The 66,431-nt window shown below is 37.4% G+C and overlaps 3 protein-coding genes across 3 annotated transcripts; 1 reads left to right on the top strand and 2 right to left on the bottom strand.

The window, feature by feature from the left end:
* Positions 1-8,094: 8,094 nt before the first annotated feature.
* On the bottom strand, positions 8,095-9,718 carry LOC104603353 (zinc finger protein 1-like). Its single transcript, XM_010267369.3, has one exon. The coding sequence runs from the start codon at positions 9,098-9,100 to the stop codon at positions 8,297-8,299; it is 804 nt and encodes a 267-aa protein (XP_010265671.1). The 5' UTR covers positions 9,101-9,718; the 3' UTR covers positions 8,095-8,296.
* A 15,863-nt stretch (positions 9,719-25,581) lies between these two features.
* LOC104603351 (Golgi SNAP receptor complex member 1-1) lies at positions 25,582-43,443 on the bottom strand. The gene is made up of 5 exons (XM_010267368.3): positions 43,214-43,443; positions 42,317-42,547; positions 42,013-42,180; positions 25,923-26,036; positions 25,582-25,816 (listed from the first exon to the last, which is right to left on the bottom strand). The coding sequence occupies exons 1-5, from the start codon at positions 43,250-43,252 to the stop codon at positions 25,703-25,705; spliced, it is 666 nt and encodes a 221-aa protein (XP_010265670.1). The 5' UTR covers positions 43,253-43,443; the 3' UTR covers positions 25,582-25,702.
* Positions 43,444-59,724: 16,281 nt separating this feature from the next.
* LOC104603350 (class V chitinase CHIT5a-like) lies at positions 59,725-61,239 on the top strand. The gene is made up of 2 exons (XM_010267367.3): positions 59,725-60,909; positions 61,013-61,239. Exons 1-2 carry the CDS (start codon positions 59,787-59,789, stop codon positions 61,039-61,041), a joined length of 1,152 nt encoding a protein of 383 aa, XP_010265669.1. The 5' UTR covers positions 59,725-59,786; the 3' UTR covers positions 61,042-61,239.
* The last annotated feature ends 5,192 nt before the right edge of the window (positions 61,240-66,431 follow it).

The raw sequence follows: 66,431 nt of genomic DNA on the forward strand, positions 1-66,431 counted from the left end.
AATCATGTGGCAGAAGTAGGATATCAAGGTTACTCTTACCTCCTAGATGTCATTCTACTATATGTTCATCTGTACCGAAGTTATAGTTTTAGCATTTCTACTTTGATGCCCAAGTTTGCCTGATTTGTAAAGGGTGTTGGTCCATTCCCTCTTTGGATCATTGGAGCTGGTTTGGTATACATGATACATCTAAGTTTCCATAAGTTATTGGTTCTCAGATGATTTATTTTTTATTTTTTATCAATAACGGGTTCACAGATGAGATTGCCTTGATCCTGTCTACCTTGTTGAGGCTTAACCTACCAAGTTCAAAGTTATAACTCAATCATGCATCATGGAATCATCAATAGATTGTTCATTTTGATTCATCTAACTCGTTAGAGGCCAAGGAAACCTGGGAAAGATTTGTACAGAGAGATCTTGAGGAACAAATAGAACAAAGTCTCATGCCTACTACAATCCACAGAAAGCTATGCCGTGCAAAGCAGGATCTTGATGTGCTCTCATGTTGAACAGATGATTTGTCAAGTTTCTTAATGGTGTGTTGCCAGTGCCTCCCGCTTCATTCATCCAAGTAAATTTGTTCCTTGTGAAACCAAGATCTATGGGGCCACACTTGGAAGAATTTACATGAAAATCGCCCATTCAATTAAAGGGTTCAACCACTTGTGGATCTCATTCCACATCAAGTTTTAGAGAAAGAGTTGGGATTTTTTATTTACACAGATTAGTAGCCATTCCACATTTGCGAAAGCACGGATGTGGTTTTTTAAATTAGCGAGCAACATTGATCATGGAATGCTTATAACAACACTATGCAATTACTAATCAAGTCTGATTAAGTTGAGAGTGGACAATAGTTGGGTTGCCCTATTGTGACCTGGGTGAGCAGGGTTTAAATCTTGGAAACTGTCTCTGTAGGGGGGGGGGGGGGTGCTAAGGCTGCATACATCTGACCCTCCCCTCCCCATACCCTGCATCGGTAGGAGCCTGCTGCACTTGGCTATCCCCTTTTTAATTATTGATTATTTGGTTGGTTATTTTAAAAAGGGGTTGTATGGGTTTAAAACCGTACATTTATTATTTCAATTTTCAACTATATAAATGCAAAAGAGGCTGTTTCGTTGAAGGTTCAGTTTTTGAATATGTGAACATTGATTATATGATTCATGTGTATATGTACTTAAATTAATTTTTTTTTAATCCTGTGGTCATCATCATGGTTTTCAAAATCGGACCGGATGGTTGGACCGGAAAAACTGGGAATCGGTCACTTGACCGGTTCTGTTTTCCCTCAAAACCACTTTTTTCTCCAAAACTGTTGAGTTGGGTCAGCAAACCAATGAACCGGCTGGTTAACCGTTCGAACAATTTTGACCGTTTTTCAATTTTTTGTCAGAATGGGCCAACCATTCATGCCGAATGGTCGGACCGTTCAAACCTGTAACAGGACCCCTGACTGGCTCGGTTTTAAAAACAATGGTCATCATCAAATAGTTGAAATAGATTGAAGTATGACACACCATATAACTTCCCTGCCATGAATACATCATCAAACCATGTTTTCTGGTTGAGAACACTGTAAAATGTAGGCTTTGAAACCAAGAATTGCTACTTGCTAGTTCCAGAACCAACAATAGTAAACAGATAGCATTTAGAACGCTGGTTGTATTTGTAAGTTAAATGAAACATGAACACAACCACGAGCTGAACATCCCCTGAAACAAAATATAACTGATCATGAATTCAACTCATTCCATAGAAGTCAAAGCTCAGCAGGAAAGCCAGAGTGGCATAAACAGGATCACTGTAGAAAATGGCTTTGCCAAAATCCTTTCCCCAAACATGGATTCTACTAAAATAGACATCAATTACAAAAAAAAAAAAAGAAAAATTAAGGTTATGGTCTTATGGAGACCAGTGCAAATTTAAATGAGTTGTTTCCATCAAGACAGCAAAAATCTGGAGATTACTGGCTGTGGCAGGCTAAGCAGAGGTCGATATTTCCCATAGTTTGCCAACTGACCGGTTACACCCAACTTGCTATTTGCTCATATGGCGGCATCCTAAGAGCACCCCTGTTAGTTCTTTGTAGTTAGGTAATTGAAATTATTGTGTCGGACTATGGATGGCATTGTCGGTGTTTCTGCATACGGATTGCATGGGCTAGCACCTTATTAGCTCCTTCAGACTTCAGTTGGGAAAAATTGTCCAGTCAATTGATGTCCCACGGAGAGGTCTCAGATGTAAAACGAGAGAAATGATAAAAGGTCACCTGTTTGTAAGTCGACTTCTCTAGAGAAATCTAAACAACCTAGCATCCTTCACGTGAGCAGATAGCCCTTTTAGATGCCTAAAACATCCCCACCTGTTCCCCTTTCATGGGTCCGGTTTCGGCATCGAAGCTTTTGTCATCTCTCAAATTAGTCCTTTTCTGGGTGTGGTAGTTGCCACTTGCCACAGTTCAGTGGTTCTGGGCTTGGGGGCCTATATGTGAGTTATTTCCTTTGGAATTAGCTCATCAGTGGAATGGCTGTTCATGGGCCTCACTTTAAAAGGTGCGGGCCCCATGTATTTAAATATTGGTGTAGAATTTTATCATTGTTTCCACGGTGTTGAACAGTCATCGCGTTCAGCCAAACCTTGATTTTTGTTTTGTGCTTTAAAATGAATAAGGTTTCACGCCAATAATAAAATATATGGGGCTTGCACCTTTTACAGTGGAGCCCATGAATTTATTGATCTTCACCATTGGCTCTACAGCCTGTTGAACAGTCAAAGCGTTCAGTTAATCCAAATTCATTTTATAGAATTTTATCATCTCAAATGATTAAATTTAGTGGTCATTTGACAAGTCTTTTTTAAAAGATCCTCTAGAAGCTTTGATAGTCAAAAGATGTCGTTTTCCATTTGGTGCATCTTTTCGTGTGGCCTGTTGGCTGTTTAGAAGCCTGGCAGGCCATGTTTTGGTCTTTTTTAATTTGGTTTGCAGGAGGTCTAGTCGCGAAAAGATGTGCCGAAAAGATGTGCGAATCTCGTTTTGAACTATTTTATGGAAACTCCAAATGGGGCTTTTCAGTTTTCTTTTATTTTTTTATTTTTTCAACTCGTCTTCATGTGGAAAGACACAACTTAACCAAATGGTCTTTAGGCTGTCAAGATCTTGATGCAAAAGCTCACTATGTCTTTTAAATGTCAGAGCTTTTAGAAGTTCTTTCAAAAAAGACTCGGTTTAAGGCTGAAGATCGTTTAGTTAAGGCTTGTCTTTCTGCTCGAAGATGAGTTGAAAAATCCTCAAAAATCGCCCAAAATAGGCTTTACACATTTTTTCGATGCAACGTGTATTGACGATTGGATATTTTCCGAGAAAAAAAATCCGACAACCCACACAAAAGGACACATCAAACGGGGCCTTGACTTCTCTTGGGGCTACTTCAATTTTTTCCCCTTGCCCGTCGTGTTCATTAAATTTTTGCTGATATGTGCATTTATGACATGGATGCAATGTCGTTCAAGTAATGCCCATACAAATATGCAAGTGTATGATACTATGATGGTAAAACAGCCATTATTTTAACATGCAAAAACAAATAAAAATAGAGATTAAATTAGTATTTAAAACATTTTGAGTAGTTGTTCCAAATTTTCTTGAAGAGCTTTGGCCACAGTGGTGTGGTCCAATCTGAACTATTTTGTGCTATTTTATTTTATTTTTCTGGGTGCACCTAACGCTCTATGCTACCAATTTGCACTCAACCCTGTTTTCAAAATTCATATTTCTTTATCATCTTATTGTCAAATTGTATCCAAACACATTCACTATTTGATGCTTTTGGATTGCAGCGGATTTGCAGATGATAAAATAAAGGGATAAGTAGACTGCACTTCAACTCAGAAATTTGAACTTACAGCCACATTCTGCCCATGGATTAGGCATCAATTCACAGTCAGGATTCATCCCACCTGTACAGTAAAGCTAAGATTTCTGAGGTGGACTGAACAATAAATTCCCTAAAATTAAATATACTAAGTACTTTAATCTTGATATGGACGAAATAATTGAGTGGTCTGAGGCAAGGTTTTAAAACCGTCGTTGACATTTCTGCTTCTTATCAAAAAATAAAAAAAATAAAATTGTCGTTGACCTGAACCCAAAGAGTCAGACTGTTCGGCTGGAGAAACTGGTCAGGGTACGGGTTCTGTTTTAGGCTTTTAGCCCTGAATCATTATTTTTTTTCTAAAAAACCGTTGAATTAGTCAACGGATTGTTGACTTAGTCTGTCGAACCATTGACCTGTTTGACCTATATAACAATTTTAAGGTTATTTTTTGTTATTTTTATTTTTTAAATTTTAAAGTGTTATGAACTAATCCATTTGGACCAGAAGTCAAACCACAGACCCAGACCCAGAAACTAGTGGTCAAAACAGTTCTGGTTTTTTATCGGTTTTTAAAAACGTTGGTTTGGGGTACCATAACTTAGATGATCAAAGTCCACCATTAAATGGGTCCCCCATCAAAGAGATTAATCTGTCAAAAATACCATGGAGAATGATACCATTTGTTTGTACGGTTTATCATGATAGAGCATAGTTATTAATGGTTTTCAAAACCGGACCAGATCGGATAGTCGGATCAAAAAAATCGGGAATTGGTCAGGTGATCGGTTCCATTTTTCCCCCAAACCGGATTTTCTTCAAAAAACCGTTGATTTTGGTCAGCAAACCACTGACCCGAGTGGTTAATCGTTTGAACGGTTTTTACCATTTTTTATTTTTTTATTTTTTTATTAGAACGGGTTGACTATTTGACCCGGTAACCGGACTCCTGACCGGTTCAGTCTCCGGGTTGGTTTTAAAAAGGGGTAAATGAATTTTAACTCGGATCAAAAGGTTATTTCATATTTTTAGTAGGGAAAATTCCCGATCAGTATCCTGTACTTTGACTCGAGCGACAATTTGGTACTCGAACTTTAAAATGCGACAATCCAGTACCTACCGTTAACCAGTCCATTAATTAGACGTTAAGTGACATTTGAAAAGTCAAAAATGCCCTTCGAATGCCATCTAATTCTCTTTATCAACTATCCAAACGTTGACAAAAAACTAAACAATCCCAAATCCTAACCTCTTCTATTAAAAAAGGTTGGTGACTGTTTAGAAGAATCTAGAATTTGGGACTGTTCATTTTATTGTCAATGTTTGGATGGTTGATAAAGAGAATTAGATGACATTCTTAGGGCATTTTTGACTTTTCAAATGTCACTTAACGGATTGGTTAACGACAGGTACTGGATTGTCATATTTTGAAAGTTTGGGTACTAGACTGTCACATTTTGAATGTTCGGGTATTGGATTGTTGCATTTTAAAGTTTAAGTACCAAATTGTCACTCGAGCCAAAGTACAGGGTACTGATCGGGAATTTTCTCTTTTTAATATGATCTCGAAATTGGAGTAGTTTCCTGAATCAATATATAGCCCTCAATAGCAAGGTTTTAAAAATCGAATCAGACACAAAACCATTTTGGCCACCTGTTCCTGGGCCAAATGGCCCAACTGTCCAGTTTGAATGGACGACCTGTTTTGATTTTAAAAAATAATCAAAATAAAAAACAACCAAAGACCGTTGTCTAGGTTGACGGTTCGACCGCACAGGTCAGTGGTTTGCTAACCAAGTCAATGGTTTTTGGCTTATGAACAGTTTTAAGGTGAAATAGAACCAGTTGCCTAGATGTTTTCTGGGTCAATTGGTCTTATTGTCTGGTTTGGGCCGGTTTTCAAAACCATGCTTAAGAGGCTTCAATGCACATAATAAATAAATAAATAAATAAAATATGATAAAATGGATCTCTTAATACAATGTGTAATGCATGTGCCTTCCTGCTAGGGGTGGATTCGAGCCGAACCAGATATCTGGCTATTCGAGCTCAACTTGCTAATAAACTATTAGGCTCGAGCTCGAGTTCGATTTGAGATAGAAACTTGAGCTCAAACGGTTTGAGTCAAAAGATTAAAAATTCGAGCTCGGCTCGGCTCGAGCTCGATTGTGAATTAAACAATGTATAAAATAAAAATATACATATAAAAATTATTTTTTATTTGACATATAAAAAATTAAGAATTCCAAAAAATTAATTATTATTATATATAAAAATTAAAATTTGATATGCATATATATGTATCGATGTATGTATGTATGTATGTATGTATGTATATATGTATATAATATATACATATATACATATATATGTAAAAGCTTGATTAGGCTCGTAAGCCTCACGAGTCGAGCTTTATTAGGCTCAAACTTTGCTCGATTAGAAAATGAGCCTATATACAAGGCTCAAGTTTGGCTCGAAGCTCGAACAGCTCGTAAAAAGTTCGGCTCGTAGCTATCCCTACTTTCTATTGGAAATAAATAGAGCTATCAATGGATTCGAAAAAGTCTGAAACTTGATCTGACACACGATTCAATTATTTCATATTTGGATATTAGAACTTGCATTTGATAGATATCAAATAATATAATTATATATAGATATTATATACAATTAATAGATTAATAAATTGTAATATTTTATATTTATATAAATATTATACACGTATAAGTTAAAAAATAATCATTTTTTATTTTTAATTTTTTTTCAAATTTAGCACAATAAGACAAATTCCGATCTAAAGTTTTGATAATTTGATGAGATTAGGTTGTGGCTGGACCCTATCCTAATCCAACCCAATTTTATACATTGATAATTATGGTAGGAAGAGTAAGATAAGAGAAGTTTGAAAAAATAGGAACATAAATTAAAAATATCTGAAAACATTAAAGTGTAGATGGAAAAATTAAAAAAAAAATTCTAAAAGCTTTGAGTAGGCATAATTTAGAGGGAGAAACTTTTGGTTTTAAAGATGCCAAAAAAAACCCTCATACCAAAGACTGGGATTGTCATTATTGATGACTTGATATTTATCAAATTCCCTCATTTTCTTTTTCTTTTTTCTTTTGACAAAACTTTTCTTTACAACTAATAAAAGTTATTGTAATTTTTTTTGTTTTAATTTCTAAAAATGAAAAGGGTCTTATTTCTACCACATAATTAGTGATTTAGTTCATTTATTAATTTTTCATACAATATATGTTCAAATGCCCAATAGTCAAGTATGCTTTGTGTTGTTAGATGGAGTTGTGTTAATTATTGGGCCCTGCCCTTCTAGGTCTTTTTCACCCACTGATTCAACTTTGTGGAAAACAACCAAATTTGCCACGTGGCTCTCATCCATAGGTTTAACGTTCCTGAAGACGACCAGTCCAAAAGATTAACCCAACATAATCTCTCTCTCTCTCTCACTCAGGCTTTAAAAGCATTAACTACATTTTCATCATCACATAAAGTGATATTGGATGATTTTTATAGTATTGTAATCTGCATGATTGATGGTGTACAGTGTACATAGGTTGGATTGGGACCCATCTAAGAAATCTCTTTGATCTAACTTCAGCATGATCAAGATTTATATATGAGAAAAAAGATTTGATCACTGAGCTGAGAGGTCATCATGTACCCTTCTTTCCATGTATGTGGTGCACCCACTCAAGGTCCACATCCATCCAGACTGTCTAATAGATGACCATTAGTTACTTGTTTAGCAAGTGGCCTCAAAATTATTGCAGTGATGGGACAATCTTAGCCATCAAACTGTTGAACCTTTTAAATGATTGTACTCCATGGCCCCATTGGATCAATGGCCAGGTACGCCCCACCAAAATATCAATACTGAAGCATAGACTTGTGGTTGTGGACTGCTGAGATGCTGGGGACTGGCCCTAAGAGATGGTCCTAACATGAACACATTCTCCTTTCCTTCTCTGGAATTGGATTAATTAAAAAGCAAAATTTGCATTAATGTTGGAAATAATATCAGAATGTCTGAAAAGAAACATTCCATAAGTGGTAAGAACTAAGAATGAAACTTCATTTTGAATCCTTTTGGTCGGTTAAGGGATCAAAAACAAACTTGGAAGAATTGACTCTACATTCAGGGAAACTCTGCAGATAAATTAAACCTCTAAATAAGGCGAAATTCACACGGGCAGAATTCAATCTAATCACCATGGCAAAGCTCCAGCCTTCAAGTTCTAAGTTTCTAACAATATCTACACATAATTTGAACATTTCCAAAACAAAAATGGTAATCAAAATACCTAAAGCCTTTGATCATTAAATGTACACGAAATTCTCACTGAAATAGCAAAATCAACGAGGGAAGGAAAAGAAGAAGAAGAGAAAAAAAAAAAAACTCAGAGCTTCAGAGACAGATCGAGCTTCTGCAACTCCTCTTGATTAGTCTTCATGCCGCCACTAGCTGCCCACCAATAACCACTGATTCCTTCCTCCATAGGAGGACTAAACATCCGGCTGGTATCGAACCGAGCAGCGCCACCTCTCGACGATGATCCTGCCGACACACCCACATGATAATCGGTCATTGCCAGTCTTCCAATTGCAGGTTGTTGATTGATGGGCGACCTCGACCACTCATGGTGACCATATAAATGCCCTGATGGCTTGTGGATCATAGAGTGCACCTGAATTCCGAGAGACCGACTGAAAGAACCATGGAGTGGTAAAGAAGCCAAGCTTGAGAAGCGATGGTAGTGCGACTGAGAATGCCCAAAAGCAGCAGCAGCAGCTCCCATTCGATGCCCTCTCTTTGCTAGAGTCCTCTCTCGCTTGTGGGCGTTCTGGTGTCCCCCAAGAGCCTGTGAGCTGTAGAATTTTCTCTGACAGTAGTTGCAGGAGAAGACTCGGGGCTCAGCCTCTGTGCCTTGTGGGATCTCTGGTGAAGTTTCTGATGCACCCACGCTCAAGCAATCGATAAGATTGAGTTCTGGCTTCGACCCATGACTGGAATCCTTGTGAGAGAGGCTAAGATCTAGTAAGAGATCAGGATTAGTCTCTTCCTGCAACGTTTCTTCTCCTTCTGGCTGTTGCCTCTCCCCTTTCTGCTGCTTCTCTGAGCCATCTAGACTTGGCTGAGCCTCTGGTACTGAAATGATGCTTGAGGTCTCAGAGAGACATGGCTCTATATGCTGTGGCTCCATGGAAGGAGGAGATGATGTGAGACTCTTCTTCCCTTTGGTGGTAAAAAATTGGGTTGTTTGATAGCAAGAAGATGAATACTTATTGAGGAGGAATTTAATGACATCTGCTAGTATGGAAATGGAATGATATTCTATTGTCTACAGTTACAAAGGTCTTATAATGGTAAAACCAAGAGAGAGAGAGAGAGAGAGAGGAGGTGAAGCTTAGAATTGGGAATGCACAAAGGGACAATAAGAAGTGATTGAAGTTGAAATAGAAACATGAGATGAAGCTCTGACGTTCTTTTCATTGAAACAAGCTCTATGATCAACACCATCTATCTCTATCTAATTCTAACCCAATGTATATCTCCATCACAAAGAAAAAAAAAAGGACCAAGTCCTGAAGTCCCCCTTTTTGGTCAGTAGTATTAGACCCTCCAAAGTCTTACTTGCTCTCACAGACCCATTGAAGATTCATCTATATTTTGCCACTTTTGTACACAAGGTCTCATAGCTTTGGGATCCCCAGAATAAATGTTTTCCTTTTAGGGTGTCTGGTTTCTGCCATGGTTTTTCTTGAACAGACCAACATCAGGACGATTCTAGCTATCTCAGTTGTTTTCCCCCTTTTGGTTGTTGGAATCATTGGGGGTGCTGAATATTCTGGTCCGGAAAAGTTCTTCCTGGCCAAGCTTGAGCTTGGTTGTCTCTCTAGCCGAAGCCGAGTCTCAAATTCAGCTCTTTATTCTAACAAAACAATCAAACATGGCTGAGTTGACTCGTTCAGTGGCTCAATTGAAGATGTTCATTACCTATGCCTATACCGCATGTAATATACATACATGTAATTGTAGGGCTACCAATTCCAAAGGCCAATCAACTACTGGATTCAAGGGAGCTCAAGTTGAAGCAGACGCCATCAAAAATTCAAATTCAGAACTGAGCCTGAGCTCCATCTGAGTGATGGGCTTAAGGTGAACTGGGCAAAGCTCAAGAGGTTTCAGTTCAGCTCGGCTTGACTAGTTTCCATCCCTACTAAAACATGGTGAACTAATACCTGTTAATGGGCCATCAGCCCACTACTGTGAAGTTTCCTAGTCCTAAAGTGAACAATAATCTGATAGAGACATTTTTTACAGAAGACTCCCTTCGCATATTTCAAGGGTTTACTGTCTCAAAATATTTCCTACCAAAAACTAATAAAAATTGTTGTTTGAAGGTGTGGGATCATCTGATTGGTACCAAACGCATTTTAAAATTACATGAAATAATCTTAACAGAATTACTCTTCATTTTGTAAATCCATTCTACATACTCTGGATTGAAAATTTGCAAATCTTTTTAGGTATAGAAGCATTAAATTTCTGTGATATCTCCAAATCCACTTTGTTTTTAAAAAGCCCGGATCTGCTGCCATCAAAAAGCGTGTTATCCCATCGCATTTTTTAACCTATCCCCTTTATTTATGAGTTTATATATCTTTATAATGCTCCTAGTATTACATATAGAAATGAATTATTAATACCCAAAACTACCAAACTTAGCCATATTCTAGACACAGTGGCATCTACTTGATAATGAGATGGTTGAATTTTGAAACCAAAAATATAAAAATAATTAAATAAATAAGGTTGAATATGCTAAGATGAAAGTTAGGTGATCTCTAGCACTGAGAAGTCATGGAAAATGAACTATCTTTCTATAATTTTCTTAAAATAAAAATCAAACTCTATATTTGTGAACCACAAGTCTTCTTGAGAGATATTCATCTTATAAAATAGACTAAAATTCCTTAATATAGAAAACTCGCAAGAGATTAGATCAGATAGATGCAAATTAATACAGGTTGTTTAAGAAGGTATGCTTTTTAATAATAATAATAATAATAATCTCTTGTTCATGCAGTAGAAATTTGTGCATCAAAATATGGGTCCTACCTATAACATACCTACATTTTTTTTTTTTTTTGTATTTGGTGCTACGCATTGTTGCGGGAATTGATTCTATATCATTGCCGGAGCAAACCAGTTAACATACCAAAGAGCCACCCCTTATATTTAGAATTTTGTATAAAACTTGTTTTAAAGCATAATTAATGGACCACTTAAAAAAACGAGAGCATCAAATCTTGCTGATTGCTTATGCAAGTGATCTGTTGGATAGGTTTAATCCACTTCAGCAGTGTACAGAACATGGGGTGCTAAATATAGATTTTTCTTTTGGGTAATGACTAATGAGTTTTGCAAGCATGGGGTGCTAATTGTCAAAAAGAAAAGGAAAGCTTTCAATCCTCCTAGATTTCGCTTTTGCATTGAAGATTCACATAGAGGTTGAGGAACTAGGTTTTAATTTAAATAACTACTCAAAGTAGTACAATTGTCATTTTCATCTCATGGATGGTTCAAAAAATCTGTTGACTTATTCTGTTTTGATAGTGGTGTTAATTAAGGATGATATGATATTGAGTGAAACATATTTAAGGAGCAAATGAGTTTGAAAGAAAAGAGAGAACTGTTGGGAAGATAACCATATTCATCATACTGCAGCTATTATTAACCTAATCTACATGCTAACTCTCTTCTGCTTGATATTTTCATTATTTTGAACTTTGTTCTCTGATTCTAAAGAGAGTTGATACATAAGCAAAATTTTATTTTTATTATTGTATGGTTCTAGCATGCTTTTGAATTTGATTTCCTCTGTTACTTGCCCCTTCCTTATTTTAGTCCATTCATGAACTGAACTGAAGTTCCTAATTCTATCTTCAAATTTTAATTTCAATTAGTTATTTAGAAATCTATAAAAAAATAACAAAGTAACAATCTTCAAGAAAATATCTTGTTAGTTAGGTTCCAATGTTAGGAAAATCTTCCAAAATGAGTTAACAATTTTCTAGTACTCAAAGAAGTATATAGACCCATGTTTCTCTTTCAAAGCATGCAGGAGAACAGCACTAGACCCATTGACTAAATATTTCCACCAACATCAAAGGTTCATGGTGGGTCATTATATAGATTTCAATATAAGGTTGTGGATTTGGACACTCCCATCTATGAAAATGAAAATACAATAGTACCCCTAATTATATGGTAATAAAAATTAGCACATATAGGCACTTCTGTCTTTTAAAAATGAGTATTTTGTTTTTCAAAAAAAAAAAAAATTGAACTACCAACAACGCCATTCTAAGTAACAAATGAAAGAGAGAAAGGAGGAGGTCTCCTACATACAATGGGCAATATTTTCCCATGAAGGTATTTTTGGAGGCATAGAGGGAACCTTATTACGTGCAGCAAGTGGGTACTCTCAAGTTGGACATTCATGTAGACATTGATGCAGAAACGTGCCAAAATAGACTTCCAGCCAAGACCCAATACTGTTTGTCCACGTGTCATCAGGAGATGTATGGTGGAACGGGTGGTGGCGACGACAAATGGCCGACAGATGGATGGGGAAGCTGATGTGGAGGGACCCCAAGCTCCCTTAGTGCTGTCCTATGCTATATATATGAATTATTAGGCTCCACTCAGCCTAAGTTTCAATAAACTTTTGCAATGAGAAAATTCATCACAATCTTAGGCTCCACTCAGCCACACTCTTTTAATCCTCCATCTATTTGTAAACCCTAACCCCCACTCAAAGAAACTTGAAAAGAAGGTTTCATGTACAAAAAAGGAATAATTGGTTATGAGTGCACTTTTACTCTTTTATTCTCATTTACTTGTCCAATTACAAACATCCCATATGAACATATATCATCCATGACCCTTGTTGCTTGCTTGTCTATTCAAGTTCGACCAAATCTCTTAGAAGATCTCAATGTCTCTCTAATGAAACATGTTTGAAAAGCCAAAAGAGAAGCAACAGGCTTCCATCACTCCCACACAAATATGAAAAGGATCAACTTCCTCAAAGAGGACAACTTAGTCCCTCCACTTCTCAAGTCGCACTCATACCTATTATGTATATCTTTTACTTATCACCTACCCTACCCTACCCCACCTCTCTCTCTCTCTCTCTCTCTCTCTTCAATCAATCAAAGAAAGGTTGAAGGACCCATTTGTGTGTTTGTGCATTTGGCATCCAGCAAAGTGACACTCATATTGATCTATTCTGTTCTCTTCAACTAATGGGTCATAATAAAATATCTTAGCTAATTGCTGTAACGAACAGCTTTAGATAGGCACCAAGTAATGTCACCGTCTTTCCCATCAACTTCATTTGCCTTCCCTATGAGATTCTTCCAAAGGATCCTTCACTTTAGGTCAATGAACTGCTTAGAAATTCCTCGCCAAGAGAAGAAAAGGGCTGAAAATTATAATTTAAGCCCTATAAAAGTATAATAGGGACTTCTATCGCTTGGACTGTGGGTCGTAGAAAAGACTTCTAGGGCCCAAAAGGGCTCTGAGATTAGGATTAGATGTTAAACACTGTTCAACTTGTCCTCTTTTGTTGTTAGAATATATTCATTTGATAATATTGACGTTGTGGAGATAAGCTTTGAATTGATGAAGCTCATGCAATGCTGGGTTCCCCATTCTCTAAATATAGGACTTGTGTGATGGTGAGTTATGGAGGCCCAGGCTCATCAATAGGCCCTGTAACTCTCATCTTGTTCTTGGTTTTTGGCAAGGAAAAACTGATAAGCCACAATTTATCATCATTGGCCATTGCCATTTGAAGTAACATACAACCATACAAACCGTTGGGCAAATGAAGAAGACTCAAATTCGAAAAAACCTTGATATCTATTTGGAGTTGGTTACATAAATAAAATCACCAATTGCCTAGTACTTAAAGATGGTTACTCGGTATCCCTTAAAAAAATGGAAGCATAAGATCAAACCAGCAGAATTACAGACTCATTGTGAATAGATCTGTTCATGGGCTGGTTAACCCGATGACCCGGCCCGTTATAAATCGGGCTTGGTCATAATTTTAGGCCTGCGGGCTCGGGTTTGGGCCTAGAGCACCGAGCCCGATTTTTTTTAAGGCCAGGCTCGGGTTTTCTCAAAAAAGCCTGGCCTGAGCCCAAGCTCGAGCCTGGCATGATACTATATATTAAATAATAAAAAATATATATACAATATTTTTTCTTCGTTCTTTTTTTTTTCAAGTAATAGTGAGATGTTTATTATTTTTTGAGTTTTAAAGGTTTTTAATATAAATAAAACACTTTTTATTGAATAAAAAATAAAAAAATACTACTTTCAAATTTCTGGCCAGGCTCGAGCTCAGGCCCGGGCTTTAGGCTTTATATGAGGGTTGGACTCGGGCTCAAGACCTAGGCCCGATGGTCAGGCCAGGCCTAGGCTCGGATCTGAATGTATTCTGTTGATACATTGACAAAGCCCAGCCCAGTCCATGAACATGTCTAATTGTAAAATGAAAAAAAAAAAGGAATTACGGACTCATTGTGGTACGCCGATGGGCCTTACATGCACCCTACTCTGTCTCCAAGTCCCCTAGAGGCTATGTTTGATTTGTGGGATGTGAAAAGAAAAAAATTGAAATAATTTTGAATATTCTTCCATTTTCATGTTTGGTTTGTGGGATGTCATGAAATAGGAGGGAAAAAGGAGCATTACATGCTCCCTATTTTGTCTCCACCGGTGTCCCTCTAATGTGTACTATGTACTACTACCAAAAAGACCATAATAAATAAAAGAAGAAAAAAAGAAGAAATTAATTGCATATTGTAATAATGATTTGGAAACTGTAGTTTAGAGGAGCCTAGTGTTATTTATGGATTGGATGATGACCCAATTGAGTCTCCACAAATCGCAACTCACACACGCCCTACAACACATCCCAACCATACATTAAGAACATCTCTTCATAACAAATATAAGATTCATTTATAATTTGGTCAAATTGGACCATAAAGTGGCTAATCTCAAACCCTAATACATATTTTCACTTTTCCTCAGCCTGAAATTTTACTTTGGACCAAGTAATAGCCCAAATCAAATACATCATTATTCATTATATATAATGATGCATTTGATTTGGGTGTGGGTCTGAACTAAGAAGCTTCAGATTCAGATCAAGTCAATGATAATTTCACTTATCTATGTGACGGTATTAAAGGTCAGTGATATCTCAACATTATCCAAATTGAACCGTCATTACATTTGGATAAAAGAATATTTTCTTTTTTATTTCTTTTTTGGTTGAGAAAGAGAAGAACAAAATTCTATTCATTTATATAGGGAACCGATAGCATCCATTCATCCTATCCTTTTTGTTGAACCAACTTCTGTCGAATTACCCCTGTTTTCAAACCAAATTCATTAATTATTTTTATGTCCTTTCTATTTTTCGTCAAGCCTTAGCGTGCCTTCATTTAAAAGATTTGTTTTTCTTTGCTAGGCGAATGGGCTACACAACAGGGGTTGCCCTTCCCCACCTTCATTTAAAAGTTTTTTTTTTCTTTTATCTATTTATTTATTTATTTGAAACAATGTTGGGTCCAGTTACACAGGAGCAGTATAGGGATTTGAAGCCCCCTTAGTTTGTAATTATTCCATGATTCCATCGGACCAAACATTGAATGGGTCCAATAAGAAGAATTAATGGATGTACCTTGAACAAATTTAATCAGATAATTGTTTAACCATATGATGCAATTTTTTTTAACCTCTATTATCCGTTTAAAATATTACAATATCAGACCTTGTGCTAGTAGTAATTTTAACACAATGATCTTTTAAGCGAGACCCATCTAATAATCGATTCCATTCTTTGAATAGGGGACACTTGGCAAGTTATTAGGCCCCACATACATATATATGGGTATAGTGTGTTCCTGGAACTTACTAATTTATCAAAAGAGAGGAGAAAGTAGGTTGAGATGAATTGGTCCGGCGACACGCCTGTTAGAAAATGTAATTTGTTATAAGAAACGAAAAGGAATTTAAGCCCAGTTTGGTTCATAGGAATAGAGGTCTGAAATCAGAATTAGAATGGGCTATTCTGATTCCAATTGTTTGATTCAGTGGAATTGGAATCCTATTCCTATTCCTGCTGGAATGGCATTTCCCTATTTGAGGAAATGACTCCTTCCTTGGGAATGAAATCCCATTCCTGTTGATTTTAATTCCTATTCTTATTCTTATCTGAATCAAACAGATTATGAGAATGAATCATTTCAATTCCAATTTTAAAGAATTTTGATTTTGATTTCGATTCCAACTATGAATCAAACGGACCCTAAATAAAAGAATAATAATAAATGGTATAATCACCGATAATGTAAGATGGTATAGCATTGAACAGAACAGAATGATTAAAAAAGATGTAACCAACCCATGTAACTGGAAAAGGCCTAAATGATGATGATTAATAGTTGAGGCAAGCAATGCCAAGGATACAAGTAATATTACCCGTAAGCCCGAACAAGTATATCAAACACCATACATCTGGAATATGAATACCAGGACTGGCCCAGTACAAGAACATAAAAGCAAATAACTTGTTTATTTTATTAGGTCCATTGCTTCTTGGGCTGACCAGGCTTTAGTATTCAACCATGCTGATGCTTGTTTACCAAATAACCCCTTTTCTCATATAATGTCTTCCTAACAAATTTCTTGCTATGTATCTATTTGATTGACGTACTCTTTGCCTTTCGATCGAGCTGTCTGACTGAAGCATAGACATTGATTTGATTAATTTGGAGATATGGGTATCTAATTTGATAGAAAATAGACCAGCTAGATCCGGTTCAAATCTGATCCAGTCAGCCCTAGCTAAAAGGCACCTCCTATTATAGACTGCAATTGGTCGGTAAATGTAGGGAAGAGATCAGGCCAAGTTTGGTGTCCAGTACCCCAATTATGTGCGCCAATTCTTCATTTGCTCCGTTGTGAAAGCAGTCTGATTTGGCTCTGAATTGGGTGTCCGTACTAAACTTTTCAAGCATTTTCCTGAGCTGATCTCTTTTGGATTTCCCAGAATCTTCTTCTCTCTCCTCCCCTCATCCCTCTTACCCATTGGCATTCTCAATCATTTGGCATCTATGGTTGGCTCGCAATGTGGTTATCTTCCGTTGGGTTGTTTGGCCTCCTGAACTGATTATCTGTAAAGCCCGGGAATTTACTGTTGGGTCTTTGGATGTTGTCTGTCCAACTCCTCATAACCCTTTGAGTGTTCTTGCCCCACTCCCTCCTTGCAGATGGAGTAAGCCTCCGGCTGGTCTAGTGAAAATTAATTTTGATGGTGCAACCTCTCTTGATCGCGCAAGTGCTGGCTGTATCATCAGGAACCATTGTGGAAGCTTAATCTATGCCCATGTGGTTCCTTCTTGCCCATGTTCTGCCCTGGAATCTGAAGCCCGTTCTCTGCTAGAAAGTCTCCTTTTTGCTATATCCTGTGGAATTTTCAAAGTTGTATTTGAGGGTGATTGTGCTACTTGATCAACTTCTTGGAGGATAATGGTATCCCTCTGTGGAGTGTGACTACACTCTTTCTCAGTTGCAAGAATATCCTAAATCATCACCCGGAGTTCTCAGTAGTCTTCTCTCCAAGATTGACAAACAAGGTGGCTCATGCATTGGCTCGGTTTGGTCTGTCATGTAATTCATCATTTACCTGGTCCTCTATTCCAATGTTTTTAAAGAAGATTGTACATGATGATTCTGCTGAGTTCTCTAATGAATCTTAGGCTTTTATGCCTTTTTATAAAAAAAAAAAAAAAAAAAAAAAAAAAAAAAATCATTTTGGTAGCTTCCTACTTTCAGCTTTTCATGACATTTAGGAGTGTTCTTTTTCTAATTTTTGAGAGGGGGAAAGTTGGTCAATGGGATTTTGATTCCCATTGACCAAAAATCCCATATTCTTTTTTTAGATTTATGTCATTATGTGGGGACCATGGAATGTTTATTTTCCTGGGTATACCCATCTCTTAGGTGAGTAAATAACTTTCCCACCTTGGGGGAAAGTTGCCAACACTTGAATGGGCCAAAAGTGTCCCTTGTAATGGATTTTTATGGCTAAAATAGTTATTATCTTGTTTGCATGGGAAATAAAAGAACATGGGCAAATGCACTTACCAGGGTAATCCTTTCCTAGGAAACACTTACCTGGATAAGTGCATTTACCTGTGAAAATAATTTACAAAAAACGAACGGAGCCTTAAGACTATCCCAATTCCGGCCTACCCCAAACCAAAATGAAAAATAATTAAAAGGTAAACTAAGGGGATTGAATTACTATTATTATTATTATTATTATTGCAAGAAAACTTCTTTCTTTTTTCCTTCTTATGAAAATAAAAAGTAGAAATGCCTTATTCATTTGATAAGGGTGGAATGTAGCCGGCTAGACCTAAGATCAGCTGTTTTTGCTGATGGCCCAGTGGGCAGTAGTTCAGACTTTAGATGGTCACTTAGCATGACTTCAGGAGGCACAGGTTCAAACCCATAGAAGACAGGTTGTCCACATCTTGAATGCCAGAAGGGGCCCACTTGGAAATTGGAAATATACCTTAGGTTCAGTTTGGAAGGAGTACAAATATAAATATGTAGAGTGCAAAACCTTGTATTTTGTATTATTTTGTATGTATTTGCACTGTACATATTTGTATTTGTACTCTTTCCAAACTGAGCCTTATGCGCATGAGGTGAGAGATTTTTATTAGGTTGGTGTTACATTATATATATTAGTAAGGGCTCAAGGGGTTGAGAGTCGAGACAGAGAAGAGTACACATGAGGTCCATTACTTTATGACGAAGAGCCTGCAGTTCTACGGGCACACCTCCATTTTTGGAGGGACACTGAGTGACCATCTCAGCCATTGTTTTAAAAGGCTTACACCTTGAGGCGAGGCACACAGATTTTGCCTCAAGGCTTAAGCCTCAAACCTCAAGGCGTGAGGTGTAAAAAGGCGTAAGCCTCAAGTATCAATTATTATTTAGGGATTTAATATATATATTTGATGCATTTTTTTAGTTTGAAATATATGAAAGAAGTACTTCAATCATTATGAGCCAAATAAATAAAAAGTAAAAGAGAAAAACCCATTGGGGAAATCAACTTCTAGTAGTTTCTCTTAGTGTGATAGGAGAGTTCAATACAAAATGGGCCAATCAAGTTCTTAGCTTCTCTTGGTTATAACAAGTAGTTTTTTTTATTATTCTAATTCTAATATCATTCTAGGTTTCTTATTTTTCTCATTTCTTTTCCTAATGGATTTATTTTCGTTTTATTGATTTTTTGTGTAGACCAAATTAACTAAGTTATTTTCTTTCTTCTGAACTATTGAATGACCATAAAATTAATATCCAATCATATGGATGATTCTTCATATGTTTCCTTTCTTCCAATTTGGTCATTTAAATTATTTGAGAACTTTGCATTTTAATTTTAACACATGAAATGTAAAATGTTATAACTGTTAGTTGATTCATTATTATTTTATTTAATGCATAGAGACTGAAACTTATTGCTTATAAACTTTATTTTATGGATATTTATATCTTCTATCATTCTAATTTAGTATATTATATGGCATTTTCTTTAATTTATAAACTTTAACTAATTTTATTCTTAAGATTTGATGTTTATGCCCCGCGCCTTGAGGCTTACCTCACCTTTTTGGGCCATTATGCCTCAATTGTGCATTTAGCCTTTTAAAACCTTGATCTCAGCAGCCACTTGAACATGGATTGTTGGTGCAGATTTCTTCGGAGAGAGAGAGAGAGAGAGACCCAAGGGTCAATTGGATGGGTTATTTGATGTAAATGTAGAATAATCACATGGGAATCTTCCATGTGACAAATTGATTTGGAGTCCAAAATGACCACAAATTTTCCTATATTGGAGTACATGTGTCCTACCACCTCCTAATTTTTAGATTTAAACTATAAATTCCTAAACTCTAAATCGAAGTTTTAAAAGGCTAAAAGCGTAATTGAGGCATAATGGCCCAAAAGGTGAGGCATAAACCTTAAGGCATTGTGAGGCATAAACACCAAATCTTAAGAATAAAATTAATTAAAGTTTATAAATTAAGAAAAATACCATATAATATACTAAGTTAGAATTAGAATGATAGAAGATATAAATATCCATAAAATAAAAGTTTATAAGCAATAAGTTTCAGTCGCTATGCATTATAATAATAATGAATCAACTAACAATTATAAACATTTTACATTTCATGTTTAAAAATGCAAAGTTCCCAAATAATTTGAATGATCAAATTGGAAGAAAGGAAACATATGAAGAATCATCCATATGATTGGATATTAATTTTATGGCCATTCAGTAGTTCAGAAGAAGGAAAATAACTTAGTTAATTTGGTTTATGCAAAAAATCAATAAAAAGAAAATAAATCCAGTAGGAAAAGAAATGAGAAAAATTACAAACCTAGAATGATATTAGAATTAGAATAATAAGAAAAACCACTTGATATAACCAAGAGAAACTAAGAACTTGATTGGCCCATTTTGCATTGAACTCTCCTATAACACTAAGAGAAACTACTAGAAGTTGATTTCCCCAATGGGTTTTTCTTTTTTTCTTTTTATTTATTTAGCTCATAATGATTGAAGTACTTCTTTCATATATTTCAAACTAAAAAATGCATCAAATATATATATATATATATATATATGCATTAAATCACTAAATAATCATTGATACTTAAAGCTTACGCCTTTTCACGCCTTGAGGTTTGAGGCTTACGCCTCATCCTGGCAAAGGCTTAAGCCTCACATGGCAAAATCTTGTGAGGCTTAAGCCTTTTAAAATAATGCCCTAAATCCTAAAACCTTAGTCCTTAAACCTTAGACCCTAAAATCTAAACCCCTAAACCTTAAATCCTAAGCCCCAAAGTTTTAACTCTAAACCAAAAATCTAACCTCTAAACCCTTACCCTTAAATCCTAAACCCTAAAATAAATGTGTAAAATGACTATGGTATGATAATGATACATGTCTTCCAACGTGCTAGGAGATCTGGTCTTATCATCCAAGCATCCCCTGCCATATGATCAGAATAAATCTCTTTTTAGACAAATTTGATAATAAAATATGGACTAGATCACTAGGGAAAAGCACTAACGAAAAGGAGGAATATAGGTTGATGGAGATTGAAATATCATACGTGGCCAAAAAGAAATCCCCTGTTTCTGAAGTTTTATTTTGCTTCAACATAAAATAAAAACCGTTTTTCACTCTGAAGTATGCCTAGCTATATTTCCGTCCTTTAACTACAATTTCTTTGTTTTTTTTTCCTGCCTTCCATCTACCCCACCAATCAAGCAAAATCACAACTGCAGCCAAAACAAAGAAAGTGACTTGAAAAGAAGGCATGCCTTTTCGACCTATAGGACTGTTCACGGGTCGGATTGGGTTGGTTTATTGGCATTTTTCCAATCGACATGACCTGGTTGGTTTACCTAGAAATGAAACCGAAACCGACTCAGTACTAAGTAAAACCGACCTGGTCGGTTTGAATCGGTTTGGATCGGTTTGAGTCGGTTTTGTAAATGATTCTCTCGGTGTGAACGGTAAAGGATTCAAGTCTAACAAAGCAAAGGCTGGATGCCTGAAAATTAAAAATGATTTGATGGACTAAAACTAATATTTTATATATAATATGTATATTTCTGAAATAAAGCTGAAATATATATATTAAAACTGAAATATATCAGATATATATATATATAATATCTGAAATATATTATATATATAATATATATGTAAGTCAGTTCGGTTTCGGTAAACCGAACCAAACTATCGGTTTATATTTTTTTATAACCCGAAACCGACCGATACCAAAAAAAACCGACCAACTCGGGTTGGATCGGACTGGGTTGGTCGGTTTGGGTCTGTTATGAACAGCCCTATCGACCTGCCAAAAGGTCCAGCACTCCGAGGTCACATTCATTAGCCATACACCCTAAAGCTTCAATTTTGTCTTAATGCTCTTTATGTGAAACCCAAATGACCCATTTTCTAGTGGGTGATCTGGCCTTATCTGCTTACTAGATTCCACATGGTGTCCCACCATCTAGAATATTTACTTCATCATCATCATCACAATTTAAGTGGCTGAACTGAAAAGCTTATTGCATTGTCCTTTGTCTTTAGTAAATAAGATTTTAAGGAGGTCGGGGTCTCTTTAATGGCTGAAGCTGAAATTTGATAGATTATTATATTTGTGAGTATTTTATTATTTAATTATTTTTTTAATTAGAAGACAAAAAAAAAGTCTTTAACTTCAGCTGTTACCAAATGGTCCTTAACCCTTGTCTTAACTATACAGGATTGGCTACATGAGTGTTATTTCACCATTCCATTTTGTTCAGTGCCATTATTTATTGTCAAATTATGGCTGTTTAAATCATTTTTTACTATTTCTTCTAGTGGGTGTTATAAATGGTCTTTTATACACATGATGAAACCAACTTAGTCTACTTTCTCATTTTATCACCTATTGAAGCTACTCTTAGGTTCCTTCATATAACACAATCTGAATATTTACTTGATTGAAAGTTGTAAAGCCAACTCAAGGACACCCTGTAAATAGGGGTGACAATTTCCAACACAACATATTGAACCTACCCAACCCACTCATTTATTAATGGGTTTGAAACTATTTGCTTAGTTCAAGGTCATTTGCGAGTTTGTTAACTCCATAAGTGGACATTTAATGGGTTGGGCGGGTTGGGTCATGGTTAAGGGGTGCAATCGAGCCTAGCCAAGTCAAACTCCTGCATGCCCTACGTCAGTTTGACTAAAATACCATTAAGCTCAAGTTGAGTTCGAGTTCGATTTGAACTCTATTTTTCGGTTTGATTAAATATTTGATAAACTTGAATTTGGTTCAAAAGTTTGAAAGTGAATATATTTTTATATTTTATAAATATATATGATATATATATTATAGAATATAAAAATATATATTATAAAATATATTTTTATATTCTGTAATATATTTATGGAAGTATGCATGTATGTATATGTTAATCAAATCAAGCTTCTGAGCTTTTGGGCTGAACTTGAATTCAAATAACTAATTGAGCTTACCTCAAGATTCAAACTCGACTAGAATAGAACTCGAATTGAGACTAATTGAACTTGAGCCCAAACTTTTGATCAGAGCTCGATTCAATTGCAGCCCTAATCATGGTTACCCATTGGATATCCATTAGCAAGGTAGGGTTCTCTCCTATTCTTGTTTAATTTTTCTTCTTTCTACTCTTCCTCTTCCCCTCTCTCTAGCAGGCTACAAGCAACCACAACTGAAGAAAGATCATTCTCTTGTTTTCAACTTCTTGTAGTCACAATCTTTCCCTTTCTCTTGTTCATTTGCATCTATGCATTTCCTCATGTGTTCTTCTTCCCTAATAAAACCCTAAATTCCTTTCTATCACAAATTAGAGAATGTTGAAGAACCCTAACGGCCTACACGAACTAATCAGAGAGTAATCAGAAAGGACCTAGAAAGTAGAAATAAATGGAGGAAAATAAGAGGCATTGAAGTATGAGGATTGGAGACAGGATCGGGTGTCCACGTAGTGCACCCCACGAGGACCCCACCGCCCATGGGGAGATGTTCCCAGTGCACGGAGGGGATGGGCTGTCGAACGCAGCACTATGTGGGCAGCCAATCCGATCGCTGAGGATTGATGGTTATTTCTTGATTTCTTTGGTGAATGAATTTATTTTGCAGAAAATAAAAAATAGAAAAAATCAGGAATTTGTAGAGACACGAGCAAATCAGGTGATTAATATTTGGGGGCCTTTTTTTATTCTGCAACATATATTAATATTTTCTGCAATTCCTCTGTTATTTTTATGTAAATTTTGCAATTCATGTTATATTTTTATGCAACTTGTGTATATCTCATATTCTCAGTTAACCAATTAAAAGATTAATGGGTTGGGTCAAGGTCGGCTTGCATTGAACCCAGCCCATTTAATTTTATCTAAATAGGTTTATTAACGGATTAGCACATTGGCAGGTCAGATGGTGGGTTGAACTTCAAATAGACACCCCCTACCCGCAAGTTCACTGATTTCTTTCATTATCAATCTCAGGTTAGTTGGGCCTCTGGTCGGTGGATTGGATTTGAGATAAGAAGCACCAAGCACCAATTAGGTTGGTCTTGTCAAGGCCATGTATGGAACAAGAAATTGGCCAGAACTGCATGTGACAAAGTAACGCCAAAAGCCAATGAAATGGATAGTAGCGCTCTTACAAGTTCTAGAGAATTGGATAAACCTATAAAAAAGAGAACATGACAGTTGACAAGAGAAACCTTACTAATACCAGAAGAGGTATAACAGTAGTCGTTTCACGCTTAGGCTTCTAGGATTAGAATGTAAAAGGTGAGATTCATCATCCAGTTCTAAATGAATATTCAACCAAGGCTCAACAAATTAAATTCATTGTGTTCTTTGTTGTCTCTGAGAAGTTGAACCAAATCAACAATTTAAATTCAATGGCCACAAACTTTTCGAGAATAAGACGTTTACCATGTTGGACCCATCATTTCATCTTTAAATGTGATAGTGTGTGGTACAGTTGGATTTTCCTAGCCCCTGGCTGGAAGAAAAAGCTAAGATATGTCCAACAAATTCCCAAGAGATGCTGAAACCCGCTATCAATTCAGGTTTTACTCTTAAAGAACCCTGTCAACCCAAACTATGATTATTGAATACACCCAAAACATGGTGACCAGAAAGAGGTACTAGTTCTAAAAGGAGAAACAGAATAGGAAATACCACAAAATCAGATAACTGAGCCTAGGAAGAACACCCATTAAATAGAAACATGAAACAAATCCAATCTTCTTGCTTGTGAATGAGAAGCCGATTATATTGGTCTAACAATAAATGCTGATTAGTAAAGTAATAGACCCAGCAGTAATATTACGTGCAGATTATTTTCCCACTACTAAATTGTTTATACTGATTACCTAACTCTTCATGAACCCTGATTATCTGGTTCAAAAGTCTGATTTCGCATCAACAAAAATGTATACCTCCTCACAATTTAGATATTTCTTTAACCTTCAACAGATCCGTTATATTGTACTAATCTTAAAAATGATGGATAAGTACGGTGAAACCAGTATACTCCTATAATGGAGTACCAGAGGAGCTTATCTATATGGAGTATGAAATCCACCATAAACTCAGTTTTGTAAGGCATCTCAAGGTGTAAGGCATGGGCTTTAAAGTTGATCCTCAAGCAATTTTTCCTAAAGCTTTTCCTTGAGCCAAACCTCAAGGCACGGACCTTGCACATCTTAAAACAATATTATCACTGTTTTATCACTTTTTTGGTACTACACTATTATTACAATTTCATGAGCAAATCCTTGCATGAAATTTGGGATAGACAGACTGTACATCAAAATATGCTAAATTTGGCTTTTGACCACTATAGTTACCAATGCAAACTCCATAAGTGATTTGTCCTGGTCCAATGTCCTTGCAGTACCCAAACACACTTAGAAGGCAAACACCACTTAGACCAGATAGATAACAAGTATACAAAATTTCATTGAATAAGAAAGCATTCAAGAACCAACAATGTTCTTACTTACAATATAACAATAAAGAATAATGACAAAAGCTCCACCCAAGACCCACATTACCTTCCTACTTGGTCAACCAGTAAATCAGTATAAGAAATGTGCAAACAGAAGCAACAAGGGAAAGGATAATGGTATCCATGGATTTTTTCCTTTTTATTGCTGACAGAATATTATTTACCTGCACAAATATTTCAGAAGAGTATAAGCAATTACTCAGTATTCAAATATGTCAATTGGCAAAAAGAAAGCCCAACCTAACCAAGCATTTTAAATAACGATCATACCGTAGGAAAACGACTGCTAACATTTGTCAACTTCGAACTGATACCCCCAAATGTTGCATGCTGAAGAGAAAGTGCTCCAAGCGTTGCTTGTGCTTGGGAAATCACAGTGTCCATCTGTAGACACGAGAACATGTTATATTGGTATCTTTTTATGGATAGCATTCACTTGAGACAGAGTAGAGCAACCTTAATCAATGGAATATAACTCTTAAAGAGAGAGGTGTACACTAAAAAACTCGAATAAATTCATGCACACTTGGAATGTTACCAGCATATATATAGTTTAAACTATTTATTAGCTTCAAACATGTAAAAATAGAGAAGCCCATCATTAAGAATGTCAGTTTGATAGAATAAGCAATTGAAAGGAACTTTGACTTTAACATAGATGAGTACAAGGCTCTGGAGGCTATAACCTGGCAAAATCTGACAGGCACTGATAGCATCAGTTAACCTACACTAAAAGAAGGCAATAAACAAAAATAGGATGTAAGACTGAAATAGATAAACAAAATTACTAGTTCCACGAGTGCATGAATTGTTTTAATCTGCTAACCCATTACCAAGCACACATGCAAGATTCATGCAATTGCCTGCCACTCAGCATCTGCATCTTTTACAAAACTCTTTTTGAACTATCCATTGGTAGAGAATTAAACATGATGCTAATATTCATTCAAAATTTCAAACTCCTCAGCTAATTAAACATGAGTAGTGGATTAGCTGCTGAGACAATATCTCCTTGCAGATCCTGAACTTGTAGAATCTATGATTCAAAAGATTCTTCCTCATCGTCCTCTGTTCTTGATGCTAATATTCATTCATGTAGAATCCGTTACTACTCTAAATCAAAAACCTCAGTCATGCCTCTGTGGCCATCACATCTCCACTCATGTGGAAGAGCATCCTCGTCATTTGGGTCAGCTAGTGGAACAGCAAAAGATAAAAGTACAAAGAGTCCTAGTGTGATACAAAAATAGGTATGGTACCTAACAAATTAATAACAAATCAACTGGTATTTCACTCAAAATCACCTAGGATTCTAATTGGTTTAACTCTTTTAGGTTCAGTATCTTTTCAGTACCATAGAAATTGCAAGATTACTCAGCCATTGTTCTGATTTCTGGCCAGTTAAATACATTAACATTATGTCAAGGAAAAACGAAAAAGTAGAAAATCAATCTTCAGAAGTGGAATTTCACCAAAAAATATATATATAGCTTCTCTTATAAATTGGCGATCTTTGGAATCTGGATCAACGACGCATTTGTTCTAGAAGCGAGAGATCTAGCTTCTCTTATAAATTGCTGGAGTGTCCATGGACCCTTGGTCAAAGAAATCATCCACGTTACTAGATACTAGGTGTAGGTTTTCAGTCCAGGCTTAGCCTGGCCCAGACTGGAAATATATACTTTAGGCCCAGAAAAGACAGGTTAAAGACCACGTCAGGCAAAAGTTTGTATTAAGGCCCTTATTACTAGGTACCAGACCCCATGATCACACCTAGTTCCAGCCAACCCTGTTGAATCAGCTGGTGCAGTCCGGTTTTTAGATAAATGATTTCTGATTTTTATTTATTCTTCTATTTCACCAAGAATTGTTGGTTGGCATTGGAATTATTGGTAATCTTTATTTTGCAGATCATGGCATCATGCTAAAAAGATGCCTTGCTCAATCTCACCCTACGCATAGTTTAGGTGGCTCTTCTTAAACCCTAGGTAATCAGCAATCCAAAAGGACCAATCTTTTGAACTTCAAACACATTGAAGGCCTTTAATAGTCTCCAAGTGAATGTGAAGAAATGGAATCAGCTCGCCTGTATTTTGTGTTACTACTTGGTTGCAAATAAATAGCACCAATGGCTTTGAATGTAAAACTTTTTATAGGTAAAGTACAGGGGGGATACTTGATTGCATCCTTAAGGTATCCTGCTTCTGCTTCATCATCAAATCACCATGTAGCTGTGGTGAATTGATAAGCTATGATACCTAGACAGCCTTACATGCTTACCACACCTAGGCCAGATACCATTTACATCTTAAATGATACTTGATACTGCATGGACACTTTTTATGGTATACTTCATAGCAAGAATGCTACCAAGTTATCTGAACAGCGTATCATAAACAACTTTTGTAAGAACAATGTTATATGGAGCATCAACGTTCAAAAAGTCGACATAATATGCCCTGTATTGAGCATATCATATCATATTGGGAGCTTGTCGATGCAGAAAATAAAGGGCTTTCAGAATTTTTGGTCTTTCCAGGGGGTAGACAGGTCTAAGACTGACCCCCCTGATCACTTAAAAAAAAAAAAAAAAACTAAAAAAGAAAAAGTTGTAAGCTGTTGAAACACCCGATACATAGGTTTGCATATATCTGGTGTATCGATACTTTGAACCATGTGGAGCAGAGTATTGGGCAGTCATGAAACATGTCCAAAAATGAGTGTGGCACAAATGCATATGCTGAGATGAATGAGTGGAAAAACTAGAAAGGAAAAAGACATGGGCTAAACTGTTGTAATAAGAATGATTTAAATGCTAATAATTTAACAATGGATATGGCACTAAACAGAATAGAATAGCAAAACAGGATTCATGTAGCTGACCCCAAATAGTTGGGATAAGGCTTAGATGATGATGATATATTGATATCATAAAAATTTCTAGATAATAAATCACACTGGTATTTCTAAAAGTTTTTTATCAATAACTGCAGCTTTTCGTTAATGTTAAATAGAGAAAAAAGAGTACAATAAGAACCATTCCCAAATGCCAACAACAAGGAAACAAGAAATAAATAAGTGATTGCAAGTCTCACCGTTGGCTTTACAAAGAATAAAGCAATGAGGGGATAAACGCCACTTTTGCCTCTTTCCTTGGAGCCATCTAAAGTATTTATTTTTTTTATCAATAACAAGTAACTTTCATTAATCATTAAGAAATTTTAAGTACAAAAAGGGGAGATAAACCGTCTTAACTCCCCCATAATAGGGATAGAGCCCCCAAAAGAAAATCAAAAGACAGATTAAAAATGAGCCCAAAACATAGATTCCCTAAACACCCCTTGCTTGGCTAACCTATCAGCAAACGAGTTAGCAGATCTCTTCACCCAACTGTACTTTATCTCAATGTCCTTAGCCAGCCACTTGAATTTTTACTTTTCATTGTTGTAACTCCACAATCCAGTCTTGTCTTCTTTTAACCAACCTACTACCACCTCCAAGTCACTTTCAATTACAAGTCTCCTTATATTCATTTCTTTTGCTCTTTGGATTCCTTCAAAGGCCGCAGAGATCTCAGCCCTAAGAGAGTCACCTTCACCAATTGGGCCTGAGAAAATGGCTGAAACATTCCCATCCTCATTCCTGAAAACTCCCCCAATACCATATTTCCCTGGGTACACTATACTACTGCCATCAAAGTTCAGTTTTTTAAAGCCAGTGGGGGGGAAGGATCCAAGGACTTGGAACCCTTTTAACCTGGGCAGAACTTGCTATCTCTTTTCAGTTTCATAGCAAGTCATCAAAGGTAAAATCTGTGAAAAAATCCAAAGATTTCAATCATTGTGCCACCCTTATGTGGATTAGATCTATTATGTTTCCAAAGCTTCTCTCTTTGTCAGAGAACGTTCTTGAATTTCTTTCTTCCCATAAAGACCAGCAAACAGCAGCCCTTATGCACCTCCACAAAATCCTTCCTCTTTCCAAAGGCCATTTGAAGTAAGAGGGAGAAAACAAGCTTTGCACATTCAGTGGGGGATTCTACCTACACCCGAAAAGTGAAAAGATCCAATCCCAAATAGTTTTAGCAAAATGGCAAGACTAATAGGTGGTAACCAGTTTCCCCATCAGCTTTGCAGAGTATACACCTATGCGGGGATAAGCAAGCCATGGGCCTCTTTCTTTGAAGTAGATCACTTGTATTCATTCTTTTCAGCATAGTTTCCCAACAAAAACTCCCAACCTAGAGAGGAATAGGCTTACACCAAACCTCTTTAACAAGGACAAATCAGCAAAAGGTACTTATTCTTTTGTGTACAACTTCCCAACAAAAAGTCCCAATTCTAGGAGGGGATAGACTTACACCATACCTCCTTGACAGGAAAACGTTGCAAGGATTTAAAGAGAGATTGGGTGAAAGCCTTGAAAAAAGAAGCACAATAATAGGAAGCAAGAGAGGGAGTTGAAATTCGTCCATCTAGTTTAGAGGGATCAAGAATGACTTTTTCTAGGGGCTTGAGCAATGTAAGGACACTAGGTAGTTTAGAATCCCTCAAACCTCTTCTAAAATCAAGGTTTCTATCAAAACCATTAATTGAATTTAAATTGTGAACATCCTAATTGATTTGGGGTTCACTTCATGGCTGAAATTGACTGGAGCCGCCACCCTTCAAAGAAAGAAACATGGGAGTGATGGGCCTCCCACGTTCAAAAAACAAAAAATGACTCTCACATAGCCAAATCGAGACTCTTCTAGGTACCTTTTAGGGGAGAGAGGGAAGGTGTTAGGCTCCCCTCTCCCATAATAAGCAAAGTGTAGTACCATTCCCCTAGAAAAAAAAAAGAAAAAAAAAAAGCAATAAAAAGAAGTTTGACAAATTTTTAGTCTCATGTGTTGGAATGAACCTACATTGTGGGTAGTTAGATTCTTGAACACTTTAGCTAATTAAGGCCCTTCAAAGAACTCCATTGAAGCAAAGTGAAGGTGAGATCAGCTCCCCCTCTCTTTTTTATTCAAGGAGCCTCCTACAAGTAGTGCTCCATTCGAAAATGCTTAAAGGGAAGCAAAGTGATTGAAAAAGCAATAAAAAGAAGTTTGACAAATTTTTAGTCTCATGTGTTGGAATGAACCTACATTGTGGGTAGATAGGTTCTTGAACATTTTAGCTAATTAAGGCCCTTCAAAGAACTCCATTGAAGCAAAGTTAAAGGTGAGATCAGCTCCCCCTCTCATTTTTTTTGATCAGTAATCAAAGTAGATTTCATTACTTAGAGAAAAAAGATAATACAGAAACATGGTCAGCCTCGGCTACCAACAATACAAAACATAGACAAATTGATGATGAGTCTCACAATTGAGCCCAAAAGCACTCTGCTCTGTTTACCCCTTGCTTTGCTAGATGGTCAGCTAAGCCATTTGCCGACCTAGGAGCCCATTGAAATATCAGCTGCATATCCCTTGAGAACCTCTTGAACTGTTTGAAATTGTTTCTGAAAAACCAAGGAATCTTCTCATTCTGCTTAAACCAACTTATTACTATTTTGGAGTCGCCTTCAACTATTAGCTTCTGGAACCCCATTTCCAAAGATTTCTGCATCCCATAAAGTACTGCCTTCAATTCAGCTGTTACAGAGTCACACACCCCAATGGGACCTGAGTACATTCCCAAAATCACTCCGCTTTCATTCCTTAGAACCCCTCCAATTCCAGAGGGCCCTGGGTTCCCAAAACTACTTCCATCGAAATTTAATTTCAGGAAACCTACCTCTGGGGGTTCCCATTCCTTTAGTGTCCTCCGCTTAGCTGAAGTTGAGGCTGCAATTGTTCTCCAGTTCCTTAATATATCATCAATAGAGAAATCTGAGAACAACTCCAAAGTCTTTATCCAGAAGGCCACTTTTGCCAATGATCCCTTCAATTAATGCTTCCTTGCTTCTTTTCTTTTCCTCAAATATACACTTATTTCTTTCCTCCCATAGGGTCCATATTATTGCTGCTCTTGTGCACCTCCACATCAGTCTTCCCCTCCTTTTTGGCCAGCTGAAAGTGAATCTATCGAACAACCTGTCCAATCTGTCCAGATTATTCCACCTGCACCCAAAAAGAGAAAAGAACCGATCCCAAATACCACAAGCAAAAGGACAGGAAATGAACAAGTGAAGAGCAGATTCACCATTGGATTTACACAAGCAGCACCAATTAGGGGAGAGGCACCATCCAGGTCTCTTCCTCTGTAAAATATCACAAGTGTTGATTGCACCATGGAAGACCTCCCAACAAAAAGCACTCACTTTGGGGGGAATCGGATGACACCAAATCTCTTTGACTGGAAAGGGAGTATTTGGTTGAGAAGGCACAGTCAACAATTTGAAAAAAGAAGCACAACTGAAAACCCCAGAAGGATGTAGAGTCCAAATTCTATCATCTTGTTTACTTAGGTCTAGGAAAACCCCTTCAAGAATGTGTAGAAGATTTGAAAGAAGGCCTAACTCAGTGTCCCTCACATTTCTACGAAAACCTAGATTCCACCCAAGCCTGTTAGCCGAGGGAGAGGAGAACAGAAACTCAGAAATTGGCTTACCCTGGAGAGCAGAAAGGGTGAACAAAGAAGGGAAAGAAACCTTTAAAGGGACTTCACCCACCCAAAGATCCTCCCAAAACTTGATCTTGTTGCCTGAATTAAAATCGAATCTGATGTGATTGAGAAAGGATGGAAGGCATTTCTGAATTGCTCTCCAGGGTGAAAAGCAAGAGGCCTTGCTAGAAGTTTCAGCGTCCCACCCATTCACAGAGAGCCCATGAATACTAGCGATCACTTTATGCCATAACCTGTCTGATTCTCTCGGAAATCCCCACAACCACTTCCCCAGAAGAGCCTGGTTCTTTTCTTTCAGCCTTCCTAACCCCAGCCCTCCATCCTCCTTCCATCTACAAACTATTTCCCATCTGATTAGGTGATCCTTCTTTGTTTCTCCCGATTCCCACAAGAAAACCTGCATAATTTTCTCCAACTTCTTAACAATCACCTGAGGTACACTAAACAACAATAGGTAATAGACCGGAATGTTAGCTAAGGTGGATTTGATTAAGGTTATCCTACCTCCCAAAGAAATATAGTTCCTCTTCCAAGCCGCTAACTTCTTCTCAAATCTCTCCACTACCGGGCTCCAGAAGGTCACAGACCTAGGGTTTGCACCTAAAGGGAGTCCTAAGTACTTCATAGGCCAATCACTAGACACACATCTGAGTTCCCTTGCCCACAGCTCCAACTCCTCCTGCCCCATATTTACCCCAGCTACTACACTTTTATTGAGATTAACCTTCAGATTTGTCAACATCTCAAACAAGCACAATAACCTCCTCATATTCCTAGCCTCCTCCTCACCTTCCCCCTCACAAAAAATAATGATGTCGTCTGCAAATTGAAGATGGGTTACCATCACCCTGTCTCTCCCCACTCTCCACCCTCTTAAGACACCCATTTCATCCGCTTTTATGATCAATCTGCTGAACACCTCTGCAACAATAGTAAATACAAATGGTGAAAGAGGATCCCCCTGTCTCAGGCCTCTCATAGCACCAAAGAAATCTATAACTGACCCATTCACCAAGACTGAAAAATGACAAGATTTTAGGCAACCTCTAATCCACTTGCACCATCTTGCACCAAAACCACAATTGCTCAAAGCTTCAATTAAGAAACCCCAGTCCACAAAATCGTAGGCTTTCTCCAGATCCAACTTGCACACAATACCTTTCCTCCCATTCTTCCTAAAATCCTCTACACACTCATTTGCAATGAGCAGCTGATCTGAAATCTGTCTTTCTTTGATAAAAGCTCCTTGATACTGTGATATGATTGATGGAAGTACCTTCTTTGGGCGGTTAGAGAGAACCTTGGCTATGATTTTGTATTGACTTGTCACTAAGCTTATTGGTCTAAAGTCCTTGGGGTGACATGCTCCTGATTTCTTAGGAATCAATGCAATAAAAGTAGCATTAACCCCTCTACTTATCATCCCTCTGTGATAGAATTCCTCAAAAACCTTCATTAAATCTTCCTTAAGCCATTCCCAACAATCTTGGTAAAAAGCCATGGTAAATCCATCTGGACCCGGAGCCTTGGACCTATCCATAGAGAAAATAGCTGCTTTTACTTCTTCCAACTTAAAACCACTTTCTAATTCTCTACTCAAGGTGCTATCTAAAACAGGCCATGTCAAACCCTCTAAGATTCGTCTATTCTCTACTGGCCTTCTATAAATTTGTTTGAAGTGATCCCCAAAAGCCTTTGCGATGTCATTCTGTTGTGTGATGATAATTCCATTTTCCAATTCCAACACAGAGATGCAATTTTTCCTTCTCCTACCATTTGCGATTGCATGAAAGTGTCTAGTGTTCCCATCACCTTCCTTTATCCACCTTTCTCTTGACTTTTGTTTCCATGATATTTCCTCTCTCAATAGTGTAACTTCCAACTCTTTTTTCAAATTTATCCTCTCCTTCTCGACCAGGCCCATTTGTCCTTCTTCCTCTTTTCTATCAATCTCTTCAATCCGACTAATCAAGGTAGACTTTCTTTCTTCAATCCTCCCAAACTGATTGGAATTCCACTCCTTTAGCTTTCCTTTCAAATTCTTAAGCTTTCTATGGAATCTAATCCCTTCCCATCTAGCCACCGAGGTGTCCTCTTCCCACCAGCTTCTCACCTTTTGCACAAAGCCCGGGACTGTGAGCCACATATTTTCAAACCGAAAAGGCTTTGGTCCGCCCCCATTCCCTTCTTGAGTAAAACAAATTGGCCAGTGATCCGACATTAGCCTAGGTAATACTCTACCTGTCAAATTCCCCCAATGATCCTCCCACTCTTGTGTCACTAGAAATCTATGTAATTTGGATAGAGTAGGGCTTTCCTGATAATTGGTCCAAGTAAATCTGTTTTGTCCTGTCATGACCTCTTTCAGTTCTAAATCTTCTATAAATTTGTTAAATCTCCTCATGCTGGTGGTCATCTTTTGTCTAGGGTTATTTGATTCATCTGTGTGTCTAATCACATTGAAGTCACCTCCCACACACCAAGGCCCTTGCCACAATCCTCTAACAGCCGCCAATTCCTCCCACAATTTATTTCTGTCCCTATAAGAATTCGGCCCGTAAACATTTGACATCACCCAAGTGAAATTATCACTTACATTCCTCAATTTTACCGACACCGAAAATCTGCCTATCAACTCCTCTAAGCACTCCACTGACTCCTCAATTCACAGTGTGATTATTCCTCCAGAAGCACCCCAAGATGGAGCATGAGCCCACCCTATACCCCTGCCCCCCCCATATATACTTCTCACCCATCTCTTATCAAAACCTTGCACTTTTGACTCTTGTAACAAAACCACCTCCGGCTTTTCTCTTTTAATCACTTCCTTAATTATTCTTCTTTTATTTGCACTACCCAAACTCCTAACATTCCAACTCATAACCTTCATCTTCAAATCAGCTTCTTTTCCCCCCTCTAGCTTATCCTTCCTATTTCCTACCTTTCCTACTAAAGTTTTTCTCTCCCATCTCCTTGTCCTTCCTCCTGTCATTTTTTATCTTTTTCACCTACCTCCTCTTTCTTTTTCCTTTGAGATCACTAACCTCCTCTTCCTTCTATTGCTTTTTTTCTACAGGTAAGCTAGAGACTCTCAGACCTAATCTCTCTGCCCATTCCCTAAGAGAAAGATCCTCATCTGACTCAGAGACCTCTAAATTCACCTGCTTTTCTAGCTCCCCTTCTTCTTTCACTACTTCTTTTCTCCTTCCTATCACCTTCTTTGTTATCATCTCTCCTTTCTCTCCTTCCTTTTCCTTCTGTCCCTCTAAATCTCCCTCCCCCTTGCTGCTAGATCCTCTCTCATTAGCAATCACGGTATTCAAAGGCTTATTCAGAAGTTGATGGGAATCGGAAACTCCTGCACAAGCACTAGAGAAACCATTAGTCGCCAAAATAGAATTCACAACAGTACCTTGAAGATTTAGGTTGATGAAAGAGAGGTTCGAAGGCAGATCCTTATCAATCACCCTCAAACCCTCCGCAGTAGGTGTTCCAAGTTGGGTTTCTACAGGTGCAATGTTGACAGTTTGAGTTGTTATTGGTGCCTCGGCCCTTGTTGGTGTCTCTGCGTTCAACCTCTGGCTATTCTCCCCGTTCGTAATGTCCAACCCCTATGATTGCCGCTGGTTTTGGTCGGCTCCCCCCTTTCTTGAGTTCGTGTCATCCTCCTAGCCAGAATAGACCTACGCTGCTAAGATTTTGCTATCCAACTTGCTCTGAGATCGTCTCTCATCTAACTGGAGATTGAAGAAACGGTCCAGAACACAGTCCTCCATTTCCAGCACTACATCAGCCTGATGTTCAACCACACTTCCTATGTTGTTTGGCTCATCGGAGCTTGAAAAGCACTCTTCTTCTAAACTGCACCAATCAATGTCACTATCTTCTTTTCGCCCCTGCCTGGAAAATCTTGGGTTTGGATGCCCCACCGAGCCATTAGATCTGGGCATCCAATTCAGTTCAACCCCTTTCATGCCTATGATGGCCCTTCCAGAGGTTGGGGACGAAGATAGACCACCACTTTGGTCTCTCAACGACTCACCCCTCAACCTCACGTGATTACTAACGCACCCTCGTGCCGGCTGGTGTCCAACTGCGTGACCTGGTTGATCGGACCAAGCCCCGGTTCGGTCCATCGACTCCTTCCTCTCATCCGCGTGTTCTTGGGAACAAACATGTCTCTTATCCTTCTCAAGTGGGCCCCGCACACCCCACAACTTTCCTCCCGACTTTAGAACTTCCTTATAGGAGTAAAACCCCGCCTTGCTACAGGGGTTATTTGAACAAAACTCCCTTTCTGAGAAAAAGTATGCCCTCTTCTTTAAGTATGACTCACTCTTCTCTTTTCCTAATGCCCCCACATGTCACCCACCCAGCCACGTCAAGTTCTTCTTCAACCTTTGGACTTCTACTCCAGAGCAATGCTTCCATTTCCAACGCTACCCAACCTTTGGACTTCAACCGAATGCAGAACTCTTTCCGGCTTGACACCCGCTACTCTTAATCGAGCAACTTTGAGATCCAATTTTTTTAAGGAGACAAGCACCCCTCCCATGGCGATCGCCACCTTTTCGAGGAAGGATTTCTGCCACAGATTGAATGGCAGTCCAAGCAGTTTCACTTGAAAGCAACCGTCTACAAGATCCACTGAGTTGCAAGAGGGCCACCAGCTTTTGACCAATATCAGCCCTTCTTTCGTTTCTACAGTCATAGACTCCAACTATGCATTTCCCGCATCTAGCACTACCTTCTTATCAAAAAAAGGGACTAGAATAGCTGTCCGATCCAGGCCTAGTTTTTCCATCACCTCCTCCAAGATCAGCTTCCAATGCCTAGTTTTTCCATCACCTCCTCCAAGATCAGCTTCCAATCCTTCACTACATTCTTCGCTGATAAAATTAGCTTTCGCTTCCAATCACCTTTTTCCCCTTCAACCAAAATCTTTGGTATAGGCGCAGAGCAAACAATCGACGTAGCTCCATTATTTTCTTCCTTTTCTTCAATCCCTGCTTTCTCCAATATTTCCCTCCAGACTTTCAAGTCCTCTTTCCTTCTCAAAGTATTTTCCTTAGCTACAGGCTTCTTAGATTGTTCCTTCGCAGCCTTGGTCCAAATTCTTACCACAAACTGGTGAATCCCGTTTGCTACCTTTATCCAACCCTCCAGCCTTTTTCCTTCTGGTATGATGATTATTTGTTTTTCCTTTTCTTCAAATCTTTCTTCTAACATCACGAACCACCCTTTGGAATTTCTCCTTCGTTATGCAGCATACTCTTTCCTTGAAGTTCTGAAAGTATCTTTCCACCCCATAGACCAACTAACATTAACTGCACCATCGAAAAAGCTTTGAAACCATACCATAGCTTCGCCAACCAGAAACACCATCCCTCTTGATCTTTCTCTAATCTTCACCGTCAACTCCTTCTGATGAAACATGTCTTCCAGTATCAGCACTTTACTCTCCACCTTGATAGATCTTCTCCAGCTCCTTGCCGGTAAAAAAGCCTCCGCCATTTTTCTCCTTTCCTGTGCTCTGCCAGTCTGGCAAATGTACAACTATGTTCTTTGTCAGTTCATCTGCTGGTTGAAGCTCCTATAGTTGTTGAGATGAAGAAACCTCAGAAAGTGTGGCAACTCTTCTATTCTCACCATCCAAAAGCATATCAGCTCCCCCTCTCTTTTCTATTCAAGGAGCCTCCTACAAGTAGTGCTTCATTCGAAAATGCCGAAGGGGAAGCAAAGTGATTGAAAATCTCTTCCCAAGCCTTTTTTTATTCCCCTCTAACCTTCCTACTAGTAAGCACATGGGCTGAAATGTCCAAGAAACTAAACACACTCCATTGGATTCCAAACACTTAGACATTGGCTAAGAAATGAAAAAGAAGAAATCTATAACATTGGCACTCAACTAATCATAGCAACCTATGGTAAGAAACATGCATATTAGCTCCAAATAAAGCAAAATCCAATCTAAAAACAAAGAAACTAACAAAGATTTGAGCTAAATTGGCAAATTTGCTAGTGTTGACTTAATTAGAGTGATTCTACCCCCTAAAGAGATGTAGTTCCTTTTCCATCCCGCTAATCTCTTTGAGAATCTTTCCAAAACTGGGTAACAAAAGCTATCTGACCTCGGGTTTCCTTCCAAAGGAAAGCCTAAATACTTAAAAGGCCAATCACTTACCTCGCAACCTAGAGATCTAGCCAAAGATGCCACCTCTACTTCTTGCCTATTAAATCCAGCTACACAACTTTTATTCCAACTTACTCCCAAATTGGAGACCTTTACAAAATTCTCTACCAAGACCTTTAAATTATCCAACTCCTCTGGATCTCTTTCATAAAAAAGAATCAAGTCATCAGCAAATTGAAGGTGGGTTACAACTATTTCCTCCCTCCCTACTCTCCACCCTCTAAGCAAATTTCTAGCATTGATTCTAGTAATCTGGACACTCAACACATCAACTATCAAGGTGAAAAGGAAAGGGGAAAGAGGGTCCCCTTGTCTTAAACCTCTCTTTGCCGGGAAGAAATCCTTGGCTACCCCATTAACCAGAATGGAGTAATGGCATGAAGATACAACCCTTAACCCAAATACACCACCTCTCTCCAAATCCTTTAATTCTCAATACTTCCAGTAAAAAACCCCAATCCACCAAAGGCCTCCTCAAATTCTCCCATTGTGTCTTGCCCTCCAGTTTTCACAAGATTAGGCCGATCTTCTTCAATCTCTAATTCGTTTGGCACTACCCTTTCTTTTTTCTCATTAAATCCGTGTGTTCTTTTTTCACCCTTCCATTCCAGGCTGCCACTAGTGTTTTCTCCTTCCAAAAAAGTCTTATGGCCGTCAGCCTGATTATCTCCCTTTTCTGTGGTCTTCTTTCCTCCCTCTAATTCCCTAACTGGTACTAACTAGTCTATTAATATTCATGTCGTGATTGTCTAGGACAACCAAACATCAATTAGGTCAATCGATCAATTAACGACAAGCCAACCTAGTCAACCACAAAGGTATCTTCAAGCTTTATTTATTTGCTTGTGTTTGTAATTATTTGAAATAATATTGAATATGCCTATATTTTGTTATATTCATGCTATTGCTTTAAATGTTTGTAAAGGAACATGATTATTCGATGGTATATTGTCAACACCCAATTTTGGCCACCCTTCTAAGTCCAATCTCATCCCAAAGGCTCAATTTTCACCTCTTTTGAAAGTTATTAAAACACCCCTAAAAGTTGCTTAAAGACCCCTTACAGCCCCCTCCTGGGAAACCGAGCCTCCAAGCATTGCCATTAAAGCCCAAATGCCCTAAAAAACCCACCTAAAGAGTTTCATCTCAAAATACCCTCATTTACCCCCTTGATTAAACCATGATTCCATTTCGGTCCTTTTCATTGGACAAGACCCCCAAATTTCAAATCTGACACTTTGTGACCTCTTCTAACCAATCAGCCCCTACCGTTAGATATAGGATTCCTTAATCTCTCTACCCACCAAGTTTCAACTAAAGATTTTGTTATTTGACCCTTGATCAAACCCAAATTCCAATTTGAGTTCTCATTACTCGACACCTACGACCCCAAACCTGCCCCCTTCCTTAATCTCATCCCCCCAAGGTTTAACCCTAAACTTGTCCCCAAGACCAGAACCTCCTATGTCTGACAACTCCCAAAGTTGCTTAAATACCCCCCGAGACACCCCGAAACTCCAAACACTTTGAACCCTTGGCACATCAAAATTCATCACGAAACAACATTTTCCCCCTTCTTAAACAAAAACTCCATTTCAATCCTTTCCATTGGCCAAAACCCTCCAATTTCAAACCTTCCATCATGACACCACTTTTGATCAACCATTGTCGTTAGATTCTAGACCCCCAAAAAACTCTTAAATACCAAATTTCACCCTAGAAATCCCTCATTTAACCTTCAATCAAGCGAAGGTTCCATTTTAGCTACTCTCATTGGTTGAGACTATCCAACACCAAAAGCCATCATCTAGGTACACCCAAGCTGAATCAAGGCCACCATTGAACTCAAAATCTTCAAAGATGTGGGCCCACCAAATTTCGCCCAAAAATACCCCCATTTGACCCCTTAACTAGAAAGATTTAATTTCCTGTAATCTGATTAGTTGACCAGCTTACATCCTCATTCACCCCCTCATTGCATCCCAACCATCAAAAAAGGATTCTACAGATTCCCTTTGAGAGAGAATCTTCCCTTATAAGTCTCTTGCTTGAAATTACCAAGTTACACCCACGCTCCTCCTCTACTTACAAAGTACCCCTATTCTACAATGCCTTTATCCCTTTTACCCCACTCTTTTCCAGAAATCCCAAAACTACCCCTACCCCCACATTATAAATAACAGGGAGGGGACCATTCGTGAGGCCATAAAAACAAAAGCCGACACCTTGGGCCCCCACTCCTCTAATTAATCACATCATTCTCCTGCCCAATTATCCTCTATCTCTCCTCTTTAGTTCTAGACACCACCAAGTCAATAATCGAGAGATGCTCAATTCAGCATCTTCCCACCACTGATTAAGTTGTAGGCCACCACTAATCCAAGCCCTCAAATCAAAAGCATCTCTTGAACATGGGTAACACTTTGAAAGAAACCTCCTCTTTATAGGCATTTTTTCTTTTCTTCTTGTTTTTTCTTCCTTTTCTTTATTGTTTCTTGATTCCCAAGTGTGAGAATTTCTTGAGGTAGGTTGTACGACTTGACTTTCAGCCCTAAACTCCTTGCTCACTCTATAAGATTTAAGTTCAGAGGAGGTGGAGGGGGGGGGGGACCCAAGAACTGCCACCTTGCTGAACTCTAAACTAATGATGAGGCAAGGTAGACGCAACTCATGCTCCTCCAATGGCATAAACGAGTTCTCTTTTTTTTCTTTTACTCTTCTTATTAGTCATCTTCTTTTCCTTCTTTTTGGTTTTATGTAAGGGAGAATAGGTATATACAGGGGGTTCATTGTGGTTGGGGGAGAGGTGCCTAACTCACCTTACCAAAGAACCCCAGGATTTTTGTTAAGAGGCAAACCAGTTAGGGGCTCACCTCCCTTGAGTGGTGGTGGCCACTCCAGCAAAGAGCACCAAAAATTTGGGATGCTCACATATATAAAATAGAAAAAAGTCACAAACTAAAAGAAGGCAGTGAAGTTTAATGGTAAGTTCTCTTTCAATCAATGGTGTTCTGGTATAGAATTGCAACAAAAAAGGGCAATCAAATAGTCAAGGTTGCACTCTTTCTTTGGAAAACAATGGTTGTAATTCCCTATCCTAGCCTATCCAATCTAACATTTTTATGTTTGCAAAGCACAGACTGTAAAATGAACATTTGATATCATTCTTTTATAGCATGGTCAGTACATAGGCAATGACTAGTTATCGCCTTAAAGTATTCATAACATTGTTCCGCCAAAAGTAATAGACAACATAAATTTTCTTTATTTGGCATAAAGAAAAGCTAATGTACAAGATGAATGGCATTTTTCATATCAAACGCTACTTGGTAACAAGGGCAACATCTTTAACAGGTATGCAATGTCAGAATTCAAAATATATGAACTATTTTAATAGTAGATGTTTGAAATATGTTGGGTTTCAACTCCCAGATCTATGACCATTGCCACTGATCAGATAATGGTCCTAGTTGGAATATTTGTTTCCAATATGGTCATCATAAGCAATTCAGATAAGAACAAATGGACGGAGGATGTGCTTGATCAAAAAGAAGAATCAATTGTATTCCAGTACCTGTCCTGTACTTCTGCTGATGGACGCATGCTCCTTAAGAAGAGCCTGCTCTGCAGAAAGACCACCATCTTCCAAATCTACTCTTGCCCGATCAAACTCCCTGAAGTCCTCAAGGAGTGAAGCATGTTCTCTCTTGGCTCTAAGGCTAGAGCGAAGCCGATAAAACTCCTGTGCTTCAATCATATCACTTACTGACTTAGAACTAGGAAGGTAATAACTTATTGCATAAAGCTTCATTAACGATGATGAAAAAACAGGGAGGGCTTGAATTTCTTTTTGCCCTGTAGGTCAGAAGCAATAATACCTGGATAAGATCTTGTAGAATTTCTTGGTGCCGGGTCAATGTATGAGACACTATTTCTGAACCACCGGACGATACCCAAGCTTGCATCTGCGAATTTACTTGCTGAAGCTGTTTAAGTAGGCGATCTATTCCAGATTCAAGATCGTTATTGTCGGCACCATCAGATTTTGTGGAAACCAACTTGCGGTATGAGTTCATTTGCTCATCCAACTGAGCTTCAAGCTTTCTTGCCTGCATGTATATAATTAAAACGGCAAGAAAAAGGTCATTTTTTCTCTCTGTAAACAGGAAATAAGAGAAACTAACAAGCCTAATAAACCAATTTTAGATGGGCAGAAAACTCAGATTTTACATAGAATTTAGTTCCCCGACTTTAATTCGCATTTGAATTCACAGTGCATTTACATTCTCCAAACTAACAAATTCCGGATCTAGATTTGAATTTCATATACTCGGCGATCCGAAGTATTCAAAAAGAAAATAGAAAGAACAGATCAGATCAGATGCATTTCAAATCTTTAAAACTCCAGGAATCCCATTTTGGTTCATCTAGATTAGGACTTCCTACTTAATGAAAAGAACCAAATCCTCCATGCCAAAATTTTCACTGACTCATATGAAGCTTTTAGGACGGACGCTAATAAACTCCAAATGTAACTCCCTCAGAAAACCAAAATGCACTTGATAAACCCTAGTTTAGGACCAAAAAAGGATCTATGTAAATCTCTCTACACGAGATTTAATGAAATATCTGATCCTCGTTCCATACCTACAACCCTAAAAAACGAACGAATCTTGAAAAGCGATGCAGAACAGAAACCCTCTACCGATCTGTACTTCCCCTCGAAAATACTGAAAAGAGAATCTATGCAGGGAAATGAAGAAAAGGTGCAGTACCTGTTTACGCAGGGCGTCCCATGAGCTCGGCACATCCATGGATCCAATCTGTTTATTCTGCTTCTCGAAATTTCTTCTCCTTCTCCTTCTTAAACGAGACGAGTTTAGTGACACAGAGAAGAAGGTGGAAGGAGAACGTCGACAACCGAAACGCAAGTGCTTCTGGGTTGGTGAAGGAGATGTCAGATGTGTTGTCTGCTGAAGTCTTAACGCAAACCTGTTTGCGTAATTATGAATTCTTCCTATAAAATATGTGCGTATTACGCTTAGTAACGAAGTCGATTTACCAGTTTCAAAAGAACCAAGTAAAAACTAATAAACGTGCGCGTGATTGTTTTAGATGATAATAATAATAATAATAATCTACAATTTTTATATTTTTATATAAAATAAATTTTATGTATCACACTCATTTTTTGTTTGAAATTATGAATATTCGATATTATAGATGTATCGAAATATTTTATATAAAATTTTTATATTTTTTCTAATTTGTGTTGATCCAAAGAGTTGAACTATGAACCCGCTACAAGGTAGAAAAATAATTTCATTTTTTGTCAGTTTTAATTTTTATATCTCATTTTCATTAACAATAAAATCAATTCTTCTTTATTACATTTATTTTTCTCTAATACAATTAATTTAAAATATTGTATATGTGCCCAAATTTTTCTATAATTTTTATTTTTTGTAATTTTGATATGATAAATATATAATATTAGAAATTTATCCATTTTTGTTAATTAATTTATTTATATTTATTTAAAAAAAAAAACTATTTTACTACAATATCATATCATATGTTGACCCATTTGACTGTCATATTGTTGAATTGTTTACAAACTACCAAGACAAAAGAACGTTTTTGTTTTTGAGAATAAAGACCATGAAATTAAAGGAATTATGTAGGTTCACTAACCTTACAAAATAGACTCATCAAGCTGCCAGTCATTATAAAAAAATTAAAGCTATAACTAATTTGAGAATGCCAAAAAAATAATTAGCTAAAAAGACCTAGCCTTGTTTACTAATTACTAAATAAAATTCAAGGCAGCCCGTTTTGTTATTTCTACAAAGATGTTTTGTTTTTATTGTTAATAGGATCAAAAGAACTCTAAACGAATAGAAAGGTGAGCTCAATCCTATTTTTGCAATGTTTTAAGAAAAGAAACATGCTACTTATTAATGCCTGGTATGTCTAAGGTGGGTAACACAAAATAGATTGATTTTTTTTTTTTGTTGCTTTCAGTTCACCCTCTTTCAAGTTCTAAGCACTATAAAAAATCGAGCAATTTGATATAAAATCCAGTAAGATTTGTAATTGGCCAAATTCATGACAGTATGCCAATATTTAGAAACCTAAAATAGTAAATAAATAATATAAAGAGAAAACACAAATTTCAAATCAAATCTCTAAAGAGAGAATTGAACCAATTTATAGAGTACAAATACCAATTTATAGAGTGCAAAATCTTGTATTTTGTATGTATTTGCATTTGTACTCTTTCCAAATTGAGCCTTAATAGGAGAATGAGATGGTGTTTTTATATGACCTCTTAATGATAATCAATTTCGGTTAAAGTTTCTCTATCAAAATACTAATATGCCCTTTAGAGAACTCAAGATATAGTGACAAATTTTGTTCAATGAAAATTCCAAAAATTTGGACCCCATTTGCACTTTTGTAAATAATATATAGATATAGATAAAATTAGAAATTGAAGTCAATTTAAGGGCCTGTTTGGCCCCACCGGACACCTTATGAGCAGCCATTTTTTTGTAAAACATGAGCAGCCATTGTTTAAAACAATATTTTAAAATTGTCATTGACTCGGATGGTCAAACCGTCCAAACATCACCCGGTCACCTTTCTAGGTTCAGTTTCATCAAAACCCATTTTTCTGAAAAAAAAACATTGACTAAGTCAATAAACCATCAATTCGTACGGTTTGAACCTGCAAACTGGATGGCCTGGTTAGCGGCTGACAATTTGGATTTTGAATGCTTTTGAAAATGACCATCATTTCCCAAATTCCCAGTTTAAGCCCAACCCCTTTTAATTTTACTTTTTGTTCCATTTAGGGTTTCAAGTTTCCAAACTCTCAAAGGAAAAACGAAAGAGGAATAGGGATTCAATGCTTATTGCGTTTCTTTCAGACTTGAGAAGAGGAAATCAAGTATAACATAGAGATTTAACACTGACAACTCTAGTCCAGTGATTAACGCCAAGGACTGTAATTTTTCACATCCATTTTTCCACATTAACATCGATGGCTGTAAGCAACTAAGCATTGGGTGATTCAAATACTCCTTGGTAAGTTTGTCATTTTAGTTTTTGAGTTTTCTTTTTAGTTTCTAACTTTCTAGAAATCAAAATATCAAACAATTCAAACATTTGAAACTCTGTAATTAGAAACTTTAATTTTTGTTTTGGGCTTTTGGGTAAGCTTTTCCAGAATGACCATTCAAGCATTCTTTCTAAATTTCTAAAATATTTTTCTAATTTTTTAAATGGCTGCAAGTTGTCAACCCTTTTGAAAAGGTAATCTTTTATTTCTATTTTCATTTAATTCTCTTATTTATGAAATTCGGTTATGAATCTTAATATTTTTTCTTTGCCACCAATTGGCAAAATGGCAATTGCTTTCATATTGATAAATGATCATCTATGTTATGAATATTATGATTATTGATAATTTTTATTTTCATAATGATACATTTTTTATTTTCATTAAATATGAACCTCTTAAATTTCAAGGTATGAAAATATATTTCTGTTTTGATTAGTGAATGTTAGATGGTTTGCAATTTTATGATTTTTGTTTGCATTTTATTTTATGTATTTTTTGGCTACATATATATATATATATATATTACATTTTACTTTTAATTATTTTAATTATGACATCTCGAGTTGACTTGTTCAACCCGGACAGTCAAACCAGGTGACCCATGACCCATAGGCAAAAAATGGTTCAACATCCCACTTGGTTTTGAAAACATTGGTTCAAAGAGTATAGATACTAGGTTTACTTGCAAAACTAAGTGCTCGTTTGGAAAGGGCTTTCAAGACATGCTTTTGGCATTCCCACGCCCTCTAAAGCTATGTTTGGTGAAAATCTAGAAGGCCAACATGGGTGTTCCAAACGTCAGAATCATGACCATAAAATGAAACTACTCTAAATAATTTATCCAAAACATGGGTGCTCAAGAAAATAGCTTAGTTAATGCAGCTCGCCCTAAACACAAAAGTCATCCCCAAAGGGGCCTAACACTATTTAAAAGATTATTGGGATCAGGCACGCCCTAGGCTTTTTTGAGGAAGCCTGAACCCAGCCCGTAAAAAGGTTGAGCCTAGTGTTTTGGTCTCAAGCCTAAGCCCGCGAGCTTGAAATATTATCCAAGGCTGACAAAGAATGGGTTGGGCTAAGTTAGTCCATCAGGCTACTTGGCCCATGAACAAGTCTAGTGGCAGATGAACAACCATTATAGACATTAAAAATTTCATGGGCTTCTAAATGGACTCTACCCCCATAAATTTGAATGTGCTCATGGCAAATTCCTAACATTCTTCTTTATAAAATGTAACTAGAACTAATCAAATTTCTAGCCAATCAATGCACATCTTCCCATGGATGGAAATAGACCTGTTCATGGACTGGGCTTGGGCTTGCCTTTTGCCAAATTTTGAATGGGGCCCGGCTTGAAGCCTAAGCCCGACACAATGTAAGTTAGGCCCGTGAACAGGTCTAGATGGAAATTAGTTAATGATTGAAAAGAGAACAATGGGTGATAAATTATTCTCTCCAAAAATGGTAGTAATTACAATATTCTTTTACTCTCTAAAAAGGGTAAAAAGAACTAATCAAATCCTTAATCATTTATCAAAAAAATCAAATCCTCAATCAAAGGGGTTAAGAGATTATACCAAAAAATCTATAAATGGGGATTCCCATCAAGAGCGGGGGAGAGTTTTGGTCAAAAAGAAAAACTAAGTGAAATAAGAAGGCTCTTGAGAAGAAGGAAGCTCATACACCATCTTCTAAAGAGCAAAGCTACAACACCTTTAAAGTTTAGCATAATCCTTCTTTTGATCAAGCTTTCAAAGCCCAATTAAAAGAGTAATTAATTTAAAATATTATTTATGTGCCCACATTTTTCTATAATTTTTATTTTTTGTATTTTTGATATGGTGAATATATAATATTAGAAGTTTGTTTGTTAATTTATTTATTTCTTTTTGTTTTAAAAAAATTTGTAACTACAACATCATGTGTTGACCTATTTGACTCAGATTGTTGAATTGCTTACCTACTACAAGATAGAAGAGCGTTTTTTTTGGGAATAATATAAAGACCATGAAATTAAAGGAATTATGTAGGCTAACTAATATTTAACTAAGCAATATTAAGGAAAAACATTTTTCTAATATTTTTAAATTCAACATCATTTCTATATTTTTGAAAAATATTCACTAATTATAAATAATTGATTAATTAAAATACAAAAATATTGGATAATAAACACCCACAAATACATTAGTTGCGTCATAAAAAAGTTATCATCATCAGTTATAAAATCATGAGGCATTTCCTCGTAGAAAAATTAGTAAGAATGTCTTTATATGAAATATATCTATTTAACATAGAATAGGTGGAATTCTACTTATGTTCAACATAATATATATATATATAGAGAGAGAGAGAGATAGATAGATAGATAGATAGATAGATAGATAGATAGATAGATAGATAGATAGACAGATAGATAGATAGATAGATAAATAGATATATCCTATCATTTTGACAGAAATATTTAGAATCTTGTTTTCTTCTGGAAGTTCTAATAATACAACTTTTGATTTTAGAAATGTGAGCTGAAATAATATTTAAAGTTTCTTGTACATATAAATTTAAAATGTGACACACAGATCTAATATGAATTTTTTTTCATTTAAAAATGGTTTTAATTAAGATTTTAAAATACTTATAGTTAAATCATTATTACAAGCATTATCAAAACTAATAAAAAGAACTTTATTTTCAATATACCATAAGTATGCAAAGTATTTAAAATATTTGTAGCAATTGTTAAGCCGATATTTGATCATTCAAGTCTTGTAAAACTTAAAAATCTTTTTTTTGTAAAGGCCATGGTTCATCAATAAAATGCCTCTAACACAAATATAACTAATATTATATTTAGAAGTTTAAATACCAGATGTAGGTAAAATTCTAGAATTAAGACTTAACAAAGTAGAAATGAAATTTTGTTTATATGAATAAAAAAAATTTAAAGCTTTTTGCTCTAACAGCATTTCTAGAAATTTTTTTAAGGGGATTTACAGATTGTTATAGAAATATTCCATACCTACGGTCCTCAGCCAACAAAAATAATTGTTTAACATGTATAATATATTTTGCTAGTCCTTGCCTTATTTTTCCTTGTGAATATTCAAAATTACCAAAAAAAAACATGTGCAATTTGTGTTTGATTTTCATTATTATTTGCTTTCAAATTCTTGGCCCTAGTCAAATGGCCAACACCACATTTTCTACTATAACTAAAGTTTCTCCCATAATTTATGCAAACAACTCTTTTTACTTTTCCCTCAAAAATTTCTACTTTAAACATATTCTAGATATCTTTGGTCTTTCTCTTGCCACCCTAGCACTAGTGGTAGAAGGGGTGGCTTCATCAACAATAGTATCACTAACACTGATGTTGGTGTTATCGTATTGTGACAAGACATCATCGAAATAAAGGTTGTAAGGAAGGGGATTTTGAGAAGACTTGGCCATTATAAAAAATTTGAAATATTAAATCCTAAAAAATGAAAATTAATTACAACTTACTTGATCCATCATTCCAGAATTTGAGAGATCATAAGAGTGTACAAGAAAGAATATATATATATATATATGGGGACGGAGAGCATCCCATTGGTTGTTTCAAAAATAAAATGGAATAAAAAAGTAAAAATTCAAAAAAGGAGAAAATTCCAAGACTTCCTTCTTATAATATATATTTAAATATTTAAATATATAAAATATTTATATATATATATATTTAAAGAAAGTCTGAATTAAATATTTAATATTTTAAAAAATTATATATAACTTTAAAATATTTATTAAAAACACAAAAAATATAATAGATTTAATAATATTCATATTATTAATAATTTTATATTTTTTACAAAATTCATCACGAAATTATGTACTAACAATATAAATTATGATTTTCTAGATCATTTAATTTAAGGGAAAATTTCCGATCAGTACCTTGTACTTTGGCTCGAGTGACAATTTGGTCCCTAAACTTTAAAATGCGACAATCCATTATCTAAACTTTCAAAATGTGACAATCCAGTACATATCGTTAACCAGTTCGTTAATCAGCCGCTATGTGACATTTGAAAAGTCAAAAATGCCCTTTGAATGCCACTAATTCTCTTTATCAACCATTCAAACGTTGACAAAAAACTGAATAGTCCTAAATCCTAGCCTCTTCTATTCAAAAAAGTTCGTAACTATTTAGAAGAATCTAGAATTTGGGATTGTTCATTTTATTGTCAATGTTTGGATGGTTGATAAAGAGAATTAGATGGCATTTGAAGAGCATTTTTGACTTTTCAAATGTCACTTAATGGCTGATTAACAGACTAGTTAACGGTAGGTACTAGATTGTCACATTTTGAAAGTTCGGGTACTAGATTGTCACATTTTGAAAATTTGGGTACTGAATTGTCACATTTTAAAGTTTGGGGACCAAATTGTCACTCAAGCCAAAGTACATAGTACTGATCGGGACTTTTCCCTTATTTTAAATGTTATTCAAATAATAAAAATTCAACATAAAAAAGAAATTTTAAATATTTCAACAACTAAATATCTTAAATAACAAAATATTAAATATTTTAAACTCTTTACATATTATTTAAATATTTAAGTAACTGAAAGTATTTTAAATAAAAAATATTTAACATAGTTTTTTTGACACCAAAAATATTTAACATAACTAGATTTTAAATAGTTAAATTAATGAAATTATGTAATAAATTTAAAAAATCTCTTAAAAGTAGAAAAATATTTATAACATAATATTAAAATTAATAATAATTTAATATTTTACAAAAGTAATAATGAAATTATGTAATAATAGTATACGTTATAATTTTATGGATTATTAAATTCAAGAAAAAATTAATATTTTAAAATTTAAATAACTAAATAATATTGTAAATAGCTAATTTGACTTATATCAATTAATAATCCTAGAAAACAACTTTCAAAAAATTTAACATTTATTAGTAATATTTTTAACATCTTAATATGTATTTATTATAAATTCATTCTAGAAAATAACTTTTCAATATATTATGTATAAATATAATTTTGTTTTGTTATTAAATAGAAATTTTCAATAATTATTGGAGATTAAACTACTATTATTTAACTTTTTAAATTTAATTTATTGTACTTATTGTATTTTTGTTATAATTTATTGATTAGTATTTATTAGAGATTAAAATATTATTTGAGATTACACTATTTATTGTCTTTTCATTATCAATATATTTTTAATAATTGTGTATTTTCGCTATAAATTTTTAATAATTATTGGAGATTAAATTATTCTTATTTATTTGAGATTAAACTATTAATTTAGCTGAAATTCGGAGTGCTCATGGGCTGGTTTGGTTAGGTTGTAGGTTATTTGGCCAACCAAGTCGACCTAGTAAGGTTGGGGAATTGGTCACTTGAAACCGAATAACCATTAGTGAAAACCAACCAACTCAGGTTGTATCGATTTGGATCGAATTTCGATTTGGTTTGTCAATTCAAAAGATTTAAACTCAAAAAGTTACAATGACATTATTAAAAATAAATTTAAAAATTAAATTTATGATATAAAATATTTTAGACTAAGAAATATAAGAATTTTTCCACTTTCCCATATTAAAAATTATATTTAAAATATAAAATATTAATATATATCTATGGTCTGGTCATTCGATTTTGGTCTATTTACAAATGGCCAAAACAAAATTGATCCAACCTAGTCGAGTTAGGAAATTGTTGAACCAAAGCCTACTGAAAATACTATAATACTTACCAACTCGAGTGTTATGCAAACAACTGTATACTCTTATGTTTTTCTATTGTTTAGATTTCGCTTAACAAATCTCATGTATCACACGGGTCCCTGCTAGATACAGAGTATGAAAGATTATGCGAATTGGTGTGATGATAATGAGGGAGGGTAATGGTATTTATAATAGTTGGACATAATTTAATTAACCAAAATACCCTTAAAAGCTAGCCATTTTATAGTTGTTGGGAGGAGTATTTTGATCTTTATAAAGCTAATTATTTCTTTACTAAGATGCCCCCAAACTAGCTATTATATAGTTATTGTGGGGCAATCAAGTCATTTTTTTGTAACAAAGCCAAAATACACAAATACCCCCCAAACTTGTTGTTTATAGTTTGTGATGTATTTCTATAAAATCCCCCAAAGTGGAAAATAGTTGTTGGGTATCCCTCATTCTTCATGTAAAGCCAAATCAAGCCACTATGCGGGCCATGTTGTGCTAGCATAACCCACATTGTCGTTTCATGTTGTGTCGGCCTACGGGCCTCAAAACCCAAGCTTAGCACGGGCCCATGTCATGTCAGGTTGTGCTAGGACGTGGATAGCATGACCCACTTTACATCTTTATGTAGCCTTAGTCTGCTAGCGGTTATGGCTTGCTCAAAATTAGAGGATTCACTGGGGTACCTCTTCTACACCCTAGAATCCTTCCTATTGTATAATTATAATGGACTACTTGGACTAGGGTCTTCTTCTAGGAAGAAGATGAGGCCTTGATTCCCCCTTAACCTACTCTGTCGAGCATTCAAATCCCTATGGATTGTTATTGGTTGCTAGTGGATGCAAGTTTTTGCTTGATATCTAGAAAATATAGTTTTGGAGCTCTCCTATGTGACAATGGAGGTGAGATAGTTTGGGCAAGATATACTAGTTCGAAATCCACTTCGGACTCAATGAAGGAAGCCTTGGCTATTTGTTTAGGCTACAGAGTTAAGTTCTATGGCATGGAAAAAGTAGTAGTCCTCTTAGAGAAAACATGGTTTATGTATTTCTCATTTGAAGAATTGATTTGAGGAAACAGGGTGCGTGATTTTGTTCCTAAAAAATAAGAATTAGATGAATTTTGTAAACACATCTACAAATTCTTTGAATGAGAATTCTCAAAATCCATTCTTTTATGGGTGGATTCTAAGAATCAAATGTTTTAGAATTAATGCCAAATGGGGCCTAAGGTGATTGTGGATGAACTAAACAAGTTTGAGTTAAATTACTTTCATCTTTCTTACCATGTGCTCAATGACATTAAAAACCTTTTTCTCTCCTTTCCTACCATTAAGTTTGCTTTTGTAAAGAGTACTTTCTTAAACCTAGCCCACATGCCTGTGAACTTGCGCTTACAAAATGCTTCTTTGGGCCATATATATCCCTACGATGGCCCCAATGGCTTTGTAACCCTTACACGATTTCCCTCATTAATTGTAGAAAATGGAATGACTAACCCCTCCAATTTTAGAGTGTGGGCACTACAATACAATGAGATGAGAAAACTATGTAGGAAGAACCCAATGGATAGCACAAGCTGTTGAATGTAGACAACCAAAAATTTCTGTGAGGAGAAAACCTTGGATGTCCATGTCTAATAGCTTGTGCTGTTTGCAAGCTCTCTACATATGACACATTAGTTCACATAGAGCTTGTGGACTTCATGTGGACTAACATGTCACACATGGAGAGCCTTGTGGTCATCACATACAGGCTATCAGCTATTGAACGTAAATTACCAAAATTTTTCCCAATAAGATAGTTCATTGAAGCTTCTATATCTATTGCCAACTAGCAAGTTGGTTTGTGAAAACCTTTTTTTTTCTATATTATTTATCAATTATCATCTCAATTTTGAGATGGGATTTGTTCCCAAGAAAAAATCTTCCAACATGTTCCAATATGATCTAACACCGCACATCTCAGACATAGTGGGTCTCAGTCTCATGGTGAGATGTAGGGGATGCAAATGGATCGGATTGGATTCGAATCAAGGCAATCTGAGGGCCTATTCGTTTCCTCTTAACTCTTATCTCTTAAAAGGAATCTTTTAATTTTAAGAGAAAAATTGTTACTCGTTTCCTCTTATCTCTTAAAGTGCAATCGCGCAACTTTTTGTTCTCCAATGATACCCCCAAAAAGACAAACAAAACTCTCATATATAGGGTCAAAATGGATATTTGATAATTTTCAGAATTCAGAATTCAGGACAACATTCTCTTCATTTAGAGTTTAGAGGAAAGAAAAGTTTATCAATACCAATATACCTCTTAGTGTAATTATTGCACTTTTAGATGTCAGACTTCAGAGCAAATGAACATGCCCTAAATATGATCCGATAACATAAATCTTATATTTGATCTGATATGATGATTTGATCAGATCTCACAAAGGTCAATTCAAATTCGAATATGTTAAGGATGTTAGATATCGAATCTGATCCAATCCGATTTAATTTATGTAAAACTTAACAAATTATGAAAAGAAAAAAAAACAACAGTCTATATAAAGAAAAACAAAAATTACAAGCATTTTTTAACTATGTATGTATGTATGTATATGGATAGATAGATAGATGGGGTGGACTATGGTACCGAAAAGACATGATATCTGAAAATTTTATGACCAATCAACCAGTATCATAAACATGTTAATCAATCATGTGAAATTTATAAAATTCATGGGTGGGTTTTGATTGTTCAAAACTCTTATGGTACCATGTTTTTCTAGCATCATTGGTTTTTCCTATATATTGGATCGGATTCTTTTGAATTGAATAAGGGTGATCCGAATTCAATTCAATTTTTAATAAAATCCTATCATTTAGGTGGTGTTTGATAAATCTAAAAATTCATATATGAAAAGTTAAAAAGATATTAAAAGTGTCTGAAGTCTAAAAAGAGGCATAGATGCTTTTCTACTTTTTAGAGGATCTGAATCTAAAAGTTTGTTTATGTTGGATCAACCCTTTACCATCTGAACATACTTTTTGGAAATGTTGAGTTCAATATGCATTATATCATAAAAATAATTTTCAACCTCAAAATAATATTGAAACAATACATATAAAAAATAATAAATTAATAATTACTAATTAATGAATGAAACAATTAAAATTAAAAAAATAATTAATGACTATAAAAGTACTAAAATAATTAATAATTTACACAAATAAAAATTAAAATAATTTTTAAAAATTAATAAAATAATTAAAAATTACTAGTTAATACAAATAATTAATAATTGATAACTAATACAAGTAAATTTAATAAAAAATATTAAAATAATTAATAAAAATATTATTATTACTCATCAAACCACTATTGCTGCATGTTGTAGTGGCGGGAAGACAGGGGAAGGAGGGAGGAAGGGAGGGAGGGAGAGAGAGAGAGAGAGAGCGAGAGAGAGAACTGGGAAGACAGGGGAAAGAGAGAGTTGCCACTACAACTTGCAACGGTAGTGGCGAGAAGATAGGGCAGAGAGAGAGAGAGAGAGAGAGAGAGAGAACTGGGAAGACAGGGGGAGAGAGAGAGCTGCCACTGCAAGTTGCAACGGCAGTGGCCGGAAGACAGGGTGGAGAGAGAGAGAGAGAGAGGGAACCACCACTACAAGTTGTAGCAGTGGTGGTGGAAGACAGGGCGAAGAGAGAGAGAGATGTATGAAGACGAGAAAGAGAGGTCGAATGGGGAGTGGTAGTTTTAACTTTTGGCCACGTCTGAAACGTGTCTGAACGCATTAAGTGACGGGCCTGAGTTTAAAAATTTTAGATATGATAAAAGTTTTCAGATGCAACACCAAATAAAGGTGGCGTCTGAAAAACAACATTTTTAAATTTAGACGTCTGAAAAGTACAATCAAACACCACCTTAATCCAATCCCACCCAAAAATATATCTGAGTATTAAAAATTAGGATTGGATTTGAATTCAGATTTAATCTAGGGTCCATTTACACCCCTAGTGAGATGTGACATGTGAGATCATATTGGAAGCGCTTTTGGTTGGGAGCAGATAAGATCAGATCAGAATTATTATCACTAAAGTGAAAATGGTATGATACCGGAACAACTTTGACCAATCAAAATCTCCGGCTCCCCCGCCCCCTTTGAATTTTGATGAATTTTCTTTAATTAGTGAACACCTTAGTACAAAGCGTAAGTGTAGGAGATCCAGGCGGCTGCCCATATGTTAGTTTATTTAGTGATTCTCAATTTCTCACTCGTGAACAAAACCCATTTCTTGGTTGACCAAATTCTATTAGATTGGTTACTTCGATAATCTCAACTATCTAATGACAGACAGCTAGATATAGAGGAATAGACAGGGACATCAACTTATTGACTTGAACTCATGTGGCTAATAAGGTAATTGGTGTGTTTTGAGAATTCTTATCTGATCATAATAGTGGGAGTCTATATTAATATTATCAATCAATACCGGAATATAATATTAGGCCATTAACCTCAGATAGCTTATGCTTCTAGATGAGATTGCAGGTCAAGCCTACCTATTTAGATTGAAGGTGTTTAAATGTCACCAATGGATGATGAGCTCATCTGTCTATCATTCAACAAATACCTCACTTTAAATAAATATCTATTTAATGCAAAGAATTTAAGGGGATGTTTGGAATCGTGGTCATTTTTCCAAAAATAACGGTATTACATTGGATTCACATAGGTGCTTCAATTAATGAATGATGAGTTCATCTGTCTATCATTCAACAAATACCTAACTTTAAAAGCATTGAAAATAAATACCCATTTAATGTAAAGAATTTAAGGGGATGTTTGGAATTGTGGTCATTTTTTAAAAAATAACAGTGCCACATTGGATTCACATAGGCGCTTCAATTAATGAATGATGAGCTCATCTGTCTGTCATTCAACAAATACCTAACTTTAAAAGCATTGAAAATAAATACCCATTTAATGCAAAAAATTTAAGGGGATGTTTGGAATCGCGGTCATTTTTCAAAAAATAACGGTGCCACATTGGATTCACATAGGCGCTTCAACAAATGCCTATGTATCTCATTATTTGGTTCAGCCGATTATTAAAAAATTGGGCATGCCTCGAAAATTGGAACCCCACCAATGCATGATCGGTGAACTGTTTCCCCCAATGGTTGACTGATGTGTATCCTATGTGGTGCTTACCTATCAATACATATATGAAAAATGGTGATGAAAATCACCTTACCAAACAGCATAGTGTTGCTCACTGCCTACATGGTAGAAGTGTTTTTTTGTGAAAACGGGTCTTGGAAGCATGGGCGTTTTTTCTTGAAAATTGGTCCCAAAAAGCGCCCACACTTACAAACACCATGTAAGCTAGCTGCATTTTCTTTTTGATACTTTCTGAAATGCTACACAATGGGGGTAGCCTATCCCCCAACCCATAACCCCCTAAACCTAGGTGCAGGCAGGATTCGATCCCAAGTCTCTGCTACAACCAATAGGAGACTTTACCAACCAGCTGGTTGGCACTTTGCAATTTAAGCTGCATTTGATAGTAGAATTTTATTTGCACTAGTACAAATGCATGGGCGTATTACAAATTCTGGCCTAATTTTATTTTGGATTTTACTTTATTTTGCTTCAGGTCTTATTTTACTTAAATTATACTGCAATTAAATAAAGTAAGATAAAATTTATAACAAAAATAAATCAGAATTTACACCCAAATCATTTGTATTACCATAATTTTGTATTAATGCAAATAAATCTGTATTGCAACCAAACACAGCCTTTAAGTTAAATTGACAGGCCCGGACATTTAGAGCTTCTAAATTGGTACAAAATGGTAGCCAATGGGCAATAAGTAGGTTTATCATTTTTGGGACCTCTTCCATTCCATATGTCTCAATTTCAATTGGTGGATACACTAAGACCAAAGCCCTAGTTAAAGTTGCAATATAATTCTATCTATAATATCTTTAAACTCTAATGACTTACAAGTTACAACCACATATATGACTTCCATGTTAATTTGTTGAGTCATCTCCCAATTACGAGGGTAACTGTTAGAGAACGACCATTTCTTGATCAACCAAATTCTAGAAGAAATACTTGGGTCAACCAAATTAATTAATTTCTTATTATATAGAGAGGGAGATTGGCTTGTTGACTTTACCCAACGTGGATAATTAGTCCGATTTAAGAATAGTATAAGTATATAACATGCTTTGGTGGGAGTTTATATTAATATTTAGGGTCCGTTTGGTGAAATGAGGGGTAGGGAATGATCATTCTCTCAAATGAGGAAATGTTATTTCAGCAAGAATGAAAATAGGATTTTGAGTCTACCTGGTCAAACAATTGGAATCAAAATATTCCAGATCCCTATTCCTGAAAACTAAAATGAAGCCTTAATTACTCTATCCCCTCATTATATGTTCAACGTCATTAAAATAAGATAAAATTGACGGCACTAAGGGGGTTTTCTAAATATGAATATTTTATTTTCATTTGTTTTTACCATATCAGCAAATTAAAAATTGAAAGGCATTTTTGAATTATGTTTTTATCTTGGGAAACAAAAACAAATTAGGCTGCGTTTTGATGCGGTGTAAAAGCCGGTTCGATGTACTTTTGCACTCCGGTCCAGTTTTGCCGTTATTTGGATGGAGCACAGAAATACACCGAATATCAATGTAAAACCTCACCTTCAAACACCTTTTACCTCAATATTCGATGTATCGATTTTTTCGATGTAAAACGGTAAAAACAATGGTTCTTCTCTTGGCACCGTCGAGTTTGCTTGTGTTCATCGTCGTTTCGTTCACCAACACCATCCACCACTGTTGTTTCCACTCCCCCTCATCGTCGTCATACACTTTCACAGTTTACACAAGACAAATCTCAAGTCGTAGTCCAGTCCTCCGAACCGAAAAACAGACTTCCACAACTATGCCACTAGGAAAAGGCAAATGGCAAATTCACAGGATCCATCATAGAAAAATCCAATCGTCTATCCTCCTCCGATGACCACTGTGCCAATTGACATCGAGAACCAGGAGACGCCAATGTTCGGGGTGTCGTCCATCAACGGTGGAGGAGAGAGGATTTACTGAAAAAGGGCTCCGCCATCCTCAGGACTTTGGGTCTGCTCTTTTCGTCGTTTGTCATTCTTGCTTTTCTGATCGTTTCTCCGGTGGTTGCTCTGCCTCTCTACACCAATTCGTGGTGGATCGTTGATGAAGATGGGCAACGAGTGAAGCTAGTGTGTGTGAATTGGGCAACGCACCTCGAAGCCATGGTGGCAGAGGGCCTAAGCGGACAGCCTTTGGATGTGATATCCAAGAGGATTGTATCAATGGGATTCAATTGTGTGAGGCTAACTTCGCCATTGTTCTTGGCCACCAACGACTTGTTAGCTTTAGTAATTGGAGAATTATTTGATTGGCTCATAATTTAAACTGATCTTCCAAACAAACATCAGTGCAAAACTTTTACATAACCGGTCCATCTTTTGCACTTACCTGGTGGGTTGTTTTCCAAATACATTGTTGTACTTTTGTATTTACACCGCATCCAAATGAAGCCTTAGTTTTATTTCAAATTAAACAATCCATATTTTTTATTTTGAAACAAAAATAAAATTTGCACTACAGATAAATTGCCTGAGAAAATCCACTCTCGTGCTAATAGCAGACTTTCTTTATTATGAAACATGATATTACTCACTAGATGAAAACATGTTCTTTAAACCATAAATTGAAGAAAATAATCTCCATTTTTAAGGAAAAAAATGCATACAACCAAGAACATGCTTTTTTGTATTTTAGTCTTAAGAACCAAATTATTTTCAAAGTAGATGGTTTTTATTTATTTTTCTGAAACTCACAAAAAGTAAAAAATAATTCATACCAAATAATATCCCCTTAAATAGTCTAATATGTATTAGAGATAAAAACCTATTAAGGAAATTCACTTAACAACTTAAGCTTTTAGGTTAAACGATTTTTTATGATGGCATTATAGCTTGTTTGATCAAATAATCTAGTGTTAACATTCCATCGTTGTCGGCCTATCTTGTGATTCATCTAACATCTTAAGCTTTTAAGTATAACGAGTTATGAAGTCGGCCTATCTTGATTGGTCCACAGCAGAAATAGTCTGCAACGGGAATTGATTTTGGTATAAACGGAGTAATTGCAAACTATCATAAAATTGGCTGGACGAGAAGAGTCAAGACACGAATCCATTTTTTGATCTTCTGACTTTTCAGCATTTAGCTGCTATGCTATCCGTTTCGTATATTTCGATTCTTTCCTAATAATTTCTCAATGGTCAAAAGAACTAATAAAACAAGAAAAAGTCAAACCAACCATGGCTAGTCTAACGTCTTTCGCGTATATACATGAACTAGGCAAGCCTTAATTCCTTCACCACCACCAACCCTCTCCTCTTCACTATCCTCAACGGCGAAACCATGTCTCGCCTGCCCGAACTTCCAGGCACGAATCTTGTGTTACTCTTTCTTGTCGCCGTCTTCTCTTCCCACATTTCCAGTGTGCAGGCTCAAGCAATTAAAGGTGGGTACTGGCCTTCATGGCGGGCCGATACAGACCCTCCATCCTCCATCCAGACCTCATACTTCACTCACCTCTTCTACGCCTTCGTCGGATTGGACTCCACAACCTACCAGCTAACCATCACGTCGACAGACGCTCAATGGATGGGCAACTTCACTTCCACCGTTCACGCCAAGAACCCACCTGCGAAGGCTCTTCTCTCCCTTGGAGGAGGCGGTGCCAGCCCAACCACTTTCGCCAACATGGCTAGCAACTCCTCTATCCGTGCCGCCTTCATCGCCTCCACCATCATGGTCGCTCGTCAGTATGGCTTCGACGGCCTTGATCTTGATTGGGAATTTCCAGCTAACGCACAGGACATGTCGAACCTCGCCGCTCTCTTCCGCGAATGGCGTACTGCCTTCGAAAACGAGGCCCACACCTCCCGCCGGCCACGGCTCCTCCTTTCCGCTGCCGTCTACTTCGCTTCGAACTTTTTCTTGTCCGACGTCAAGCGGGCGTACCCAGCCGACGCTATCCGTAGATACGTTGACTTCGTGAACCCCATGTGCTATGACTACCACGGCTCTTGGGATACTTCCGCCACTGGCTCGCACGCGCTGCTTTACGACTCGACGAGCAATATCAGCACCAGCTACGGCGTCCAGTCGTGGATCGACGCGGGTGTGCCGCTGAGTAAGTTGGTCATGGGCCTACCCATGTACGGTCGTACCTGGAAGCTGAAAGACCCGAGTGCAAACGGCATCGGAGCTCCGGCAGTCGGTGTTGGCCCTAGCCGGCCTGGCGATAGTGGGGTCTTGCTCTACCATGAGGTGGTGGATTTCAACGCGGCCAATGGTGCGACGGAGGTGTTCGACGAAAAGACGGTCTCCACTTACTCTTATGCGGGAGCCGATTGGATTGGGTATGATAATGCCACATCCATCAGATACAAGGTCGAGTTCGCCCGGGCAAAAAATCTAGGTGGATATTTCTTCTGGGCCCTTGGATATGATAAGGACTGGACCCTATCGAAAGAAGGTATGCCCGTTATATTATAACGATATCTTTAACTAACTAAACGAACTCGTTTATTGTTGCTACGGAAGAAATCTAACGAGAGATGTATTTTCATGGTTGGCAGCTTCGAGGACGTGGGACAATGGAAACTAAAAAGCTACACCAAATTATGATTTCAGAATCCTCTTGCCCTCCAATCCCTTCGTTTGGTCAACCTTTCGAGAGACACTTATCAGTAATTTACGTGAGAGGGGGTAATTTGTGTAGGAATCAAAAAAAGTTTATTTTCATTACTTATTGGGTAAATGATACTTATTTTTTAAATGAATAAATTAATTTCTTTTTTGAAAAGTTGTTAATACTTGATGAAACAAAATTATCCATTTTGATAATAAAATTTTTATGATTAAAATAGTTATTATTTTATTTATCTGAAAAATAAATTAACATAGATAAATGCATTTATTCGGGTAAGTCCCAACCATTTACCAGATAGGTAATTTATCTAAAAGCGAACAATGTTGTCATTGATGAGGGTAAGGGCAACTTCATCACTTTCAAGGTGATGAGCCAAGGGTCCCACCTATAAAGAATTAAAAGACATTAGAGTCGCTAGAATGTGATCCTAAGGGCGACGATTCAGATGATCAAATTAGCTGGGTGAGTGCTGCATAATTGCTCCCCATGTTGGGGGCCATAAGGCGAGAGACAATTAAGATGTGTGAACTACGTGATTGAGCGTTATCCTACCATAATGCATTGTGGAAGGCTCGCTGAGATGAAACATTTGTAATTAAGGCCCCACATTGATGAAAGCAAAAAACGACATTGATGCTCCCCAAGGTCCCGTGAGATGGCGAGAATGCCCTTCGAGGTGCACCACATGTCATTTGTCGATGGCATAGTCAATATTACCCGTATCATTATATATACTACAAATATTCCAGACCTCATGGATGTAGGGAGAATCATTGTTTATCATCTTTGATGGAGGATGATTTGACCCGACTTGCTGAGATGACGACACGTGGACCTGATTCAGTATGAGTAACAGTTCAGCATCATGGCTTAACCGCGACCAAGTAACGAGCCTGTAGGATAGCTCGCTACATCATAGCTCTCTATAGGGGGAGCTCGTTACAACGCGAGCTCCAGGTACCCCGAGCTACTGAGAAGGGAATACTCCAAAATTATTTCAGCTCGCGAGCTAGGGAAACCAGCTCGCTCCAGCACCTAGGCAGAAGAACTGCCCCAGAGACCAACCTTGATGAGGGTCACCTCGAAGTACCCCTAAGAGCTTAATACAAAGTAGCTCGTGGCAAGGATAGCTCGCTACGGAGTAACTTGCATCTGAGTGATGCGACGTTCTCAAGAAGCTTCCATCTGACCAGACCGTACTAATCAGACTGCGCCACGTCTCTCGACTGACGGCATAGTCCATGTCCTTTCGGAGGTCTGCGCCCATGTCTCTCGACAGACGGAGGCGTGCTTGCTCCTTTAGGACGTGTTATCCATCCAAGCGAATAGTACACTGTAGCGATCAGATTTGACAAGAATGCCCCTATAAAAGCCCTTTTAAGCAAAGAGACAGGCTCTCTCTTGAATTAGATCTGAACTCGTACTCTTACTTGCTCACGAGCTAATCTCGAGACCTAGTGATCTAGTGCGACCTACACTCTTAGCTTCTTATATTCTTTTCTTCCTCCCCAGCGTTCTAACTTAAGCTTCGGAGTATTCCCGCCAGGCAAATCCCCGGGAATCCTTCTGCTTCATCTTCTCAGGTGCCGTTCATTGCCAGCAAGGAGCCAGTCAGCAGCCAGCTAGGAGTACCCGGATCGTGCCGCATCATTTGGCACCGTCTGTGGGAAACGCTTCTAAAAGCCTTACTCCAAGCTTTTACAGCTTCTTCTTCCAAAACTTAGCATTCTTCATGGCTTCTTCCAGCAATGCCGGACGTGGCAACAACCAGAACGCTTCTGGGGAGCAACCCCAGCTTCCTACTGTCTGCATTGGACAGTTTACCGTCCCCCTCTCCGTGGACGGAGTCCCAAGTTTGAATGTGCCTCTTACAGTGGCACCCGCCGTTACTCCATTCCCATCTACAGTAGGAGCAACCTTTGCTGAACCCTCGGTTGTGCCCCCAACGCCAACCCGAACCAACTGGAGGACTTGGTGCAATGCATGCGGGCCATGCAGGCTCAGATGCAACAGTTTCAACAATTCCAACTCTACCAATAACAAGTGCTGCACCAGGTTTCCCAATACCAATACCAGCAGTAGTTTCCCTCTTTGCCTCAGGCCTAGCCTTCGCTTCCTCCTCGGCACCCAGCCACGAAGCAGACCAAGCCCTCCCGCCAGAGTGAGCGGCCTCATCGGGGAGAAGCCTCCCAGGTTCAGGATCTAGCCAAGAGCCAAGCCTCTTCCCGTAGCAAGAAGGAGAGGCCAGCTACCCCCGCCCCGCAGCCTGTGGGCGGGTCAGGGGTCTCTTAGCCAACAAAGCCCATGTCACCACAACCTTCTCAGTTTGAGCTCCTGCTCGCAGAGAATCCTTTCGAAGTCCTGGCCACGAACTATAGACAGGGCCCTTCGGTCCAAAGTCGTCACCAGCGGTTCGAGCCTATCGAGCTCAGCGACATCGAAGCGTCAAGCACCAACGCCGAGCCAGCAAAGCAACAGCGAAGACGTCGACGAGCTCGCCGAACTGCCCCCTCCTCTCGGTTTCTTCACCGCTATCTCTAGAACTCTTTGCTGTCCCCATGCCAAGGGATTTCAAGCTCCTTCCCCTAGACAAGTATGATGGGTCTTTCGATCCAAATGACCATGTGGACGCCTTCCAGTCCTAGATGCACCTAGCACGAGCCAGCGAGTCCTGCATGTGTGTGGCCTTTTCCACTACCTTTAAAGGAGTGACTCGCACCTGGTACTGAAACCTCACACCCGGCTCGATAAGAAGTTGGGCGCAGTTCGTGTATGTTTTCACCTCCCACTTCGTCACCAGCAAGAGGTTCCCGCCAACTCAGGAGAGCCTCCTCGGCATAGTGCAAAAGGAAGGGGAGTCCATCCAGAGCTACATCAAGCGCTACAATGACGCTTGTTTGCAGATACCCAACCTGGATCCCGCAGTTCGCCTAACAGCAGACAAGCAAGGTATCACCCATAAGGAGTTCAAGTGGCACGTAGTTGTCAACCAACCCAAAACCATGACCGAGTTCCTTAAGCTTGCGAATCGGTTCATTGGAACCGAGGAGGAAATCAACCAGAAGGGCGAGCAGGCCCCGAAAAAAAGAAAGAGGGAGCCGGAGCCCCCGTCTCAAGGCGACAACAGGAAAAGGAAGGACATAACTCGGGGGTAAGGCCAGTCCAGCCTTCCCGAGCTCTAGCAGTAGAAAGGGACTACACGCCCCTCAACACAAAATGGGCTAAGATCCTCATGGTGATCAAGGACGCTCCGTACGTGAAGTGGCCACCATGGATGAAGACCGACCCTAGCACCCGGAATAAAAATTTGTATTGTAGCTTTCATAAAGATCACGGTCATAGTACCGAAAGTTGTAAAAACCTCCGCGATGAGATAGAAGAACTCATCCGTCATGGATATTTACGTAATATTGTACAAAATAATAATAATAATAATAAAGCAGGTCGACAAGGGGAGCAAGGTAGAGATGCTCCCGAGTCTAGTAGGCAACCAGAGCAACCGCAGAAGCAGCCCCCCGAGGAGAGACCAGTTCGGGGGATCATCCATGTTATAGTCGGAGGCTCGATCATGGCGGACTGCACCTCAGCAGCAACTCGCGAGACCAACAGGGAGGGGCAGAACCCTCCGAAGCGACCAAGGACAGAAGACCCCATCTTCTTCACAGAGGACGACGCACGCGGTGTCCATTACCCCCATGATGACGCGCTCGTCATAAAAGTGAAGATCAATGACTTCGAAGTCAAGCAAGTCCTCATCGATTCAGGCAGCTCGACTGACATCCTCTTCAAAGCGGCCTTCGACAAACTCCAACTTCAGGAGAGCGACTTAAAGCCCACGAACACTCCCCTAGTGGGCTTCAGCGGAGAGGAAGTTTGGCCCCTAGGAAGGGTGTCAGTACCTGTGGAGGTCGGCACCTGGCCTAGCATTGTGAGGCTTAACCACGACTTCTTGGTGGTCGCAACCCCTCCCCATACAACGCCATTGTAGGTCGGCCGATTACCCATGCTTTACGGGCCGTGGTGTCCACCTACTACTTGGCCATGAAGTTCCCCACAGACTTTGGTATCGGGGTAGCGCAAGGTGACCAACTTGAGTCTCGCAAATGCTACGTCGCCGCCCTCAAGGGAAAAGCCAAGGTGGTCGACGACCTCGAGCTGGAATGACCTACGGAGCAGAGCGAGGAGCGAGTGAGGGGTTTGTCGAAGCCCTCAAAATTAGTACTAGTCCCACAACAAGATATTTGCAGTAAAAGTGGTACTAGGTCAAATCCCACAGGGAGCAATTCAGTAATCTCTTAGCCGAATGGATAAAGTAATTGAGTGGGAAAATTTAATAACTAAAATTAAAAGAATAAGAAAGCAATAACAAACTAAACAAACAAGAGAAAATCAGTCTTACCGAATTCTGGTTCAAGGGTTCGGGTTGAATCGATTGGTCATCGATCCTAGGTAAAATTCAGCAGTCTTGCAATTCAAGCATTTAACCTTAGATTTATTAGGATAGCCATAATAAACCTTGTGTTTTCCTAATTTAGTTGACCAAACCCAGCATTCGATCAACACTTATCACCACTCAACTAGGTACGATAGCGTTCCATATTAACCGGTGATAGCATTAAGATTTGTGAAAACAGTTAAACCAAAATAACAATAATTGAGATAGCTGCAATTACTGAATCTTGTTTCATCGATTCCTTTTAGGTTAAACCATGTCAATACATTGGTCAAAGGCTGTCACGAACAATTGACCCAAAAAGATATTAACCTAATTGCTGCTTGTACCACTATTCGTGACAATTACGGATCACCGAAATCATGGATAGCAGTAGGAAAATCAACATTAATTCAGTTTGTCAGACTAATTAACATTAACATCCAATAAAAATGTGCACAAGAACCAATGAATACTTGAATTAAAAAGTAAGAAAATAAATTAACTACAGAACCTCACAATGGCACAATCGAGCCTCCCCCCTTGAACCAGAAAAAAAAAGAAGCTTAGCTGCTCATGATCTGTGAAACCTCCATGCTCTGCTTCTCCATGGCTGAACTGCTCTCTTGAGTTTCTTGAGTTGCTTGGTGATCTCTTGGATCTTGGAGTGAGTGATCCTAGAGCTGGTTCGCCCCCCTCTTTATATAGCTAAAGGAGAGGGCTGTTTTCCAACTCCTTCTAGGAGATCATGTTATCTTTAGGGAGTCTTGATCTTCTTTGAACTAATCCTATCATATCTCTTATCTAATGATCTAATCTCAATCTTCTTATCTCTCTAGGATTACATTCAAGAATTTAGATATGATAAGACTCTCTCTTTGGAGATTACATTCGAGATTTGGACTCTTGACTC

The sequence above is a fragment of the Nelumbo nucifera genome, chromosome 2 (assembly GCF_055504915.1).
Source record: "Nelumbo nucifera cultivar China Antique chromosome 2, China Antique-T2T, whole genome shotgun sequence".
NCBI classification, from domain to species: Eukaryota; Viridiplantae; Streptophyta; class Magnoliopsida; order Proteales; family Nelumbonaceae; genus Nelumbo; species Nelumbo nucifera.

Bases quoted from the DNA above. Each gene is read 5' to 3' on its own strand.
- LOC104603350 (XM_010267367.3), top strand. From the start codon at position 59,787: ATGTCTCGCCTGCCCGAACTTCCAGGCACGAATCTTGTGTTACTCTTT. The intron at 60,910-61,012 runs GTATGCCCGTTA...CATGGTTGGCAG, and splicing joins CTGGACCCTATCGAAAGAAG to CTTCGAGGACGTGGGACAAT.
- LOC104603353 (XM_010267369.3), bottom strand. From the start codon at position 9,100: ATGGAGCCACAGCATATAGAGCCATGTCTCTCTGAGACCTCAAGCATC.
- LOC104603351 (XM_010267368.3), bottom strand. From the start codon at position 43,252: ATGGATGTGCCGAGCTCATGGGACGCCCTGCGTAAACAG. The intron at 42,548-43,213 runs GTACTGCACCTT...ATATACATGCAG, and splicing joins GGGACGCCCTGCGTAAACAG to GCAAGAAAGCTTGAAGCTCA. The intron at 26,037-42,012 runs GTACTGGAATAC...TCGTGTCTACAG, and splicing joins TCAGCAGAAGTACAGGACAG to ATGGACACTGTGATTTCCCA.